This window comes from Aethalodelphis obliquidens, unplaced genomic scaffold, assembly GCF_003676395.1.
Source record: "Aethalodelphis obliquidens isolate GAN/ISIS:26980383/991018 unplaced genomic scaffold, ASM367639v1 scaffold65, whole genome shotgun sequence".
In the NCBI taxonomy this organism is placed as follows: Eukaryota; Metazoa; Chordata; class Mammalia; order Artiodactyla; family Delphinidae; genus Aethalodelphis; species Aethalodelphis obliquidens.
This window is the reverse complement of record NW_020838009.1, coordinates 4719747-4785029: the sequence shown is the minus strand read 5'-3', so window position 1 is coordinate 4785029 and position 65283 is coordinate 4719747. Positions and strand designations below refer to the sequence as shown.

General features: G+C 45.3%; 2 protein-coding genes across 5 annotated transcripts; one reads left to right on the top strand and one right to left on the bottom strand.

Moving 5' to 3' along the window:
* Window positions 1-6655: 6655 nt before the first annotated feature.
* Window positions 6656-26012, top strand: CTSH (cathepsin H). 2 transcript variants are annotated; one of them, XM_027089261.1, is made up of 12 exons: window positions 6656-6839; window positions 10169-10200; window positions 10872-10977; window positions 12536-12606; window positions 13187-13291; window positions 15829-15915; window positions 16680-16735; window positions 18556-18637; window positions 19911-19979; window positions 22720-22826; window positions 24639-24764; window positions 25578-26012. In XM_027089261.1, exons 1-12 carry the CDS (start codon window positions 6749-6751, stop codon window positions 25651-25653), a joined length of 1008 nt encoding a protein of 335 aa, XP_026945062.1. In that variant the 5' UTR covers window positions 6656-6748; the 3' UTR covers window positions 25654-26012. The 2 variants fall into 2 exon arrangements, with proteins under 2 accessions (XP_026945062.1, XP_026945063.1); XM_027089262.1 differs by having other exon boundaries at window positions 6779-6876.
* On the bottom strand, window positions 25970-61049 carry MORF4L1 (mortality factor 4 like 1). Of its 3 annotated transcripts, none has more exons than XM_027089258.1 (13): window positions 60769-60893; window positions 56285-56331; window positions 54527-54594; window positions 51147-51263; window positions 49540-49626; window positions 48655-48735; window positions 45672-45697; window positions 45097-45185; window positions 43981-44082; window positions 42714-42802; window positions 41052-41224; window positions 40685-40769; window positions 25970-26526 (listed from the first exon to the last, which is right to left on the bottom strand). In XM_027089258.1, exons 1-13 carry the CDS (start codon window positions 60806-60808, stop codon window positions 26508-26510), a joined length of 1023 nt encoding a protein of 340 aa, XP_026945059.1. In that variant the 5' UTR covers window positions 60809-60893; the 3' UTR covers window positions 25970-26507. The 3 variants fall into 3 exon arrangements, with proteins under 3 accessions (XP_026945059.1, XP_026945058.1, XP_026945061.1); XM_027089257.1 differs by lacking the exon at window positions 25970-26526 and adding an exon at window positions 38528-39274 and having other exon boundaries at window positions 60769-61049; XM_027089260.1 differs by lacking the exons at window positions 25970-26526; window positions 51147-51263 and adding an exon at window positions 38528-39274 and having other exon boundaries at window positions 60769-61049.
* Between the last annotated feature and the right edge of the window lie 4234 nt (window positions 61050-65283).

The window sequence follows — 65283 nt, the reverse complement described above, 5'->3', positions numbered from 1 at the left end:
GCCCGTGAGCCATGGCCGCTGAGCCTGCGCGTCCGGAGCCTGTGCTCCGCAACGGGAGAGGCCGCAACAGTGAGAGGCCCGCGTACCGCAAAAAAAAAAAAAAAAAAAAAGTTTTGAAACTAGAGAGAGGTAGCGCACAATGTTGCACAGTGTTGTGTAGGCATTAAATGTCTCTGAATCCTACACTTTAAAATGGTTAATTCATGGGACTTCCCTGGTGGTCCAGTGGTTAAGACTCCACGCTTCCACCGCAGGGGCCACGGGTTCCATCCCTGGTTGGGGAACTAAGATCCTGCATTCCACGTGGTGTGGCCAAAAATTAAAAAATAAAAATAAATAAAATAGTTAATTCATGTTATGTGAATTTCACCTCAAAAGAAAAAAAAAAGACAGAAAGAACTGAATGTAACTGTCTGCTCATTAAAAAGTGCTCCAGATGTGATCAGAAATTATATCAGTTAACGGGATAACTCTGAATTATATGTTTTAAAATGGTTAGTTGTATACTATATTGATTTCACTTCATTTGAAATAAAAAAAAAACCAGTAAAAAAAGAAAGGGGGGCAGGGGGTTGTTCAGAGAGAGCTTCTTAGAGGCACTGTCCCAAACTGGGCCTTGAAGGGCTAGAAACCCAAGGTTTCTAGCTGAGCAAAGAGTGAGGGGCCTGGGTGTCTCAGATGAGGGACAGTCCGAGCGATGGCTGAGCAAGTCTGGTGAGGCGTCCAGGGAGAGAGGACCAGGCAGGTGGCAGGTGGGAGGGGCCTGCCGGGGTCCCTGAGTGGCTGGCCGGGGAGTCACCCAGAGGTACCACAGCAGGGCTTGATGGTGAAATCAGGCAGACTCCCTCTGGCCCAACCTGACTCTAGTTTCATTCAGACAGCCCCTTATCAGCACTGATCACAGCATACGCCATAATGTATGTTTAGTGTGCAGTTACTACCCACACTCAGATCAAGTGACTCATGGCCCAAAGACAGTCAAGGCCCATTTCTTATTGCCGGCAAGGGAAGTCAGGTATGTCCTGCTCACACAGGACAGGGTCCTGGCAAACCGGCTGCTCGCCTTCCAGGTCTGGAGTCTCCCCACGGCCCCAACTGCTGTGCTTTCTCTTTGGTTCCCGCCAAGCCTCGTGTCCACCCACAAACCCGTACACCCATTCTTGCTTCTCTCCAGCCCTCTCACGGCACCCGGAAACCTCATCAGGAGGGGAGTACTGCACCTGCAAACCTCTCTCAGCCAGGATCCGCAGCCCCTCACATATCACCTTTAAAGCCACCAGCGTTTTATCGTCTGACTCAATAAATAACAACAGCGACCGCTACTGCTACCGTTTCTGTCCAACTTGCAGCGTGTCAGGCTCTGTGTCTGAGCTCGAGCTCCTGGGTATTTTTACCTCCATTTCACAGAGGAGGGCAAGATACAGGAAACCTGATTTTCAAAATATTTAACCACCAGTATGGCATGAGTACTGACCACTCAGACTAACGGCCAAAAGGGTGCAAACTTGCTGAAAATCAACGAGCTCTGCAGGACACTCTCCAAAATAGTAGAGGATGAAGCATAACAGTGTGTGATGCAGATGATTAATTCAGGAGATCAGGAAGAGGAAGTTTCTGTGGAGGCAAGAGGGCAAGGCAGGAGGAGGGGGGTGGAGGTAGGGCTGTGCCCAGAACAGGGAGCTCACCTGTGGACTGGTGAGGAGTGCAGTGGCAGTGGATGCTGCAAACAGAGTAGGGATATATCATAGAAGGTCTTAAGTGAAAACAAAGGAGTGTAGATGGGGAGAATGTGTGAACAACAAGTGACTGAAGGAGGCCCTGGAGGCAGACACGCTCTGGGCTCCAGCCCCTGAGTTCCTGCCTCCCGCAGATGCAAGAGTGAAGCAAACCGAACAGGGATAAGTTTCCCCTGCACAGGAGTACAGGGGCTTACAGAAAAGTCCAGAAACTGGTGCTCCGTCATAGGGCCAGGACGAGGGTGAAAGAAATGAGACATACCCTCTCAGGTGCAACATTTAAGGGAGGGCCAAAAAACTCAGTCATGATATTTTTATTGCATAATATTTTAATGCAGTATTTTAAAATAACAAAAATTAATGCAAAAACCTATGATGAACAAAATATCACACATGAAGAAACAAAACAATGACAGGATAAAACCCTATACTTGCTCAACATAACCTTACTGGCTTCACCCCAGTCCTGGCCATAATGAAACACAGCTTCTGGACTTTTCTGCAAGCCTTCACACTTTCTTGGATGTGAATACAGCATCTTCAGGGCTTAAAACAAAACCAGTGGTGGTTCCCATGTTCCCTGACTTCTTAGGGGACAAACAACGCCTTCTCATGCAGTTGGAGGACATTGTCAGGCTGACTTCTCTGACTCAGGGCAAGGGAAATAATCAAGATAGCTAAACAGGATGTCTCCTCATCAACAATGGAGCTAGCAAGAGGTCCAACTTCATATTACGATCCAACCGAAGTTGCTCTTTGATGCAGACTCATACACCTCATGCATTCGTTACCTTTCCCACTCTACAAACTCTCTGATCACTCATCTCTATATCCACTGATACATCCTTCCACCCATCCCCATCTATCCATCCAATCCATCCATCTACCCATCCATCCGTCAGTGAGGCTTCTTCTGACCCTGCCTCCATTTATTTTTTTTAAATTATTATGTTTTTTTTTTCTGCGGTACGCGGGCCTCTCCCTGTTGTGGCCTCTCCCATTGCGGAGCACAGGCTCCGGACACGCAGGTCCAGCAGCCACGGCTCACGGGCCCAGCCGCTCCGCGGCATGTGGGATCCTCCCGGACCGGGGCGCGAACCCGCGTCCCCTGCACCGGCAGGCGGACTCTCAACCACTGCGCCACCAGGGAAGCCCCCACCCATCCATCCCATTCATCCATCCATCCATCCATCCTTCCTTCTTTCCAACCAAGCATCCATTTTGTCTTTCAACCATAAAGCCATTTTCCCATATATCCATCCATCCCTACTTCCATCCATTCATCCACTTATGCATCTTACAGACCGTCATCCACCCAAACCACTTAACCAGACCTCTGCTTACCTACTATGTAAAGTCAGCATGTGGGTGTGAAAAGAGCTCCATCACCTACCAGCAGACCTACTTAACTTCTCCAAATCTAATTTCTTTATCAAGAACGTGGCTGTGTGCATTCTCAAAGAACCTTCACAGGGCTGTTATGAGCATTAAAGAACAAAATCCCTGTAAATGGTAGTTATTGTAAATATTACATTATTACGGCAATTATTATTATTATTACAAGATGCTAGAGGTAGAGGGCAGAAATATAATAAGTCTGGTGAGGGGCCCAGTTTTCCTGCCGGGATGCTGACTCTGACAAGTGATCTGGGAAACCAGTTAAAGCCGTAGGTAATAGCTGGGAAACCAGTTAAAGCCGTAGGTAATAGCTGGGGAGGGGATAATGTTCTGAGGGGAAGAGGGGAATGACCAGCAGATTTGGCCTAAAGAAAAAGCATCAGTGGAGGTGGGGTGGGCAATAATTCCTAGAACAGTAAGAAGGAGGCGCTGACTGAGGATTTCAGGAGCTGCGGTTGGGGTTGGTTGGATGCCTGAGCTCTGCTGATGCGTCAGGGAACTCTAGGCCTGGACAATCAGGAAGGCAGGCAGGCCTCCAGGCTCAGCTTCATTCACCTGCTTCTGTGGAGCAGCTGCCCACTCCTGTGGAAAACTCTGGACTCAGTTAGCCAGGGGTTCAAACCCCAGCTCTCTTACTGATTAGTTGTGGGAACACAGATGAGTTACTTAAGTGTCTCAGTCACCTCATCTATGTCACGGGGGAAAACATCAATAGAATTAAGAAAGTTCATTCATGGAAAGCGCTCGGCACTGAGTCTAACACATCCCTAGAGGAGATAATGACTCTTGGGTGTGGAGGATAAGACCTGCTCTCCCCTCTTGCCCTCCCCAGACTCCAGAAGTGCAAAAATGGGGCACAGGAGCCCGAGATCAGGCCCGGCCCTCTATCACCAGAGACACCAGTCAGCTCGAGCATTTCACCTGATGTACTGGCTTCCTATTGCTGCGGACCAGATTACTACAAACTTAAGAGGCTTAAAACGATGCAAATTTATTACCTCACAGGTAGAGAGGTCGGAAGTCCACGTGGAGGGACTTCCCCGGCAGTCCAGCAGTTAAGACCCCCATGCTTCCACTGCAGGGGGCACAGGTTCGTCCCCTGGTCGGGGAGCTAAGATTCTGTTTGCCACGTGGTGTGCGCGGAAAAAAAAAAAAGTCCTCGTGGATTTGGCTGGTTCCTCTGCTCCAGGTCTCACACAGCTGAAAGCAAGGGGTGAGCAAGGCTGCCTTCCTTTCCGGCAGATGCCGCAGGACGAATCTGCTTCCAAGCTGATTGAGGTCGTTGGCAGAATTCAGCTCCATGTGGTTGTGGGGCTGAGGTCTCCGTTTCCTTACTGGCTGTGGGCTGGGGTCATTCTCAGCTTCTAGAGGCCACTCACAGTCCTTGGCTCAGGGCCCCCGTCAAAGCCAGCCATGGTGGGTAGAGTCCTTCTCGTGGTTCAAAGAGCTCTGACCTCCCTCTGCCTCATCTCTCTGAGCCTCCCGCTTTCCTCTTCTGCTCTGAATGGCCACTGTGATTACATCAGGACCTCTCAGCTAATACAGGATAATCCCCCCAAATCAGCTGATTTGAAGCCTAATTCCACCTGCAAAGTCCCTGCCCAGCAGCCTGTAGCTTGTGTTCGATCAAATAACTGAGCGATGGAAACTAGAATTCTGCCCACCATTCCTGGCTCGGCACTCTGTGTCCAGCACCAGTCCTCAACCTCCCCTCTGTGGGAATACAGAGGACCAAGACCGCAAAGAAACCCTCACAGAGGTGACGCCCGGCTGGAGCCATAGGAGTAGATGAACTCACCAAGAAAGTGGCTGCAGGGAGCAAACGATGGAGAGAGAGCCCAAGACTGAGCCCGTATTTGGGGTGAGTCACTATTATGGTGCCGTGCTTGGGTCCAGTGTTTTACCTATAACTAAACTGTAAAACTATATTTAACCACTCTGGGAGGCAGGGCACCTACTCCCATTTTACAGATGAGGAAACTGAGGTCCTGTGGGGGCGAACCACTGGCTTAGGTCACATGGTGAATCTGTAGTAGGACTAGAACCAAACATTAGTCTATAACTGACCAGGCCAGTGCCTTTCATATCTCAGGCCTTCTGGAATGAACCACAAAGGAGGGTCACTGGAGACCCAGCACAGGGAACGAGTTTGGGGTCTGAGGTCTAATACTAGGGCCTTTGGTCCTGCCACTCTCCAGGTGGCTCAGATGGGGAGAAAGATGAGGTGGTTCCTGCACACCTGAAGGATAGGCCATCCCAGAGGCTGGACACCTTTATCCCAAAGCCAGGGGCTTAACTTTCCAAATAGCAACCATGCAGGGTCTTTTCTCAGACATTTGCCTCAAAGCACACCCAAGGGGCATCCAGACAGGGGCTGATTTATAAACTGACAAAGATCTGCTTTATCTGAAAAGACAGTGTCTGCTGGCACTGCTAACTTTCATGCAGATTCAGGGCCCACCCTGAGCGGTCACCCTGAAGCCCTGTAAGTGCCGATTCCAGAGCCATACCCAGACCTGCTAGTCAAATCCCAAGACAGAACTCCAGGAATCTGCTTCCCCAGGAGCCTCACAGGCAGAGTCTGGGTGAGAACTAGGTTTCCTCCTGTCTGAGGGAGGGAGACATAAGACAGCTCAGATCTGACAGGCCAGCCCTAACAGGCTCTGACCACACCGAAATGCCTCGGGCTGCAAAGGAGCAGGGTGAGCAAGTGCAGTAGGTCAAACCTGGGTTCAGACTCCCTCTGCACGCTTACTGGGAACGTTACCATCAACTCTCGGAGCCTCAGTTTCCCCATTTGTAAAATGGCAGGTCCACAACCTGCCACTTGGCAGGGTGATGACCTAAGTGAAGAACCTGGTCCCACTGGGTGCTGCAGGCAGGTCTGATCATCCTCTCCTCTCCCTTGAAGCAACCCCTGTGCATGTTTCCTTCACTGGAGATGTTGTTTTATTCATCTCACACCCAGACTCTTATAAATCATATTCTTCCTTTTTCAGATTTGCAAAAAAGAAAAAATGGCTCTACAGCTACTAATAGGACTTTCTCAGCAGAAAGACTTTAGACTTTCTTGGGGGGCGGGCGGGGCTAGGGGTGGAACAAGCTCATAAAAACTGCTATCTACTTCCTCTAGTTTAAGTTCATCCCAAGGCTCAAGGGACAACCAGGGGAATGTGATTAATGAGGATGGGAGATGGGGGCTCTGGGGTGGGGACAGGCACCACCCTCGCCCATAGTGCCTGCCAGTCCTGACAGACCGGCAGATCTAGGACCCCGCCGCACGGAGCGGTCCAACTCTCCTCTGCCCTTCCTTGCAGAGAAGGAGAAAGGGGAGTGATGTGGCCAGGACGGGAGGTCGAAGGTGCTCCACTCCCACGAGCCTGGCGCTCCGGGCAGTCCTGCAGGGTCCAGCCGCCTCCCGCCTCCTCCCCCCGCCTCCCGCCTCCTCCCCCCGCCTCCCGCCTCCTCCCCCCGCCTCCCGCCTCCTCCCCCCGCCCCCCCACTCCCGCCCGGCCCCGCCCCTCGCGCCCTCCCTCCCCCCCGAGGCGGCTTTTGGCTGCCTGCCCCGCGGCCTCCGGAGCCAGTGCGCCGGCCGAGTCGCAGCCACCGCCACGATGTGGGCCATCCTGCCGCTGCTCTGCGCCGGAGCCTGGCTCCTGGGCCCCACCTCCTGCGGCGCCGCCGACCTGGCAGTGAGCTCCCTAGGTACGGGGACGAGCGCCCCCGGAAAGGGGCCCGGCAGGTCGGAGACTCTGGGGACCTTGGGCGGGTGGTGACTCTGGGCTCGGGAGCAGCCGGGCAGCGCATTTCCCAGGCCCGAGGCTCAAGAGCTCTGCGGGTTGGTAACAGGGGATCCAGCCAGGGTGACCTGTGTGACGGGGAGGGGGGCGGGAGGAGGGGGAGGTTTGGAGGGCGGGCGTCTCGCGTGAGCAGAGGAGCGGGTGGCTAGGTGCCCAGGGTCCCCCTTGCTCGGGGCGCTGCAGAGACTAGTACGCCACAGCAGTCTGCGGCCCCTTCTGCCCTCCACCCGCCATCTGGAGACTTAGAGGACGTTGATCTGCCCGTGCCGGAGGCAAGCAGGGACTTTCCAGCCTTTCCTAGTAGCTTCCAGGGACTTGCACATAGGGGATCCCCAGAGGTGCCTTGAGAGCCTGTCTGTACAATGGGCTGGACGGGCTGTTTGGAGGAGTGACTTGCACTTAGAGCAATAGCAGTTTTAGCCCCTGAAGACTGAGGGTGTTTGTTCCAAGGGCTCAGGGTGGTAAGGTCCAGCCCCAGGGCTCCCCTTTATGGCCAGGTGGGCTGTGAGTGGCCCAGCTTCATGCTGCTCTTACACCCCTTCTATTGCTGGGGGTCCAGCCACCTCCCCCGGCTGAAGGCTCGCCCCTGCAGCCTCCCTCCTGCCCTGCCACTCCCCACCCTCAGCCTCTGCCCACTGCCCACAGGCTCTGACCTCAGCAGACCACCAGCCCCTCACCCTGAGGACAAAGAATTGTAGCCAAAGAGCAGCCTGGGGATGGGACAGAGATCACTGGGGCTGAATCTTTTCGACCAGAATCTTGCCTTATTCCTCCCGACCCATTTGTCCAAGGAAGTCCCCCAGTCTTGCAGACCTGGGAGGACGCCCAGCTCCAGCTCAGTCCCAACCTAAGGAAAACCCAGCTGCCCTCAAGCCAGGGCTTTGCTTTACCCTGGCTGTGTCCTGCGTGGAGGAGGAGGGCTGGTGCTGGAAGCCGTCTTAACACCAAAGCAGGGCTTGGCAAACTTTTCCTTAGGTAAAGGGCCAGACAGTAAATATTTCAGGCTTTGTGAACCACACAGGCTCTGTAGCAGCTACCTGTGTTGAAAGCAGCCCTAGGCAGTGTGCAAATGAATAAGCGGGTTGCATTCCCGGAAACTTTTACTTATAGACACTGAAATTTGAATTCAAATGATTTTAAGGTGCTACAAAATGTCATTTTTTAAAAACCATTCAAAAGTGTGAACACTTTTAGCTCGTGGGCCATACAAAAACAGGCTAATCCCTGTTCTAGACACTCCCACGTGGTCCCCGAGACAGGGCGGTACATAAAGGATGTGTGCTTTCTTCCAAAAGTCACAATGGATTGAAATGGATCTATCTGAGGTTGGGGTGAAGGGTCACCAGAGATCTTTCTCGCCCAAGATCATCTCTGGCTTTTTCTTCTGCTGACCTCCAGCGAATGAGAACTAATACTGGGTTTTCACAGCTGCTTGTTGCTTTTGAAACCTCTGGAGGCAAACACTGGTCAGTTGTCCTAAACTCCATCTGCCTTAAATCTGTCTTACTCTGAAGCCATCCGCTGTAGCAGGGCCTTAACTAGGATTTGCAATCCTCTGAAACCCCACGCAGGGCATATATTGGAGAAATGTGCATTTCTTCCCCAGGGAAAATGGCTATCACTTGCTTTCCCGAACAGATCTGTGACCCACAAGGGGAGATCCTAAATTCCATACAACAGTGATCTTCAGACTGTGGGGTGTGGATCAGTGGGGAAACACAAAAAAGTTCCAAGTGATACCGGCACAGACAGGGAATCTATTTCCAAACCCTTTACTTCCAAGAGAAGAGAGGACCTCACCAAAGTATCAGCTGCTGGGGTCCTAGAAATAATGTTGCGTAATAGAGCACCATGTGATTTGGGGCGTAGGAAGGAGTGCAAGGAATTGAGTGACATTGCTCTAAAAATTGCCTTCTGTTCCCAGAAGCAATAAGCAATGAACAATCCTGTTTATTTGAGCAGAATTTCTCAAGCCTTTTAAAGGGCTGAGGCAAAGACCAGAATTAATGCTAACCCATTCAAGAAACTCGGTAATACTCACCCATGAATATATAAATCCATGGGGAGGGGGGTTGTTAGGAAAGTTTAATTTACCTCATTAAGAGATGCCTTTCCGATACAAGTTTACTTTTTATGTTTAACAAATACTTTTCATAAGGTATGTTTGACATGTTTTAATCAGTGTTAATAATGATGGTGATGATGATGACTTAATCCAGAATAAATTTTTATAATAGTCAGAGGCATATGGGTCACAGGGAGTAACAGTAATTTAAATTTATACTTTCCGTTCTTGTTGTTGCATAAAAGGATGCTAGAGCGACCAAGTATAAACAGATACTCCCTTAGGGTAAAATTCTGTGAGATGTGGGTGGAGATGGGAGTTCAAGGAGAAAAAGAAACTATCTGAAATATCCAGCTCTTGTAGAAGGGCTTGTTCATGTTACTGATGGTGGATATCAAATCATGATGGTATCATGGATCTTTCTGGCCAGCTTTAAAAGAATGATGTAACAGTCTTATTTTTATATGTCATTCTTTACAATAAGCTGGAATACATCCTTTGCAGCTATGAACATTTGAAGTGCAGTTTTTAGATAGCTTAAAAATGTACAAGGGTGGATATGGCAGGGGTCTACAAATGACTGGCCAGCCCGTTTTTTGTAAATAAAGTTTTATTGAAACAGTCACACCCCTTCGTTTTCACACACAAGGGCAGAGTTGAGTAGTTGTAACAGACTGTAGAGACAGCGAAGTCTAAGATATTTACCATCTGTCCCTTTAACAAAATTTTGCCCACACTTGGGATATATAGGTTTTGAAATTAACTTCTTCCTGAAGTATAGCGCAGAAAAAGGCACAAATCATTAAATATGCATTTTAATGAATTTCCATAATCTAAACATACTCGTGAAACCAGCACCCAGATGAAGACATAGAACATCACCAGCACCCCAGAAGCCCCCTCTTACCCCCACTAAGGACCACCACTTATCCTGACTTTTAATACCATAGGTTAATGGCATGTAGTTTTTCAAAATTAATTTGGAGTACAAAAGCGGTAAGAGTTTGACTTCCTCTTCACGTTCAGCATTAGATAACACCATTTTGGGTGCTTTAAATTTAGCCCAGTTCCCTAAAATGCAAATCAGTTCTGATGTGCCCTACTTGGCTATAGACGTTACTGCGAGACACCCAGGCCTAATTTTTTTTTTTTCTTTTTTCTTTTTGCAGAGAAGTTTCACTTTAAGTCATGGATGTTGCAGGTCAGTGTCCAACTTCTTTCTGAAGTTCTTCACTTCACTAAGTTTCCTGTTATCAAACGAAACTGTGCTGGATTTGAGATAATGAAGAGGGATTTTCCAACCCCATCTCCCTGGGTCTTTCCCAACCGGGAATCGGTCAAACACTGGGAACGATTCAGTTAAGTGAATTCCTTCCAAACAGTGGTCCCCAGTGATGAAGTTGGCTAGCAGCCTTTCAAGCCTTGAGATTCATTTCTGTATTTTGTATTCACGTCACATTGTGTGTTTGCTGCAAAATCAGTTGGAAAACACTAGTGTGCGTATTTTTGAAACATGGTGATGTCTGCCATTAACTTGACCTAGTACCAGTTGCGGCGTCCAGAGGTGACCTGCACTTGGCAGGTCCTTCACCAGGGCCTCTTGGTCTCTTGGCTGACTCTCTGGCAGCTGCATGGGCTTCATTCTGGCCACAGGTCCCCAGAGGCAGCGGGGCGGGGGCGGGGGGGGTTGCTTTGTAACTTCCTGACTTTCACCACAGAGACCCAGGGCAGTGTCCTGCCTGTGTTACAGACTTGGCCTGAGAATCGTGGCAGAAAGAAAACCTGCCATCCTCCTCTTAGAAAACAAAACTGTCTCCCTCTGGTGAGCTGCATCCTGTTTCTGTGACTTATTGCTCATGTGTTTTGTTTCAGCACCAAAAGAAATACAGCTCGGAGGAGTACCACCACAGGCTGCAGGCGTTTGTCAGCAACTGGAGGAAGATCAATGCCCACAACGCCGGGAACCACACATTCAAAAGTACCGTGGGGACACCTTTCCTGCGGGCTTCTCGCCCACAGCAGGAGGGAGCATCTCAGATGGGGAAGGAAATCAATGAGTGGCGCCACTGATTAAAGGGCCCACTAGGGGCTTGGGGTGGACGGAGCAGCAAGCCAGGCTCTGAAGCTGGGCTTGGCTGACCTCAGATTCTGGCTCCGCCATTATTTTCTGAGATTCAAGGGGTTGTAGCTTTAGGACGATGCTGGTACCCCTGGATGGTTGTGAAGTTTACGGAAGGTGTACAGAAGCCCTGCCCTGTTCCTGCCATCTGTGGGTCCAGCCCAGATGCTAAGCCCCTGGATTGCTGTCGGGGCAGCCTCTTTAGAGACGTGCCCTGGACTCGAGCAGCCTCTTAGGACATCTGCCTTCCCTCCGGGTTAGTTTCACTAGAAACACACACACACCGCGTGTATACTGAGGGCTCAGAAATGACGGCAGTGTCAGCCAAGTTGGTGTTGTGGGCAACAGCATGAGGTGGAAGGAAACCAGAGCTTGAATCTCACTTCTGCCCAGTATTGACTGTGTGACCCCGCTCTGAAGTTTTACTTGACTGTAAAGTAGAGAGGATAACGCTCCCCTCGCGGGTTAGGAAGACTGAAGGAGGTGGCAGGTGGGCAGGCAGTTGGCGCAGGTGTGCTGGTTCTGTACCCTGCCGTTCACCAGACTCACTGATGGGGTATCTAAAAATATGGGTGGCCAGGCCCCACCCCAGACCCATTACGTCTGCATCTCCAGGGTGCAGCCCAGACATTTGTACTGTGGAAAAACTCCCCCATGGGACTTCCCTGGTGGTCCAGTGGGTAAGACTCTGCGCTCCCAATGCAGGGGACCCGGGTTCAATCCCTAGTCAGGGAACTAGATCCCGCATGCATGCCACAGCTAAGAGTCCTCATGCTGCAACTAAAAGATCCCACATGCCGCAGCAAAGATCCCGTTTGCCACAGCTAAAACCTGGCGCAGCCAAAATAAATAAATAAATATTACAAAAAAACAAAGAAAGAAAGAGAAGGCAAGCTCCCCAGGGAATTCTGAAGCACAGTGAAGTTGACCTTGGTATATTGAATTACAGTTGAACAATGCAGGGTTAGAGGCACTGACCCTCTGCACCGCTGAGAATCTGAGTATAATTTACAGTCTGCCCTCCATATACACGGTTTCTCTGTATACCCAGTTCCTCTGTCTCCACGGTTCTGCATCCAAGGATCCAACCAACCTGGGATCATGTTGCACTGCAGTATTTACTACTGAAAAAAATCTGTGTGTAAGTGCATCTGCCCAGTTCAAACCATGCGGTTCAAGGGTCAACTGTAAAATCAACTATACTTCACTAAAAAATAAATTAAAAAAAAAATTTTTTTGAAAGGGTCAACTGTACACGACATTTAAAAATTTAAAGGAGCCAAGTTGCAGGGGGCTATAAATCGGACACACGTGAACGTGGGGTTTCATTATTTTTTCTCTTTATTAGTGACTTACTGAGCTCCTCTTTTTTGTTGAGTTTTTTTGTTCGTTTATGGTTTTTCCTTCTCTCTTTCAGTGGGACCGAACCAGTTTTCAGACATGAGCTTTGCTGAATTAAAACGCAAGTATCTTTGGTCAGAACCTCAGGTGGGTGTTATTCATTGTGACCAAATCTGAGTCTTTTCGCTCAAACCTTTGGAATCAGCTCATAGCCCGCTCTGCTTCCAGAGCGGTTTGGCCCCTCCCCAACTGCAGCTGGGGGGCCCCCAGGTTCTTGGGGGATCCAGACATGTCAGCTCCCAGCAGTTCGTCAGTCCATGCTCATGGCCTCATGCAGACCCCAAACTTAGAGTTGCTGGAGAAAATACAGTTGCCCCTTAAAACTGAATTTCGGATAAACAACAAATAATATTTTAGCATAAGTATATCCTAAATATTGCACAGGACAGACACTACAGACTTATTCATCATTTATCTGAAATTCAAATTTAACTGAGTGAACTGTATTTTTATTTGCTAAATCCGCCTACCCCGTCCTAACTACCCCCAATCTGGGCTCCCAGAAGGACCTGTCATTTAGCATTTGGAACCAATGGGTGGAGGTGGGATGGTTCTGACAGCTACAGTCTTTCTTATTCTCTCTTGGTGATTCCACTTTAATTACATACTTTTCCATCAAAACGGTTTCTCTTCTTCCCCCTGAAAAAAATGTAATTCGTTGTTTCAGAATTGCTCAGCCACCAAAGGTAACTACCTTCGGGGTACTGGTCCCTACCCACCCTCCATGGACTGGCGGAAAAAAGGAAATTTTGTCTCACCAGTAAAAAATCAGGTATGCATGACAATCCCACCTTTCCCCCCACACACACCAAATGGCCACATTCTCAGGCAGTATGCCAGGAAGAAAAACTCAAAAGAATCCCAAAACACAGAGAGTATATCCCCAACTCTATTTTTTTTCTCATCATCTCTCTAGCTGCCTTCCTCTGAAAGGCTGGGAGGTCATTGTTTTTATGGATGGCTCTGGGGGATAAAAGTGTATTTCTTCACTGGGCTGAAGTTTACGCATCCCCCTTGTTCCACCCCGCTGTGTAAAGTTCCCCGTTGGCCCTAGGTCTCTTCTACAGTCACCCAAAACATCACGTTCTCTGTGCCCTTCAGTAACTGCACACCGGGACCCCGTTCCTATTGCCCACACATCTTTTCTTCCCCATCCTCCATACGCTGCACGAGGCACCAGGGCCCAGCCCCTCCCTGGCTGGCTGCTTTCCCACAAGGGAGCTGCAGGTGGTTAGTGAACAGAATGGAACCCAGCGTTTCAGACCTGTTCTCAGGAGCACCCCCCGCAGGGCACAGCATGCCTGGCGAGGGGAGTGGCGGCGTCTTCCCCGCACTCACAGAGGTGAGGACCCGGCCGCTGGCTGGAGGGTCCCAGCACATTGCTCTGTCCTGGAGAGTCTGGACCCACCCCTTGCTGTCCCCTGGAAGTGACAGTACAGTGGCCTTCTTCAGGAAGATGCCGACCTCTCGATCCCAGGAAATACAGGTGAAGGTTTCCCTCCTGGAAGCACTTTGCTTTCCACTGAAACTCTCCATGAGAAACATTTTCTCCCTTTCCTTAAAGCCACATGGCACAGCTCCAAATCCTCCCAGGCTCACTGGGTTCCCAGAACCTGCCTAGTGATCTAGACGTTTAAACCAGCACCCGGAAGCCGAGACAAGTCTCCCCTCCCAGCAGTCGGAGGGGTAGAATGAAGTCAGCCCTCTGCCCCAAGCCCCAAAGGCAGCTTTTAGACCATCTGAGAATTCCACGACCGTTCAAAGCAACAGCGTTAAATGTGGAAGCCTGAAACCTGCTCACCCTGTGGGCAGGTGAGAAGGGGAAGTCTGCCAAGAACATTCCGGGTCCTTGTGTTAACTGACCCTCGGGCAGGATGGAACCCCGGGGCGGAGGGGCCAGAACAAGGCGATTACCCTCATGGGTGTGTGTGGTCTCTCGCTGTAGACACCATGCGGTTACAGATACGGCGACCGGATCTGACATTAGCTCAGCAGCCTTGAGGGTTTCTCACTTTACAGAGGAGGAAGCGCTGAAGGTACAAGGCAAGCAGATGACAGAGGGCCCTTCCATCCGGGTCTCTGCTCAAGGCCAGTGCTGGCCACTCGGCCCTGCCCTGCCTCCTGCAGTGGTGGCCAAGCCCAGCCTCTGACAGCCAGAGGCGCTCTGACCAGGCCCTCCCTCCCTGCCGAGGGAAGGCTTTGAGAGGAAGAACTGGGGCCCGGGGTAGGGTGAAGGCTCTTTCCAGGGAGACAGCAGTGAGGACTCAACGGGAATCTTAGGAGAAGTTTCAGAAGTAAAATATGGAAGACTGAACCAGCAAGGGGCAGAACAGAGACCAAGATGCGGCTGAGAGAAAAACACAAACAACAGCTAATATTACGGAGCCCGTGGGGTATCTGCACGACGGGCAGGATCTCATCTACCCCTCTGACAAACAGCCCTGTGAGGCAAGCACGGCTGTTCCCATGTTACAAATGATGAGACCGAGGGTCAGAGTGGGCAGCAGCTCGCCCAGGTCGCACGGTGGGTGTGGGGCAGAGCTATGATTTGAACCAGGCTGGCAGGTTCCAGCGCCCGACTCTGAGCCCTCGGGAGGCGCCGGGAGGCTGGGCAGCGGCAGTGACCGTGGCAGAGGACGGGGAGATGGACGGGTGGGTCAGGACACGCAGAGTCTGAGGGGTTTGGGGCGTATACGGGTGGGATCATCTGGGAGACAGGGTGTCTGGGCCTGGGTGGAGGTGAGGGCTGAGCGTTTGGGGAGTTGTCAGTTTAACAGTTGGGACTGTGGGTGAGATTGGAGGTGGAAAGGTGAGAGAGAAGCTTCTAGAAACAGGACTCTGGCGAGTCCTTCTGTTGGAAGACAGTGGGAAGAAGAGGAATCAGCATAAGATTCAGAAGTAGAGGGACTTCCCTGGCGGTCGAGTGGTTAAGACCCTGCGCTTCCACTGCCGGGGCGTGGGTTCCATCCCTGGTCGAGGAACTAAGATCCCGCATGCCAAAAAAAGATTCCGAGGAACAGAAGAGCACAGAGTGGGGTCGGGAGGGAGGGCTCTGGCGTGTAGGCCGCTGGGGGTTGGTAGCGGGGGGCCAGGACTGGGAGTGCACGGGCACTCGTCAGCGGTGGCGGCTGCTGCTTCCCCTGTGCGAGCCTCGGCCTCCTCGTCTGCAACACGGGGAGAAGGATGCCGGCCTCGCGGGCCTCGTGAGGGTCAGCGTGGACAGTGTGGGCCAGGGCTTTGTCAGCTGAAGTCACGGGAGCCCGCGGGGTCCTGGCCCCTGACCTCCCTCCCCCTCCCCTTGGCCTCTAGGGCAGCTGCGGCAGTTGCTGGACCTTCTCCACCACCGGGGCCCTGGAGTCTGCTGTCGCCATAGCAACTGGGAGGCTGCCCTCTTTGGTGAGCAATCAGCCATGGTGCTGGGGGAGGGATGCGGGAGAGGGGTCACAGCTTCGCTCCAAGGCCTGATTCGGAGGACCAGACCTGGGCCATCAGGCTTCTTTGTGGCTTTTGCTGACAGTGCCATTTCAGTTGGACTTCAGGTGTCCCAGCCTCACGGACATGCAGCGTGCAGACCTCAGCTGACACTTCAGAAGGAATGAGGCTTGTTGAGGGGATGGCCCAAGGGCTCATCCCTGGGTGGGTCGGGGTGTTCCTCGGTGTGGCCACCTGGGGCCTTCCGAGAGCAGAGCCTGCCTGAGAGGCAGCCCTGTAGGAGCTGTGGCCCCTCTCAAGCTGGTCACCTTCAGGCAGGGAAGAGCGAGCAGGGACCCCTGAGCCCCTGGAGTGAGGGGTGACTGCCCAGCCGCTGCCTCCTGTGTGGGGAAGAGGGGCCGGCAAGGCTGGTGAGGGCCGCCAGGAACCGGCTTGAGGGAAGGCCTGTCCCCTCCCCCTCCCATCTGCCACCACGGGACCCCAGGAGCCACACGTACGTGCACACCTCCAGGGCCCCCCGCGTCCTCTCACCTGCCCGCTTGGCTGCCAGGCCGTCGCTGAGCTTCTCCCCGACAGGGGCCGGCTGCTGGGGAGACAGCCCTTGCCCTCCGGGAGCTTAGCATCTGGTGCCCTTGGGCCCCGGGCGGGCAGGGCCGCAGGCGTGGGTCCACTCGGGAGGCAGGGCGCTGGAGGCGCCCAGCTCACCGGGCGTGCGTTCCTCCCTCCAGGCCGAGCAGCAGCTGGTGGACTGCGCCCAGAACTTCAACAATCACGGCTGCCAAGGGTACGGCCCTGACCGGGGTGGGGGGGTGGGGGGGGGGGGGGTGGGGGTGGGGGGTGGGGGGGCAAAGCCCCTGCTCATTTCCCGGGGTCACTTCTGTCGGGCCTCGTACAGGCCGGGCACTGCCACAGCCTCTGCCCTCGGTGGGAGCAAAATCGGCCCCGCTTGTGGAGGGGGAAGGTCACCTCACACACCCAAGGTCCCTCAGCTGGAACGGGCAGAGCTGTAATGCAAGCCCAGGCCTGGCTGGTTCCAAGGTCCATCCTCGTTCCCTGGTGTCACCCGGATTTCACCCCACAGCACACTTGGCCTCACCGGCCACCAAGGCCTCTGGCGAGTGGCCAAAAGAATTAATAGAATGAGAAGCACATCATCCTCCAAAACCACGATCCACACACAGGTGTCTGGTTGGCCTTTCCACAGGTTCTCTAAAGCTCGAGCCACCCCAGCTTGGCAGGCCGCGTCAAGGAGCTTTCCTGTAGATGTGGTGCAGGGTTCAGGCATAAAGGCTGCGTCTCTGCTGGGCCTGCTTTCCTGGCCCTTTTTTTAATTTATTTTTTTGGCCATACCACATGGCTTGCAGGATCTTAGTGCCCCGACCAGGAATCAAACCCGAGTCCAGTGAAAGCACTGAGTCTTAACCACTGGACCACCAGGGAATTCCCCCGACCCACGGGTTCTTAGGGATTTACCCACGTTTCTCTGTGTCTCCAGCCCTCATCTCCTCCTCACGTGCTCTGAGACCTTTCCTCGGGATGAGCGGCTTTCCCAGAACATACGTGTGTAAAGCCAGGCCCTCGTGCTCCCCTAGGGCACGCTCCCAGCCTCGCCTCCGCTCGCCTACCTGCGGCCCATCCCTCTCTCGGGCGAGTCCTGGGAAGGCCCGGTGCTCCACCTGCTCTGACAGAGCCAGCACGAGGGCCTCCACGCTCGGGCTGCGTCTGGGAGTCGGGGGTGAAGCCACGGCCTAGTTGCTGGTCCACCATCATATCATGGTTAGCCTCATGGCTTTTTGGTCTCTTTCCTCTTTGCAACTTATAAACACCACCCGTCACAGGTCTGAAAGGGCATCCTGGGGCCCCACCATTTTTCCGAGGGATGTTTGCTTTGGTTTACTTCATTTTTTCGTTCATTCAGCAAGTACGACAGCACCTGCCCTATATGTAGGCACGAGGGATACAGCAGCTGATGTTCTAGCTGTGCCGCAGGTGGGGTGGTGACAGATGCTCTGGACAAAACCCAGAAGGGACAGGAGATTGATGGGGAGTCGTGGCTGGATAGCTGTTGAGTCTTCTTTACTCCAGGAGGCAACACGAGGTGGAAGATCCACCTTTGGAAGCAGATCCCGGCTGTAGCTCTGGGGCCCTGGGCAAGTTGTTCAGCCTGTCTGAGCTTCAAGAAGTAACAGCAGCTACCTCCCGGGGTTCTGAGGGGTTGGAAAGTCACGTTTGCAGAGCGCCTGCCCAGGCGGGGCCCAGTGGGCAAGGTGGTGGCAACGACAGTCAGCTGGGCAGATCCTGTCGGGTCCTGTTCCTGACAGAGCGAGGGGCCTGGCTTCCAGAGGTCTCTGTCCCACGGAAGCACGTGTGGCTGGACCTTGGACCCTCCTTGATAGCCTCTTCTGAGTCTGTTGAGCTGTATCCTGAGGCCGGGCAAACAGGGTGGCATTGCTAGCCCCTCGGAGACTTCTCTGCCCCTGGGACATGCCCCAACCACGGCCTCCCAGCCCTGCCAGGGCAAACGTCTCCAAGCTCCAGCCCCTGCAGGCCCCGCCTCCATCGGGGTCAGTCTCAGGTAGGCACAGCTGTGTATGCTTCTTGCAGGGGTCTCCCCAGCCAGGCCTTCGAGTACATCCGGTACAACAAGGGCATCATGGGTGAAGACACCTACCCCTACAAGGGCCAGGTAACTCTGGGCAGCCTGGGCTCCATCTTCTTGATCTGCAATGCTCCCCATCTCTGTTCTTGTCCCAGCCTCGGAACACATCTCTTCCCCTGCACCCCCCTGGAGGACTCCCCACTTCCACCCGGATTCTCAGAATTGTCTCTTGCAGCTCACTTTTTCCCCTCCTCTACTTGCCCAAGCCCCAGCTGTCAGCCAGCCGGGGGGGGGGGGGGGGGCTCTTACCGCCCTGTGTGTGGCAGCACCGTCAGGCTGCCCCGCCCTGCCGTGAGTGCACCGGGATGCCGTCTGTTGGCTTCTTCCCTCCCCGTTCGTGCGGACAGCACTCCTGGGCCCACACCCACTTTGTCCAGGGCCTCCCCTGCCATCACCTCAACCCCGCCTTTGCACGGCTGGGCACCTCGACTGTCCCACAAACCCGGGATTCCTCCTGTATCTCCCCTCTCAGCGATGGGAGGACCACCCTTCCCTAAAATGTCTTGGCGGCCGGTGGTCCGTTCTTGGGGCGGCTCCCTGACCCAGACCTCACCTCAGTCAGCCTTCTGACCATCTTAGACCTTCTCGCATCTGCTCCTTTGGTCCATTCTGTGTCCCTGCCTGCACTCGGACCTTGGCTTCCCTTCACCCTAGATCACTGTGGGTGCCCTCTCCTTGGGCCACCCACCCACCCACCCAGGGGCCGCCAGAGTGGCCTCTGAGACTCAGCTCTGACCACACCCTGCCTTGTTCAGAACTCTTCAAAGGCTCCTCAGGGCCTGCAAGAGAAACTCCAGACTCTTCGGCCTGCCTTTCGAGGCCTGCCCTCCCCCCCCGTCGCACAGATCTGTCCTCCCAGTCTTGGCTTTTACTTCACTCTCCCCTTCATAAGCCTTATGCTCCCACCCACCCCCAACTTGCTGGTTCCTAAACGTCAGGTCCTGCCTTCTTGTCATCCTGACCGTCTCTCCCGCCTCAGAAGGGTTTGATCTTCCCTCCGTGTGTCCTCTGCGCCTGCCTCTTGCAGGTGAAGTTCCTTGGGCTGAGACTGGCCCCTTCCTTGTGCTCCCAGCAGGTGCCATGCGAGCCCACCTCTGCCAAAGCCAGCACAGGACCCTTTCCTCCCACTAGACTGTGAGGTCCTTGAGGGCAAGGAGGCCTCTAGTGCTCTCATAAGTGACCTCATCACCCAGGCTTTCGCTTTATAAATGTTATCAAATTGCATAGGGGAGGCCTGAAGTCTCAGCCCGGGGCCGAGCATCCCTAACCTGTATCCCATGACCTTTGCCACCCTGAACAGGATGGTGAGTGCAAGTTCCAGCCCAGTAAGGCCATTGCTTTTGTCAAGGATGTAGCCAACATCACAATGGTGAGTACCGATCCTTCTCTCGGATAGGGAATGTGTTCTGATCAGGAGGCCAGTCTCCACTGCCGTCAGATGGCCAATGGGCACTGCAGGGCAGCCTTTCTGAGCAGCACATCACTTTGATTCAAGAGTTTTGATTATCCTTGAATCTCAGTCACCATGACGGGGGCAGGATGGAAGACAGGAGAGAAAGAGCAAGAGACTAGCATTCGGGTGCTCTGGTTCTGACCTGGGTCTGTACAACTCTTCCATCTTGTGTTTCAGTTTTCTTGTCTGTAAAATGCAACACTTAATCCCCATCCTACCAAAGAGGATGTGAGGATGTGTGTGATATCGGGTATGTGTGAGAGATGGAATGTGAATGTACAGAGTATGAATGTGTGTCAGTCAGGATAAACCAGGTTATGCTGCAGGAACAGCTCCAGACTCTGGATGGCTTAAAACAATCAGATTTTATGTCTCATTCGTGTGGCATGTCCCTTGGTTTAAGCAGGGCTGTTCTCTGTGTCATTGGCTTCACTCCAGGACCCAGGCAGACGGAAAGAGTGGTAAATTATGCATTGGCTCTTAAAGCCAAAACAAGTTACACAGCCACACCTAACCTCAAGTAGATGGGGAAGTCCATAACTTCAGTACAGTACAAACCGTACTCTGTCCGAGAGGGAGCTGGAATAAGTGTGAACAGCCCTCGTGACTCCACTGTTTGCATGTTTGCAAGCACGGGCGAACATGCATAAAGAGTGAAAGAATATTTCCACGGGTGTGTGTAGGTGTGACGTGTGCTGATGAGAGCAGTAGGCTGAGGGTGTGTGCCCACAAATGTGTGCGTAAATCACAAACGTGATGACTATGTAATGACAGTAGCCACCATTTAATTAAAGCAGGCGCCATGCAGTCAGCAACAGTAATGAAATTTATGGAGTGCTGACAGGAGCTATACCAACCACTTAACATGTATTACCAAGACAGCCCTAGGAGATAAATGTCATTATCACCTTCATTTTATAGGTGAAGAAAGGTTCAGAGTGGTTAAGTAACGTGCCCAAGGCCACAAAGCTAGAAGTGGAAGCTGGATTTGAACGGAAACCATGTCATTCCAAAATCTACACCCTGTATTTGGGATATTTCTGACTATGGTAGATTTATCTTCAAACAAGAGCCAGTGGGCTTCACTGGTGGCGCAGTGGTTGAGAGTCCGCCTGCCGATGCAGGGGACGCGAGTTCGTGCACCGGTCTGGGAAGATCCCACATGCCGCGGAGCGGCTGGGCCCGTGAGCCATGGCCGCTGAGCCTGCGCGTCCGGAGCCTGTGCTCCGCAACAGGAGAGGCCACAACGGTGGGAGGGCGCGTACCACACACACACACACACAAAAAACAAGAGCCAGCTTCTCTTAGATACACTCACCAAGGGCTGACCGACTCTGGCCCATTCGTATCCCATTAGGCAGTGAACCGGGAGCTCAAAGGTATCCCTTTTGCCTGGTGCCCAGGAGAGCCTTGCCCATGGCACCTGCAGGGCCCTAAGAGCAGGCCAGCACTGGCGTCCCGCCCTCCTTGGCAGGGCCGAGGGATGGCCACAGGAACGGCTAGCTCCATGACATGCCCCCCCTCTAGGTGAGCAGGCCTCCGTGCCTTCCTGGTCTCATCTGCCCTGACCTGTCTGTGCTCACAAGGCCTTTTCTTGCTTATCAGGCAGCCGTTTGCTCTTTGCAGCCGTGTCACTGCCTGCCCCTCCAGGGAGGCAGGACGGAGGAAGGGCTGGTGCCCCAGCCCCTCCAGCCTGACCCTCCCTCAGCAGAGCCCTGGCCTCAGCTCACCCTCATTTCAACTCCCTAAGTCTCCAGCCAGGGGAATGGCCTCCTTAGCTCACGCTAACCCAGTGGGTCCCAGCAGGGATGCTTTAAGAAATCCTGCTGCATGGGACCCACCCTGGAGATGCTGATGTAATCGTCTGGGGCGCAGCCTGGGCACTGGGATTTTGTAAAGCTCCCCCGGTGATTGCAACTGCTGCTCTCGCCCAGTCTCCGCAGCTCTGTTCCAGAGCCGCAGCCTCCAGGAAGCCTCTGACTTCCTCATGCCACCTTCCCCATTGGACAGGGATGCATCCTCCTCGGGCACACACACACATTTCTACCACCGTCTGGGCCTTACCTGCTCATGGACTTCTAACCCCTGAGTTCTACCAAAAAAAGCTCCTTAGACTGGCGTTGTGGGTGCAGGGGTTCCTGCGGGTGGGAGTGGGGGAGTCACACCCATCTCTGCACCCCCTGGTCCATGGGAGGGCCTTGGCATGTGGCTGTGAGTGAGCGAGTGAATGAGTCCACGCTGTACCCTGGGCCTGACCCGGAAGGGTGCAGGATTCCCTGGGAGCAGAGCAGGGAGGGGGAGAGATAGGAGCGCGCGGTCCAGCCCAGCAAAGCCGAGGGAGGTCACAGGGGAGCCAGGATTTGGGAGGAGGCGCTCACAAGCCAAATAAAAAACCCCAAGGATCCCGGCCATTCAGGCGCAAGAGGGCAGGGGCCCCCATACCAGCCCCCAATACCCAGGGCTTGGCTCTGCTGTAAGGAAGGGCAGCTCCCCCTTGGCGGCAACTTTTTGGCCTAAAACAGACTTCTCTTCCCTCCTCAGAATCATCGCTTTGAGCCTCTGTCCCCTACTTTGGGGCAAAGGGCCATATTTCACAAGTAGGGTGGGGAGGTGGCAGAGGCCACGTGTGTCCACCTGTCGGCCCCTCTGTCCACAGAACGACGAGGAGGCGATGGTGGAGGCGGTGGCCCTGTACAACCCTGTGAGCTTTGCCTTCGAGGTGACTGATGACTTTCTGATGTACAAAAAGGGTGTCTACTCCAGGTGAGCCGGGGAGGGGCTGGGCGGGCATTTCGCACCTTCCGCCAGTGCATCAGCCTGCAGCCCTGAAGGTCAGGATCCACGGTCCCCAAGTGGGAGGAGGAGAGGCGGTCACATGGCTGGTCAGGGCTGGGGTCCCGGCCCTCATCTGAGCCCAGAGCTCACCCTTCCTCAGCAGAAGAGCTGCCTCTCGTGATGAAAACCTGTGTTCAGAAATTTGAAGATGTGAAATAGGAAATGGCTGCTCTCAGACACCAGAATCCCGTGCTGAAGCCTCCACCGCAGGGTTTTTCAGGAAGCCCGAGTTCTCTAACACTGGTGTCGTCTCACCCAGGCCTCTTGCCTGTTTTGCAATATGAGTTCGGCCACTTCCGGTAGCATCTCCTTCATGGCCCCTTGTCATCTGGCCATTCCCAAGTGCAGGTGTCCTCCAGGGCTTTCTCCTCAGCGCTCTGCCCTCTTCTCACACACTCCTTGAACTCCACGGCCAGCTGTTTGCTGAGAAATTCCAAGTCTCCATCCGCCAGCCTGGTCTCTGCCGGGTGTTAGACCCACAGATCTAAGGGCCTCGCTGCAGCATCAAGCTGGATGGCCCGTGGAAACCTGAGATCCTGCATGTTTCCGTCCCTCACCAGACGCTGCCCCGTTAACACTGCTCAGAAGCGTGCTCTCCGCTCCCTCCCCGTGTCTCTGCCCACCGTTGCCTCCTTCCTGCTCTGTCCTTGTGCTCTCACTGCTGGTCCGTCCTCCACTCGGAGCCAGAGTCAGCCTTCGGGAACACCCTTCTCACCACTCCAACTTCTCCATCCTCCAGCATCTCCCCATCTCGTGTCTTAGCTCGGCCGGGGAAACCCTCGTGATCTGGTCCTTCTTTCTCCAAGCTCATCTCCCGTCAAAGCCACCCGCGTCCTCCCTGTTCCACCCCGTGCCCGTGCCCCACTGAAGAGCTCATAGTTTTATGCGAGTCCCCTGCCTCCCCAGGGAAGCCTTGCCCCTGCCCCACCCCGTTCCCACCTTGTTGGATCCCCTCCCTCGGGCTCCTGTCAGCCCCCCAGCCGTCACAGCCCTCGGTCCACTGTATGGAAGTAGCCTCTCTGCCATCCTCCCTGCCGAAGGAGGCGTCCTAAATCCAGGAGCAGAGTTTTTCAGGCTGCTGGTGTCTCGCACCTCGTCCCTGGGCCTGGCACATACCAACAACTCAGTTACACATCGGCTCAGTGATCACACGACCACTGCAGTTTGTCCTCTTGAAATTTTCAGAATTTCCTCATGAGAACCAGTTCACTAGCTAAAATGAGAAACCTGTGTAATTGTCCCAAATACAAGGTAATCTTAAAATTACATACAGTGGCAACAAAGCAATGCCATGTGAAACTCCAGCCGGACACTGTTGCCCTCAGAAGGTGCAGCAGGAGGGCTGCTCTCTCCTTGTTATGAAAGAGGCATCGGAAAGCGTCAGGTGTCAGAGCTGGGCCAGCACCACGCTAAATCTCGCTCCTTTGGGTGAGAAGAACCCAAGGGGCTGAAGAGAATACTTCTCTTTCCCTGTGACTAAACGAGAGTTAATTCACCACCTTAAATGCCTCCCAGTCCCCGCTTTGGGAAACCTTGCTCTAATTCACTTGTTGGATGTGATCGAATCACCTTTTTTTTTTTTTTCCTTTGGCTGTGCTGCACGGCAGGCCGGATCTTAGTTCCCCCACCAGGGATCCAACCCACGTCCCCTGCAGTGGAAGCAGAGTCCTAACCCCTGGACCGCCACAGAAGTCCCACATATTTTCCATATTTCAAGCCTCTTTCATTTTCACTTTCCAGTACTTCCTGTCATAAAACTCCAGATAAAGTAAACCACGCAGTCCTGGCTGTTGGGTATGGAGAAGAAAATGGGACACCCTATTGGATCGTGAAGAACTCTTGGGGTCCCCAGTGGGGAATGAAGGGGTAAGCAGCTTCCAGGTCCCGTGTGCTGGGAGGGGGCGTGACTGCTCAGGTCTGGGGGCCCTCGGAGTGTGCAGGGGGTCTCCTCCACCTCAAATGTGGCTTCCAAGAAGGGGCTGCTAAACAGAGCCTTTAGCCCAGGCCAGGAAGAGGGGAGCTTGAGGATGTAACCCTCACACCCCCAAGAAGCCTCCAGCAGCCCCTCTCCCATCCTGGACCCCAGATTTTGATGACTCTGTGTCCGGAACAGGAGTCCATTTGGCTCAGGAGGTTCTATGACCACCACTAGGAAACAGTTCACAACACAGGACGCTGCTGGGACTAAGCCAGCACCTGGGAGGGCCTGTGGGTGAGAAATCCAAGCACCACGTTTACCTGATGGCTGACAGCCCCTCCTTCTAGAATGGGGCTGGAATCAGGTGGCCTGGGTACATACCTGGATGGGACTTTGTCCCTGTCTCTTCTCTAAGACTCCGTGTCCTCACCTGAAAAGGGGGTTTTCATCTGTTACCCGAGGGGTCCCAGTGGTGATTAAATAACTACGTGAGAGCCTAGGCAGAGCTAAGAACGGGGCCCTCAGCAAACTCTGGGACAAGTGAGATATGGACAAAATAAGGAAGAGAGTTCAGGGGGCAGCCAGGTGGAGGGAAGGAGAAGTTACTCACAGGTCAGAGATTTCCTGGTGGTCAGATAAACCCAGTACTGCTGTTTTGTGAGCAAGTTCAGAGGGCCTAATCCCTGGAGTCAGACCTTGGTTCCAGAAGGGCCTGTGGAGAGGAAGCCGCCAGCCACGCCTCAGCCCCTCCCTCTGTGCAGGTACTTCCTCTTGGAGCGCGGGAAGAACATGTGCGGCCTGGCAGCCTGCGCCTCCTACCCCATCCCCCTGGTGTGAGCCGGGGCTGCAGCAGCAGCAGCAGCGACTGGTTGGTGGATGGAGGGAGGACCGGGCAGACTGGGGCCTAAAACCCTGCCCTGGAGGAAGTGAGCGGTGGGAGACCCCCCGCCAGGGCCCCGAGCCTGGAAACCCAAAGAAAACGATGAGGAAGAATTCCATGGAGCAACAAGCCCACGCACGTCTTCTGACACAGAGGTCACCACCAGCCATGTGCCCTTAAGCATGGTTTTTAACTGACTCAGCGCCACGTGGACCAAGAATGTTTTCTTCCCAGAAGGGCTGCTTTTCCCATTTGGAGGAAGCTCCACTGACAGTCTTTTCTGTGGTCTTTATTGAATAAACCTTCCGTGAGCACCTCCCCGAGTCAGGCTGTGTGCTGGGGCCTGGGCCTGCCTCCGGGCCCTGGCCTCCTAAGAGGGAGGCACCAAGGGGTGGCCGGCTCTCTGGCTGGGAGGACGGCGTGGGTGCTGGTGCCACTGTCTCCCAGAGGCGGGACCCGGGAGGAAGAACAGGTTTCATTTGAGATCTTGACCGTTCATCCCCACGTGGGGAAAGAGGAGCTAGTGTGCCAGGCCCTGGCAGAGCCAGGATTCAAACCCACGACACCGGCCAGGAAGCCTGTACTTCTCCATGGGGCCTCCCCCGTCCCAGCTTCCTGCTCCTACTGCCCTGCCCCTCCGCCCGGGACTGCTCCCATCTCTTCCTCCCCTGATGCTCCCGCCACCTCCACCATTCCTTCTCTTGAGAAAATGGGGTCTCCATCCAGAGGGTGGCCGTGGAGTCTCTGCTGCTTCCCGATGCCTCTGGGCTCCAGGGAGTAGGGTCTGTGGCACGAGTTGGTGCTGTTGGTCCTACAGTTCACAGATGTACCTAATAAGAAAATCTTTCACGTCATTTGGGCCTCCTGGAGAGCTAACAGCTTGAGACTTGTTATTTTCATGACAAGCCCTATTTAGACAATGCAAGTGTGGTTTAATCTGTTACAAAAGTCTAGTAACATAAGACACCACAACAGTAAGTCAAGACAAAAGCCAATCACCTTAATAAACAGTAATCGGATGAAATTCAATCTATTTTATTCTAGTTAATCTACTCTAGATTTTTAAAAAACACTAAATGAAATGAAAGCATAATTCCTTAATACAAGAAAGATCCCCAAACCCGGGGCAGTGGTATAAAAGGAGTTCCATTAAAGGCAGACAGGAACAAATAGGCCCAAGATCAGTACAGTTGCTTAACATTAATCTGGAAGGTCTGGCTGCTGTGGTGAGGAATAAACCACATTAATATGTGCGGACGGTATACTAATGTGGCTGAAAACATTCAAGAGAACATACATCAAAACTCAGAACTAATGGAAAGAGTTCAGAGAGTGGCTGCTTACCAGACACAAAAAAATCAAAATCCTTCAACAAAACTCAGAAGAAAAGTATTTTACACTGTAGCAACAAAACTAGTAGCCAGGAATAACCACACACACACACGCACACACACACACACGTCCTACATGAAGAAAATGATTAAATTACTAAAAACTGTAAAGGAAGACTTGAATAAATTGAGAAGCATACCATATTCTTGAATTTGAACGATTAACATAAATAAATTGATTCTAGCCCCAAATAAAAATACAGGTTTGGTACATTTCCATCTAAAATCCCAATATAATTTTTTGATACTATCTATTTACCTGGGGGAGAAAAAGCCCAAGATGGATTTTATAACTGAGTAATGAAAATGGATTTTTTCACATATCAAAATGTATAAAATGTCAACACTTAAAAGAGTGTATCAGTTAAGAGTAGACTAACACCCAGATTATGAGAATTCTATACATAAGTAGCAGACACAAATCAATTTCTACTATTCAATAAAAGGAGCTAGGAAATTGGACAGTATTTGGAAAAACAGCTTAACCTGAATCTTCACTCAGCATTATATCATTTAAGTAGTTTAAAAATTTTTTAAGTTTTAGATTTACAGAATTACTGTGAAGATAATACAAAGAGTTTCCATATATCCCACACCCAGTTTTCTCTATTATTACTATCTTGCAATAGTATGTAATATTTGTTGAAATTAATGAACCAATATAACCGTGTTATTAATAATCATATTTTTATTAAGTCATTCATTTTAGAGAAAGATTCTGGATGAGGTTTCAGAGAAATTCAAATTACCACAGAGAAGCAAATAACCATTTTCAAAATTAACCTCATCTGGGGGGTTTCCTAGCTCATTACAGATTATGGGCTTGGACCTGGATGCAGGCTTTCTCTCCACAAGCTCCCAGGATGTCTGCAGCCCTCAAACCCACAAGGTGATCATAGATCTCCTATAAAGGGGGCTTGCAAAGGCCAATTCCCACCCTCTCCTTCAGTTACCAAACAACTACTGAGTGTCAGCTGTTTGCAACTCCCCTCTCACACCAGGCTCCTGGGAGAATACAAAGATGCTCCCGGCATCCCCGTGGGCATGACTGTTGTGAAACAGGAAAAATGACCCATGCCTTGGTGCTGTTTGGATTTAAGGTTCTATCCAGGCAAGGTTCTATCCAACTGGGATGAAAACATTCCAAATGCACTTGAACTCCAAGGATCCAGAAGACAGTCTGGTACAGGGCAGAAGCTGCCTCATTTGTCTCAGTCACCATCTCTTGACCCCTCCACATAGGCCCTGTGCTGAGGTCTAGAGATCTGAGGTTTACGGTACTCATCTTTGGCCCTAAGGAGCTCCCATGCTGGGGGAAAAAACAACAGAGTAAGAAATAAAACAACAACAACAAAATATAAGGTCCAAAGATGAAAAAGAAATGTATCACAGGAAAACCACAGATCAATGTTCCTTATCAATATAGATGCAGAAATCCTCAATACAATGCAGCAGGCAAACCAAATCCAGCAACACAGAACGAAGACTACACACCGTGGGTTTATCCCAGGAATAAAAATTTGGTTCCACATAAGAAAATCAATGTAATATACCATATTAATAGAATAGGGTATATTAATAAAGAACAAAAACTGTATCTCAATAGACACAGAAAAAGCATTTGGAAAAAAAAACACCACCACCCCTTCATGACAAAATAGTCAACAAACTAGGAATAGAAGGGAACAACTTCAACCTGATAAAGGGCAGCTATGAAAAACCCACAGCATCACTCCTATGCACGGCTGTATCAGAAGTCCTACCTGGGGCATTTAGGCAAAAAAAGAAATCAAAGCATCCAGAATGGAAAGGAAGAAGTAAAACCATCTCTGTTTGCAGATGACATGATCTTGTATCTAGAAAATCCTGCTCTTGGAGGAAGATGCAGACACAGCCGCAGCCCCAGTGGAGCCCTGGACTGCCCACTTCTGCTCCTGATTCACAGCTGTACTGTTCCATCTCCCTGAGGAACAGTCTTTCAGGAAGCCGTGATGCAGCCACGGCTTTTAAAGATACCAGAAAGACACCCACGGAACCAGAGGTGGCAATTCACCGAATTAGAATTACCCTGACCAGCCACAGTGTAAAATCTTTGGAGAAGGTGTGTGCTGTCTTGATCAGTGGTGCAAAGGCAAAGAATCTCAAAGTGAAAGGACCAGTTCAGATGCCTACCAAGACTCTAAGCATCACTACAAGAAAAACTCCTTGTGGTGAAGTTTCTAAGATATGGGACTGTTTTCAGATGAGGATCCACAAGCAGCTCACTGACTTGGCACAGTCCTTCTGAGATGGTTAAGCTGATTACTTTCACCAGTACTGAGCCAGGAGTCAAGGGTTGAACTCACCACTGCATATGCTTAAATCAATTATTTTGAGAAATTATGTTGTTTAAAAAAAGAAGAAAAAAACATCCTATGGAATTCACATACACAACACAGAAACTACTGAAGTTAATAAACAACTTCAGCAATGTTGAAGGATATAAGATGAACACACAAAGCCAACTGCATTTCTATACACTAGCAATGAACAATCCAATTTACAACAGAATCAACAAGAATAAAAAACTTAGGAAAGAGTTTAACAAAAGATGTGTAAGATTTGTACAATGAAAACTATAAAACATTATTGAAAGAAATTAAAAATGATCTAAATAAATTGAAAAACATCCTACGTTCGTGGATTTAAAGACTTAATATTGTTCAGATGGCAATACTCCCAAAACTGATCTACAGATTCAACACAATCCCTATTAAAATCCCACCTGGCTTCTTTGCAGAAATTGACAAGCTAAAATTCCCATGGAAATGCTAGAGACCCAGAATAGCCAAAACAATCTTAAAAAGGAGAAGCAAATTTGGAGGACTCACTTATCCCAATTTTGAAACTTACTACAAAGCTACAATAAAATAAAGACATTGTTGTACTGACATAAGGATAGGCACAGATCAATGGGACAGAATTGAGAGTCCAGAAAGAGACCTATACATTTGTGGTTAATTTTCAACAAGGGTGCCAAGACAATTCAATGGGAAAAAAATAATCTTTTTAACAAATGGTGCTGGGACAACTGGATATCCTCAGGCAAAAGAATGAAGCCGGACCCTTACCTAACACCACATATAAACATGAACTGAAAATGGTTCATAGACCTAAATGTAGGAGCTAAACTATAAAACTCTTACAAGGGGCAAATCTCCATGATCTTGGATTTGGCATTGTTTCTTAAATATGATACTAAAAGCACAGGCAACAGAAGGAAAAACAGATAAATTGGACTTTATTAAAGACTTTTGTGCTTCAAAGGACACCATGAAGAAAATGAAAAGACAGCCCACGGAATAGGAGAGAATATTTGCAAATCAAGTATCTGGTAGGGATTGAGTATTAAGACTAAAAAACTACGTCTCAACAATAAGAACACAAATAACCCATTTTTAAAATGGTTAAAAGATTTGAATAGACATTTCTCCAAAGAAGATGTAAAAATCAGCAGTAAGTACATGAAAAGACATTCAACGTCATTACTCAATAGGGAAATGCAAATCAAAACCACACTGAGATACCACTTCACAGCCACTAATCAAAAAGATGGACAATATTAAGTGTTGGAGGATGTGGAGAAACTGGAGCCCTCATACACTAGTGATGAGAATGTAAAATGTTGCAGTCACTTTGGAATAGTTTGGCGGTTCCTCAAAAGTTAAAGACAGTATTACCATCATGTCCCAGCAATTCCACTCCCAAGAGAATTGAAAATATATGTCCACACAGAAACGTGTACATGAATGTTTATGGCAGCATTATTCATAATTACCCAAGTGTGGAAATAACCACATGTTCATCATCTGACAAAAAGATAATGTGGTATACTCATACAGTGGAATATTGTTCAGACATATCAATAAAAAGGTGATACCACGTGTATAAACTTCGGAAACACTATTACATTGTGCAAGTGAAAGAAGCTGGACATGAAAGATCACGTATTGTGTAATTCCATCTACACAAAACGTCCAAAACTGGTAAATCAACAGAAACAGAAGGTAGATTGGTGACTGCCACTGGCTGAGGAAGGGGAGGATGGAGAGTGACTGCTTCTGGGTCTCGGCTTTCTTTTGGGGGGTCTTAAAAATGTTCTGGAATTAGACTGTGGTAATACTTGCATAACCTGGTGAATATACTGAAATTCATTCAGTTGTATACTTTTAAAGGGTAAGTTTTATGGTATGTAAATTATATCCTTTTTAAAAAGTCTAGGAGTGTGTGTGTTGTGAGGGACTGGTATGGGATGCTACCCATACAGTTAGGCACTGGCTCTGCCCCCAGGAAACCAGGGGCTTCACAGATGAGACTTTTGAGCCGAGTTTCACGGGATGAATGGGCTTAATGAGGAACAAGGAAGGCATTCCACGTAGGGCAAAAGCATGTTCAAAAGCTCAGGAATGGCAAAGAGCACTGCAGGACAGCTCTGTATAGGGGCCTCTGTATGACAGGAAGTTGGGGCTGGGAGGTAAGAGGAGGCACATGCCACACCAGTGAGTCTGGGAAACCCAGAGAGTGACAGGCTCCTGTGTGTTTTGCTTAAATCAAACAGAAACATTTGTAGAAATTCCAAAGAGAAAATTTCAGTTTAGTAAGCTCTAACTCTCCATCATGTTTTATTTGGGTAAAGCATTGGGTTTTTCTTTGGGAAGCCATGCCTTGCCCCCGTTAATCCCTAAGGTTTTACTAGAGGGACTCTGTACCCTCACCCCCACCCCCAGGACCATGTGACCTAGGCCTTGTCAGTGACACCACCTCATCCTCCCAGCCACAGTGATTGGTCCAGGGAACAGCACATAGCTCAAGATGGGCCACTCAGAGGCAATGAACAAGGGATTTTGTGGAAAGCATCAAAAGACTCTTCTGGTGATCATTTTGTAATGTATAGAAATATCGAATCAATATGTTGTACACTGGGAACATGGTGTTAGACCATAGGTCAATTATACTTCAATTTTTTTAAAAAAGGGTGTGGACATAGATTCTCCCCTGGGGCTCCAGAATGAATGCAGCCTGCTGACAAGTGATTTTATCAATAGTTTCAGTGAGAGTGACTTCTGACCTCCAAAACTGTCAATAATAAATGTATGGTGTTTTAAGCTAAAAAAAAAAAGAAAAAAGAAAAATAAAGGGACTCTCTTTCCCTGGGTGGCTAAGTTAGTAAGACATAACCAGTAGCCTTCTGTTTGGCCACTCTGCTGAAATGTGGAAATGCCAAGAATGAAATGAAGCTAAAATGGAGGAAAGCAGATATTCCAGAGAACACTGCTTGAGCATCTGGACCAATGCCTAAAGCTTTGAAGCACCACAAAGCACCTTAATGTCTGAAGCTTTTCCACAAAGTTTTTAGTTACATGAGCCAATGAATTCCCTTTTTAATTTGAGCCAGTTTGAGTTGCAACTAAAACAATCCTGATGAACGCAGTAGGCTATGTTTAGACAAACAAGTCTGTACTCAAGACCTAAAAATATCAAGGCACATTAATTGTGGAGGATCAGGGCCTATCCTTGCCACCATCAATATTACTGTAGGTGAACTAGGCATCTCCTCCCAAGAACGTGTCTGCTCGTGACAGTGACATAACTTACATGGCATTTGTATGAGCCAGTGCCACATCTGGCCTTTAGGAAGTGCTCAGGAAAAGAGGGTTATCTTCTACTCATTTGTCCAAGAACCAATTGTGTATTAAGCCCACAACATGTGGGACTTCCCCGGCGGTCCAGTGGTTAAGACTACGCACTCCCAATGCAGGTGGCACAGGTTTGATCCCTGATCAGGGAAGTTCCCGCATGCTGCTCAGCACGCCTTAAAAAAAAAAAAAAAGCCCCCAACATCTGCCCCGTCCTGCCCCAGGAGGCAGGGAAGGCACATGGCAGGGGGGCAAGTCAGGTCTAGGAGCTGCATTCACAAACTCACAGGCTTCCAACTGAGTTTTCTTTCTGCCTTCTCTGAAGACAGCACAGGGAACTATATTCAATAGCTTGTAATAAACTATAATGGAAAAGAATCAGAAAAAAAGAATAAAGACATATATGTATATATATATGCATAGCCAAATCACTTTGCTATACACCTGAAACTAACAAAATGTTGTAAATCAACTATACTTCAATTAATTTTTTAATCTAAAAATTAAAAAAAAATGCCAAGCTGGTATTAAAAATTAAGCAGAATGGAAAGTATACCTGATTCCCACCAGCAGTTACTTCAGTGAAGTTTTCTGACTCAGAATGAAGTTTAAACTTTTAATAATTGTTTTTAGCATTCAAACAGCATTCAGAAAGGCAAATGAACTGGCAACAGAACAAGTAAACACATGAGTTTAGCTGAAGGCTGTGTCTGCAGGGACTGACTAGGAAACAGCCACCCTGGAGGGCAGAGAGGGAGGGATTCTGCTGGCTCGTTACCAATGAGTCAGGGCTGCAGGCCAAGTCCCCTAAGGGGATGCCCAGCAAGGGCGCCCCGGCCTGCCAAGTCCAAGGCACCTGCGCCTGGCACCAAGGGAGCAGAGGTGGTAAGAAAGGAATTCTTTCCCTACAGTCCTGTGGGGCTTGAGAGTCCAAGGACAATGCTGGTCTGCTGCCTGCAACAAAGGGCAAGGTAAAAGGCCCACCCGTCTTGGGAGTCAGCAGGTTACATCAGCTTGTTGCATATACAGTGACATTTTTTTATTGGTTTTATTTCACAAGCTCCATTTGCCAGGCAATGCACCTGGGTCATGTACAGCATTCACTCCTCACAGCACCCCTATGAAGTAGACACTACTATAACCCCCACATGCAGGTGAGGACACTGAGGCACAAGACGGGTTAAGCAACGTGCCGCACATCACAAAATCAGTAAGTGGCCGGGTCAGCATTCGCACACAAGTCTGTGCTCTCAGCCCCTCCACTCTGCCGCCTCTTCAAAGAGGATTTAGAATTCTTGGGATTCTTAAAACCTTTGAAAGTAATTTGAATATGCGCTTAGGAGACCTGGCCTTGCCCCTGCAGGCCCATGGGTGGTAGCTGGGCACTATCCATGTCTGCCTGGGGTTTCCCTCCTCCTTGGCAGACAAGCCCTTTCTTAAACTCTCCTCAAACTACCCCACTGAGGTGTCCTTTCTCTTGCACCCTGGCTGATACAAGGGGGTATCTGAAGGGTAATATTTACTTTCTTTTTATAGTTCTTGGTATATATATTTTTAAACATTTTAAACTAAGTATTCTAATGCAGAGTGATAGAGAATTTGAGTCTTAAGCTAGAAACAGAGAATGGATGTTTATTATGGGAAAAATCCTTTGACTAGGCTTCCATGGTTATGTGACTCTAGAAGCAGCAAGTTGTTCTGGGGAAAGATGATAAACATAAATAAGCCGCCTGGTTTGCTGTGTGTGGTTCAGCAGATTGCCTCTCCCTGGATTCCACAGTTCAGGGCGGACGTTTGCACAGGAACCCAGAGGATGAAGTTGGGGCAGCCATCGGGGTAGTCTGGGGTGGCCCTGAAGCAGGCACCTGGCAGGAAAGGCCCTTAAGGTGACTCCCCCTGGAGAAGGGCAGATGCCCTGGAGGCTGACCCAAATTCAGAATCAACAGGTTCATGCAACAGCTGAGGGAAGCCACTGAGGACTTAGGGACCCTAGCAGATGTCCTGCTCTGAGGAAGGCAGGCTGAACATGTGACAGCCAAGAGAAGTTGTTCTAGGGCACCAGAGTGGGCTGTCACAACCCTGTGCATGTGTCCCCAGAGAGTGGGCAGGCCCATGGACCATGGGGAAACCTTCACTTACACCAGCGACACCTGTGGTCACCACGGTCAATCAGTGTGCACATCTAATTTTCTGGTGTCCCAGTCCAGCTTGGGAAGGACTGACCCCTGGAATTCTTTGACATCCAGGGGAAGGGTGATCTAGAGGGAGGTATAAGAATTGTTGCTTATGGACATAAAGGCTTGAGCATCACCTGGAAAAGTAAAGTGAAGGAGTGTGCCCCAAGTTGGTGACACAGGGTCCCAGACCAACCCGCCCATGGGGGCAATCTTTGTGTCTCCAGCTCTGGGACCAGGAAAGGTAGGATGATGTCATCCTTGAATAAAAACACAGAGCTATCACCTATGCCATGAACATCGTGGAGAGCATGTTGCCTTTCCTGTGCATGCTCACCAAGGCGGGTAGGGTGGGGTAAGGGCGTCAATGCTGGTACCACTGCTAGACTCACAGGATGATGAACTCAGATCAGAGCCACAGCTCTGCCCATGGATAACTTCATGCCAGAGAACATCAGATAAAGGAGCACCACCCCCCAGTCCCTCCCAAGGGCAGGAGACATCCTCGCAGGCTCAGCTGCCCTCCAGTCTCTCCCAAGGCTGCATCACAAAACACATCCATCTGTTCTTCTGAAACCACCCACTTCATCTCTTATTTCTTCCTCATTTTCAATTCCTGCTTTTCTAATTATTCTCAGTATCTAAATGTCCCAATATAAAGAAGCAATACTTATAGAGACTATTTTACTTCGGTTTCGTTTTTGCAGCTTTCCCCAATCTGATTCTCCCCAAAGGCTGCTGGGACCAGCCCAGCCTGGCTACCCCACTGCACGGCAATCTGACAATTGGCTTATCAAGACAGCAGGACGGTTGAAGGTGCTGTCCTCCTTCCTCTGGGTCCCCACGGGGCTGAGTTTCTGTTTCCTCTGTCCTGGCCCCAGTGGAACTCAGACGTGTCCATCTGTCCATAGGCAAAGGTGTGGAAGGACCTGCACCACAAGGCTAACAGTACTTAACTTGGAATGTATGTGAGGAAGAACAACCAACAGCCTTCTGGGTTATTTGACTTTCTTTCAACAAAGCACATACATCTTTTGTAATGAGAGTTCTGGGGCTGTTAATCTGGGGCTGTTAATCACATCCCTCTGCTTTATTGCTGGATCTCACAGCCAAGGGAGGGTGCTTCTTGCCACCCCACCTCCACTGGCCTGCCCCACCGCACCCCTAGTCTGGACATTCCAGCCTGCACTACAAATGCAGAGGAGCAGGGGTCAGGAGCAGGGAACATGGTGAACTTCAGACCCACCTGAACTCTACAGGTGGGTCTGAGAGAGGGCCAAAGCCAGCTGGAATAACGACCTTCTTGCCATTTTAAGCAAATCAAGATAAATGTGAAAGAAGCTACCTTGTGTCATGTGGAAGTGAGTGAGGGGTGAGGGAGGAACAACTTTCCTTCCCCAAACTCCTTAAGAGGGTCAACCGGTTGGCAACACCTATTACTATCCTATGGATAAAGACAGCAAACCGGAGAAGGAAGCTTCTCCTTAAAGTCATATTCAAGGAGTTTTGTTTTTTTTTTTAAAGCTCTGTTTAAGAAATCTACATAATTATCTGTGTATATATCTGTCCCCTCTCACTTATTCTTAGGGTTTGCCACAGAGGGAGGGAAGCTCTCAATATTCTTAACTGCAAACAAGCCATTGAAAACCCTTTCTTGAGTTCAATCAGTTAGCTTAATATTTGACTCCTAAATCAGTTTGATCCTGACCTGGTTTATCTTTCTCAAAGGTGACAGTGCCCTAATTTCCAGACAGAAAATATTGTTAACCCCTCTCCTTCTCTTCCACTGCCCCCAATAAATTACTATACAGTGAATCTCTAGTCTAGTTTTTCTCAAATAGGATCTTGCACTGAGATTGTTAAAAATGCAATTACATTCTTACTTTCAAATGATTCAGAGAAATGAAAGTGTGTGGAGAGAGAGAGAACATGTGTACACAAATATGGCAAAAATATTAACAAAAGGTAAATCTTTTTTTTTTTTTTTGCGGTACGCAGGCCTCTCACTGTTGTGGCCTTTCCCATTGCGGAGCACAGGCTCCGGACGCGCAGGCCCAGCGGCCATGGCTCACGGGCCCAGCCGCTCCGTGGCATGTGGGATCCTCCCGGACCAGGGTATGAACCCATGTCCCCTGCATCAGCAGGCGGACTCTCAACCACTGCACCACCAGAGAAGCCCCAAAAGGTAAATCTTATAGGTGAAGAGTATACAACTAAGTATTCATCCTACTATTCTTGCAACTTTTCTGTGGGATTGAATTTGAAATAAAAAGTTGAGAAAATTTTAAAATAAATAAAATCAGCAGTTATGAACCCCATGTTGAGCCTGCTGACCCACATCTCTGGGGGGCAGGGCCGAGAATCTCACCATTGCCCTGGACAATGCAGTCTCAAATGGCTAATAGAAAATATGAGGTGAGAGAGCAAGCAACAGTTAGAAAGCTCACATCATACAGATGGGTTCTGGACTCCCACACACATCACTAACCCACTCGAGTTACTGGGAGAAAACCTAGAACTAGCAGAGGTGCCAACCCTGTAAGCTGTCCTGACCCACCAGGAATGGCACTGAGGGTGGCCACATCGGGGCCAGACACAGGACCTGCCCCCATAATGCTCTACGTATTTGGGGTGGGGCTAGGAACCTCGAGACATCTGTGTGACAGCAGTGCTTCCAGGTCAACAAGGTGGCCTTGTTAGCAAGTGGGGGAACCTCTGGAATTCAACCTCTGGTCTCAGCCTATTCTTTCTTTGAGCTAAGTCACACCTGCTGAGCCAGCTTCTTGCCAAACCACAAAAGGGGAGGAAAGAAGATTCCAGAGCTGACTGATTTCTGTCTCTCCTCTCGACAACTAGTGTAAACAGAGAGCTATTCTGTCTGATCACAATGTCAACTCATCTGTAAAAAAAAAGCACATAACAATTGTCTGAGACGTGTCAACCTATCACCAAACCTTCCTATCTCAGATGAAGAGACCGAGGCTCAGACAGTGAAGTGACAGTCACGGCCAGGGGAGGACAGAGCCAAATCTGAGCCCAGCTTTGGGCCAGTCGATTTCATGTTTATAACCATTCACAAGAATATATGGACTGTATGGGAGAACAAAGAAGAAATCACAGGGGGTACTCCTAGAAGCAGAGATGAGATGCCTTTTAACTTCAAGAACTTCCACAGTACAAAGGTGAGGGATAACACAGGTCAAAACCTCTCAAGGAGGCCTACATTTAAACTGGGGGAAGGAGCTCAAATTATAGGCATTGTGAATAATGTTGGTAAACACCTCAAAGTAAACAATTAGCAGAAAGCTAGCTGTCACACAGGTAAAAAACTCCCTCAATGCTCAAAATTAATAATAATAGTCTATGAAAAGCAGAGAAATAGTCACGTGAACCTCTAACTTTTTAGCCAGAACTCAAGAGGGCAAACTACCAAAGCTGCTGTGGATTAAAGATAGATAATGAAGCCAAGCTTCTCATTCCATAAAAGGCCAAACAAGAAAATCACTCACCTGAAAAATCACTGTCTAAATACAAGAAGGAATACACAACATACAAATGTTTTGTGATGCATCCACACAAGCACACTGCTCCTTGAAATTTAAAGAAAAAATTTATTGAAGATCTGAAAAACAATTTCTAAAAGATTGACTTTTCCAGAAAACTGTAGCTACACAATGCATTGCGTCTATCATGTTAAAACGTGCATTAGACACAAATACAAAAACCATGAAACAAGCCACCATTCTTTGACAATCTGAGCAAAGATAAAATGCCTAAGGAACAACATGGATGACTTGCAAAGGATGGGCTCTTTACTGTAAGCACCATAAAAAAAAGGGGGGAGCACAAATGGATGAGTGTGTTCAGTTATACACACTGAATTGAACCTTTGGCACTAGGAATCAGAGCATTTTGTCATATAGCATTAACACATATTATAAAAGTGCGTAGTGTCAAAGGAATAGAACCACCAGCATTCAAAAGCAGCTTTGTCAACTAAGCAATAAAACACTCTACAGTACGTCTCTTTTGTCCATCATTGAATACACTGGTAGCAACTTTGAAATGAAAAAAAAAAAAAGAAAAGAATAAAGGAGCTGTAACCCCTTTTATTTTCTGTTTAAAATCAAACAGAAAACAAACATCACTTCTGTTATACACTAACATTTCCAAAGTACATCATTTGTACAAGAGAAGGACTAAGAAACAAAAATGTGTTTACAGAGATCCAAACAAGAGTGAGTATAAGCGCCTCACACAGCTTTCCGATGGTACTCAGGAGGAGCCACTTCATAATCGCTGGCACTAAACAAAGTTGCAGAGTTCTTTGCCAGGTATCTAAAAATGAAATATTCACTACAAGCATGAAAAAGAATCATATTTTGATACTAATCTCTTCTTAATTATATACAGAAGCCACACAAAGCACTTTAAAATATACTAAAATAATCACAACCTCACAGTAAAACTATGTAATTATAACTCAGGTAAATAGGGTTATGTACCAGACAACAACACAAATAAGGATGGAAGTCCAGAGTTACTCCCCTTATTTCAAATAAGCAAAGAACAGGAGTCACCAGAATACCAACCTGAGCACCTGGACTACCTTTAAGAAACAGGTGTCGTTAGTCTAAAAGAATAACATCTAGGTGTTTTCTTTAGCTCTCTGAAATCATATTAAATATAAATTCAGAAATTGACCAGTATTTCTCAAGTTTAAACTTGGAATTAACACCATAAAAATCAAAGGGACCTGAAATGTCCAGTAGTAGAGCACTTTCATTTCATAAAGAAGTGGGGGTAGAGAAAGGATATTAATTCATCATTGGTAAAGCAAAGACTATAAAGCTGTTTAGATTCCCAGGTTCACGTTGGTTTTAAAATTATTATAAAATACACGGTGCCATTTTAAGAAAATTCAAACACAGAACTATATAAAGTAGCAACGGAAAACTCCTTCTCGCCCAAAACTATACCCAAGAAACAACTCACTGTTAAGTATGATCCTTATTTTTCCAAATCTATTCCAAAGATTGAAAGTGTTTCTCTACAAATCAGAGGAATCATACCATACTCTACTGCAATTTATTTTTTTTAAACTGACACAACATGGACATCTTTCTTGATTCATATATTTAGACCTACCTCATCTATTAATAACGGTTTAAAATTCTTCACCATTTTCTTTTTCAAATGCAATAAACATGCTTGGAAATCTTTGTGCATTCAAGTATTTCTACAGGATAAGTTCCCAGAAGCCTAACTGTCTGGTCAAAGGGTAAAAAGCACATTTGAAATTTTTATATGCATTGCCAAAATGCCCTCCAAAAAGCTGTAAAAAGCAGGATTGCCCTTTCCTCCATTTCTCCAAAATTATAAGCCAATCGACAAGAGATATTTTAATTATGTTAAACACATTTTAATGGCCTTTTTACTGAGACTTCTGTGAATTTCCAATGTCTATTTTTCACTGGTTTGGTCATCTTTTTCATATTAAGAACTCTTCTTTGTGTTAAAGATACCAGCCCTTTAACATGTATGTGTAACATACATTCCCTTCATCTTTAAGAGCTTACATTTGCACTTACATTGTTCCATTAACAATGTATCTACTCTTGTACCAATACCACACATTGTTGTTTAGTTTTATAATAGTATCTATATAATGTCAATCTATCACAGAGTAATTTTCAGTACAGTAGACTAATTCACGTTTTTATTTCAAGCATTGATTTTTAGACTTACTTTAGAAAATCATGAAGATAATTCAGTAATAAAGCAAGGCTCTTCTCATCCAGAGGTGTATAGGCCAACATTGCTCCAATACGTACTATTTAAACAAAAGAATTTAGTCAAAGTTATATCCAAGGTAGCACTATAAGCATGTATTTTAATTACATGAGCAAACGCAACAATCACTGATTCCTTTAAAGTATATGATTTTAGAAACCGACTTTGGATTTTACTGTATTAAATAAAAGTTCAAATTGGAATTACATCATTATTTTTGAAATGTTATTTTATGTTACCACTTGATATAAATTAGGAAAGACAAAAATATTAAAGGCTCAAAGGAAAAAAAGTAAAATTGTTTTCTAAATGGCAGTATTACCAAATAATCTCAGTAGATGTGGCGCTCCATACACCTGGGACATGGGCGCATCAGGGTGATCTGCGAGGATCTCAGCATACTGTGGTCTCTCAAATTTGTAGAGCAGCTGAGTGCCCAACATTACATTGAAGTATTCCTTGATCCCTGCCACAACTTCATTAACAGCATACTCCCTGATAAATGAATAAAAATATTTACCTTCAAAGCAGGTCACTGAAAGGAATTGAGAGATGAAGATTAAGTCAACCAACTTAAGGGTAACGAATTAAAAGGTTAAACTAATGACCCTGAGCCTCTACTGAACAGATTTTTAAAACAGAGATTTAATAAGAAGGCAAGAAATCAATTCCAAAAATAGACCAGTGGTGAGCAAACTATAGCCCTCAGGCTAGGGATGGTTTTCACATCTTCAAATAGTTGTATTTTAAATGGTTATATAGGTACTTAGATATAGCTTCGATTTTACCTGCAACATTTACTTATCTGGCCCTTTAAGAAAACATTTACCAAACTACAGTAAGGTTATCACCTCACACCAGTTAGAATGGGCATCATCAGAAAATCTACAAACAACAAATGCTGGAGAGGGTGTGGAGAAAAGGGAACCCTCTTCACTATTGGTGGGAATGTAAATTGATAGAGCCACTATGGAGAACAGCATGGAGGTTCCTTAAAAAACTAAAAATAGAACTACCATATGATCCAGCAATCCCACTACTGGGCATATACCCTGAGAAAACCATAATTCAAAAAGACACATGCACCCTAATGTTCATTGCAGCACTATTTACAATAGTCAAGTCATGGAAGCAACCTAAATGCCCATCAACAGACGAATGGATAAAGAGGACGTGGTACATATATACAATGGAATATTACTCGGCCATAAAAAGGAACGAAATTGGGTCACTTGTAGAGACGTGGATGGATCTAGAGACTGTCATACAGAGTGAAGTTAAGTCAAATACAAATATATTAACACATATATGTGGAACCTAGAAAAATGGTACAGATGAACCGGTTTGCAGGGCAGAAACAGAGACACAGATGTAGAGAACAAACCTATAGATACCAAGGCGGGGGAAGTGGCTGGGGTGGGATGAATTGGGAGATTGGAACTGACATATATACACCACTATGTATAAAATAGATAACTAATAAGAACCTGCTGTATAAAAAATAAGATTCAAAAAACGAAAACAAAAAAAGAAAACATCTGCCAGCCAAACTCCCTAAAGCAATGAAATTCTATTTTACTAGTTTCTGATGTTTTTTAATTTATTTATTCTATTTTTTATTCTTGGCTGCGTCGTGTCTTCGTTGCTGCGCGCGGGCTTTCTCTAGTTGAGGCGAGCGAGGCCTACCCTCCGTTGTGGTGCGCGGGCTTCTCATTGCTGTGGCTTCTCGTTGCGGAGCACAGGGCTCTAGGCACGCAGGCTTCAGTAGTTGTGGTGCACGGGCCTAGTTGCTCCGTGGCACGTGGGATCTTCGCAGACCAGGGATCAAACCCGTGTCCCCTGCATTGGCAGGCGTATTCTTAACCACTGCGCCACCAGGGAAGCCCCTGATGGTATTGTTTTAAAGTACACGTTTCAGATAATTTATTTAGAAATAATGTTTGAAATGTCTTTGGGTATACTTCAAAGATATGTATATTCTTACTTATTATCTGTGTTTCCTCGAGATTTCTTGTAATTTGCATAATCCTCTAGAATGGAATCCACATTCTTCTTGGCAGGAAGATAAAAGAGCTATGAAAACAAAAATACACTTGAATACTAATATCTTCTTTTTCAAAGGAAAAGTATACTGGAGAAGCTTTAACGCAATAAGAGATGGCCTAATAGTATTACAAAATAGAAAAGGGCACTGTTCAGCACTTAAAGCACGGCTCATGTGACTGACTAAAAATTTAGTTTTATTTAACTTCAATAGCCAAAAGTGGCTAGTGGTTCCCATACTGGACAGCACAGCTCTGAAGACTCAATCTGTTGGACACATTACACTATTACTATATGTGGAATACACTTGCACATAAATTTACCTCTGTGATATTATCAAGTCATCATGTATTATATAGTATTATGTGCCAGACCCTGTCTGAAGCACTTACCTGAATATTCTCTTCATCCTCACATCAATACTATGAGGTTGAGACCCATTATTCCACTAAATGTAAACACTAAAACACAAAAAGGCCGGGTAACTTGCCCCAACTCAGTAAGTGGTAGAACTCAGCTAAACTTAGCAGCTGCTTTTAGCTCCAGAAGCAAATCAAGAATCAAACGAAGTCCACATTACTGTACAGTATATGACTGATGTCTATGAAGTTTCGTAATCCTCACACAGTCCCTATTTCTCCCCTACCCCTGCTTGTGCTATTTTAGAAATTGGTTCTTTTGTCCTGTAGAGTGCCTCATTCTGGACTTTGATGACTACCCTTGTGATGTTACGTACATACCTCATAATGTCCCTATCTCCTGTACACAAGTAATTAGACCTAGGATCTTGTCAGATTCAGGTTCTTTTTAGAGGTCACAAATACCATGCAGCCAGTATTGTGTGCTTCCTATTACATTCCATTAGCAGCAACATAAGAGACAATATCCCATTTTCAATGATAGTTAAGACAGGAAATAACATGCTTGCTTTTATGGATCTTCAAAATAATGTGTTCCTGCCCTAGCAACTGCCAAATGAGTTATCTTGACCTTTAAAAAAAAAATCATTATAAACTCATGGACTTTGATATATGTACTTCGTTTTACGCCCAAGTCCTTTCTGATGATCAAATTATTCAGTCCCTGAATTAAAAAATACTCATCATACTTTCAATATTCAAGTCTATAAGCTTTTCCTTTAGAAAAAAATTTTTTACACTAGCAAGAACATATCACATAGATTACAATCTGTGTAGCTTTCAAGTTACCTGTTTTTGCCGGGTAATTAAGTCCCAGTCATCAACAAGCCATGGTTTTAGTTCTTCAGGAATCTTTACTTTAACTTCAACTCTGTTCATGAATGTTTCCTCCTAAACAGAAAAAAAGGAAGAGTATTAAACATCCGTCCTTTCTTGCTGTGTAACAGCTCCAAGTGTTTTCTAAAGGCTTTTCTGAACCTTTAGAGCCTCTGGGTATAATCATTTACTCAAATGGACTGCTGGAATTGTCATTTCAAAACTGATAAGTGGAAAGATCATATAGCTAACTCCTGGGAGGAAAGAATCTTATCTTGATAGTCCATTCAATGTCTTTTCATGTGAAAGCAAATATTCTTTAGCAAATTTCCTTTTCCTCTATAAATGACCACTCCAACTTGATGCATTTTAACTTAGTATTTTCAAATGTACTGATTTTGAATAGTCATACCTCCAAAGACTAGCCCAAACATGACTATCTTCAAGTTACATCTTTAATACAGAATATTAAATGTACTGTCTTCTAATCTGTCTTCAATAACTGCCTAAAAATACCTAATTTTTAGAACATACCACTGTTTTAACCTCAGCTTCAGAAATGTAAACAACATTGGTTAAAGTTTTAAAACCCCTATTTTCAAAATCATAACTTTGGAAATTATAAACATACTAAATTAGAAACGAGACACTGTATTCACTTATGTAAGAATCCTACACTATTGTACCCACACACACATGCAGAACTGACAGGCTTTCCTGGCACTTTTTGTGGCTTTACTAAATCATCTTGGGACACACTAAACCATTTAATGTGACCTAGCTAAGTCTATTCAGTCTAATACCAAAGAAATATTTAGTGGTGTACATGAACACAGAGCTTCACAATGAACACCTGATGATGAATTGGGGGTAAAATCTAGCAGGAACATATCTAGTGCTACAAGTGAAATAAAGATGTATACAAATATATCCTTCATCCAAAAAAGGGAAGTATTTTCACTTCAGTAGTTAACCACGTTAGCAATGCTTCTGAGACACTCAAAGTTCTATGACTTTTACTGTGTTGTAAAATGACAAGATTAAAAATTCTAACATGCTATATATTCATAAACTTAAGGAAAAACTCACATTTTCAACAGTAGGATCTACGCGGGCCCTTTTCTTGCGAGGAGGCTGAGGTGTCTCACTGGTACTGCCACCATCTCCATTTCCAGGTGCTGTAAAAATTTGGGGGTCAGGAAGGGGTATTTTTAGCTTAATAAATGAGAAACTCTGTTAAGGAAACTAGTTTCATGACATACCCTCTTTTGACTTTTCCATTACATTGATTTTACTTAAATCTACATTAAAGAATCATATTCCTACCAAAAATATAACTTTTATAAACAGCTCTACCAAACATCTAGTACAAAGCGACATTTAATAATATTACCATCTTACATTTATTTTTAAAATGTTATTGTCTCAGGATCAGTCATTAAAAGTAACATGAAAATAATAAACGCTTACAGGCTTCTCCATGGTAGAAAGAGTGTGAGTTCTCTACTACTATGTACCTAACTCTGTAACATTGCTGTAACTCATATTTGAGACCATCAACATAAGCTTACTCTAAAACTTCATAACTTTAAAAATTTAACAGTGAATTCAAAATGCAAATGTTATAAAAGGCAAAATAATTTAAACAAAGTTAATATTCTTACTTTTCTGTTTGTTCTTTTTTGTTTTCCTGAAAGGAGGGAAGAAAAAGAGGAAAGATAAATAATTATTGCTAGTAAAATTGCCTCTGTTTAAATTCCTTTTACCAGGTTAAGTTCATAGAGAAATACTGCCTTGTTTGCTAAGATCAGGCAGCGATCTTATTTTCTGCATATTCTCATTCACTACTCAGACACAAGGACTTTTACTGATAGTTGGCTAAATCTATATCTCCCTCCACATACTAGAAAACCAAACCAAAACCCCATCAGGAAACTTCCTTCCAGGGTTATGTTATTCATTTGTAAGTTTATAGCATGTTAAGTGATAAAAATATACTTCGTGATATTATTATTAGTTCCACAAACAAAAAAAAGCTCCAAAGGTTAAAATATTTTCTCCCAATTACTTTAGTACAGCATAATTTGATTTTAGATTTGTATGTTTCAGACCAATCCATTACTCCGCCCTCACTGGTCCAAATTCTTTCACTTTATTTCGTCTCAACTATATTCCTTCCACTACCACACCAAACACTCTGTTCTCCCATTCGTAGAACAAAGCTAATGTCTTGGTTATCATCTCTAACAGCAACTTAACTCATGTTTATTTATATACACACTAACAAAGAGTAAATTACTAACTTTGATTTTATATATAATTATTTCTGTAATACAAGGAAAACAGTTTACAAACCCACGATTATAGATTCTGCCTGGAGGGACCATAAAAGAACACCTGAATATTTTTACTTTTCTACAGCTTTAATACTTACGAATGTTAACGACCTACAGCTTTAATACTTACGAATGTTAATTAATGTTATTTAATTTAGAGCTTGGGGTTCATTTGATGACTCAAAATTAACTTATCTTGGTTATAAACACAAAAATCTGGCCATCTGATATTACAGGTTTTTCCCTCCTTCTCTAAGGTTAACTTCTGTAACACTAATATTTGTTGGACAGTATTTCTGAGTCAGATTAAACCATGAACTTTTACATGTCAAGAACATGTGCGGACCAAGAGAAGCCAAGAGCCCTTACACTCCTTTCTTACCCAGTCTATACCAAAGAATTAAAGAAAAAATACTGACAACTGAGCTCAACTCTAAAGACCTATAAACTATACTTCAATGAATACCAGTGGTGTAAAAACTCTTGCTTCAACCTTCTTGCTTGTATTAATTAAACGTGCAAGCTACTTTCTCAAAGTACGCCAACGGATTTCATACAATAAATAAACTGCTGGTGTTGTCTGACTTCCTATTTCTAAGCCTCAGGGCTAAATGTTATAATCAAATTATGAACTGTTAGACTCAATGTACCTGAAAGAATAACAAGCCCAAAGTCATTCTTGAGAAAAGTCATTCCACTAAATAATGAACAACCAAAGTATGCTTGGAAGCCAAAGCACTAACAAAATTCACGTATATTCACTATTAGTTTATAAAGAATAAGCGCCCAACCTTAAGGACCTAGATGTCAACAAAGTAAAGGTAAATCTGGTTCTCATATTTTCCAACCAGATGCATACATGTTTATGTATATTCAGAGAAAGCTACAGAACAATTACCAAACACTAAAGATGGTGTAAGGTATAAAACTAAACATTAAATATTAAAAATTGTATCAAAATCTCAAATCAAAATGAAAGAATTAAAAAAAAATAAATCTCCAGGTTTAATTACTCAGTATTTTTATTTTAAAATAGATCTTCTATTCTACCAGGGCAAAGCAATACTTAAAATTACATGATGCCTTCCTAAGTACTCAGATTACAATCTTATCAAAGTGTCAACGTTCCCATTAAAAGGAAGACTCCTTGAGAAAAACTCACCCAAAAAGGTTAAAACCCCAAATATTTCAAAATGCATCATTACCTTCATTACTATCACCTAATTTTTAGGTAGTAAAGTCAGACTAGTTAGGTCTAAAAGCAACAGAATATAATCTCAAGGAAAACATACTTCTCTTAAATCATATTTTAAAGCACGTTACTTTTGATCCTTTGAAAAGAAGCACATGACGGACCACTCATTAAACCTATCTGTTCTTAAAATATTCAAGTGGCAAGAAAAAATGATCTTTTAATAAAAGTTATGATTCTTTATTTTCTTTTATTAAGCTACCATTCCCACACTGGCTTTCAGGTACATAAACTTATCACACCAATGTGTGTATGCATATGACTTGCACACATAGGCTTATTACCAAGATGTTCTAAATCTTAAGCGTTAACAAGGAATGGTTTTCTTTTTCTTGGGGGTTGAGAGGAGGGGGGATGATTTGAAACCTTAGCATCTCACACAGTTACCATGGGTTTCAAAAGGGGAATTAAAACTAATACACATATTTAGCACTACTGAAAAAGCCAATCTATCCTCCAATCTCAAAATTTGTGTCCTGATAATTCAACACTATACTTGTAAAAGAAAACACATTATATATATACATATTTAATATAACTTAAAAGAAGCATTGTAAGGGACTTCCCTGGTGGTCCAGCTGTTAAAACTTCACACTTCCACTGCAGGGGGCGCGGGTTTCATCCCTGGTTAGGGTACTAAGATCCTACATGCCGCCTGGTGCAGTAAGTAAATACGTAACTAACTAAATAAATAAATAAATTTTAAAAGAAGGAGGGTTGTGAATGTACTTAATGCCACCCAATTGTACACTTAAAAGAGTTAAGTGGTAAATTTTCACGTTATGTATATTTTACTACATAAAGGAAATATTCCTTTACTAAATAAAGGAAAGGTGGGGGGAGAAAAACTGCTAAGGACTCAGTATGTAATTAAGGAATCAGTATGTAATTAACAGGTATATTCAGCAACCCAACACCAAGGGGGTTCTCATTGGCATTTTTCCAATCACAACAATGTTCCAGTTTTCATTTTCAATAAATCCTAACAGAAGACAATGTGTGTCAAGTTTGAGTTTCACAAACAGTATGTAAAATTAAAACAAAGATAGAGCTTCTTACACTTCAACATTTTTCTGTTGCAGACCAGAAGTCTTCTTTCCAGGGGCAGCCCCTCTCATCTTCCCCTCTGCATACTGCTCCCTTCAAAAATAATTTCAATAAAATCATCTTAAAATGAATATTTATGTGGAAAAATAAATTGATCACTTGATTCCATTCTGAAATTTATATTCAAATTGAAGTCCCGAGCCTATACATATTGTGGTACAAAGTTTTTATTTAACGAGTTCAACAGAGAGATAATGTATTTACAAAAATCAATTCAAGAAAGGAAGAACAGTAAAAAGGCCTAAGATTCGGCTCTTCTATACTTCGAAAATTAAAATAAATGTAAAAAGTGACAATAGATTCTCATATAACTGAAAATTCCATTTGTTTTAAAATTCACCAATCCCAATGTTTTTTTTAATCTGATCCCATTTTATCATTTCCATTTTCTTAATATTTCCGTTTTGAAATTAAAACAATTACTCTATAGACCACACAGTCTTTCAGGGTTCCTTTTCTCCATGTGCTTTCAGAGGTGAATAACAATGGGGAACCCCCACTTCCTTTCTTATTCCTCCCCCACCAAGTGTACCTTCCAAACAGCCCAGGAGATAAGATCGTAACAATGAGTATGCAACTTCAGAAATTTCCAACAACATCCTGCTCTGTTTTCTACCTACCTCTAAGGACAGACTCCAGAAATGATATGTATGCTACTTCCTTTCCCCAGGAGAAGCTTTTCTGATCACTTGAAGTCAAAGTCATAACACAGCAGCTGACAGGTCCCAAGGATCATTTTAAAGGCAGGCAGCCAACATGACTTCCATTGTGGATTTCATTTCCAAAAATTAACTTACAGGCATTTCTCCTCATATTCATGTTGCAAAACAAACTTACTGATTGGCTTTTTGAAGTTCTCGTTGTTTCTGCAAATTGGTGTCCACGTATTTGAGTACTCTGCTTTCTGGAACCCATTCATCCCAACTGAAAAAGAGAAAAGTTAAAATATCATTCAAAGCTATTTCATTACTCAGACTGTCCTCCCACTATGTTTTTTTAGAAATACAAGAGGCAAGACTTTAGACTTCTCTGAACTAATTTGACGAACTGGCATTACAAGTTCATTCTCAACTAAAGTGAAAATCTGTTCTGTAAAAAGGCAGTAAAGGGACTTCCCTCGTGGTCCAGTAGTTAAGAAACCACCTTCCAATGGAGGGGATGCAGGTTCTATCCCTGGTCAGGGAACTAAGATCCCACATGCCACGCGGCAACTAAGTCTGCACACCAGAACCACTGAGACATGCGCCACAACGAGAGAGCCCGCATGCTGCAACTACAGAGCCCACGCACCACAACTAGAGAAGCCCACATGCCACAATGAAAGATCCCATGTGCCACAACTAAGACCCAGTGCAGCCAAAGAATAGAAGTTTTTTAAAGGCAATAAACATATTCTCAGAAGCAACATTCCAAATCTAAACTGCGAGTCCAAAAAGAGATTATTCAAATTGTTTTTTTAAATGGCATAAAAGCATGGCATTTAACATAAGAGCCCCTAAGCAACTATCCTTACAGAATAAAGGTACCTAAAAGAACTTTAATTCCAAAAAAACCATGAGGCACAGGAATCCATAATAAGCTGACTTCTTAAAGAACTAAAACTAACTGGCTGGTTGCCTGTGATACAGAACTACAGAACTCTCTGTGCCTTAGTTTCACCCGTAAAATGAGGATAATAGTACCTATCTCGTAGGATTGTTACAAGATTTAAATAATACATATAAAACACTTGAGAGTTGGACATAAAAAATAAACACTCAAGGTCTGTCAGAAACATATTAGGAGGTCTACAATACGGAATACCATCTAGATCAGCTCAGCTAAGACTGTAAATTGAAGTGTTACAATGGTTATCACTCACTCACAAACGAATACACCAACTTACGAGGCAAAACCATTCTTGGTGTTCTAAACATCAAAAGATAGAACCAACCACTCTCTTAAAATATCTAGTTGCTAAGGCCTTCTGGCACTTAGAAAAGCTCCTTCAAAACAAGATCTTTTTTTTAAATTTTATTTTATTGATGTATAGTTGATTTACAATGTTGTGTTCACTTTTACTATACAGCAAAGTGATCCAGTAATACGTATATTTACATTCCTTTCTTATTCTTTTCCATTATAGTTTATCAGAGGACACTGAATATAGTTCCCTGTGCCATAGTAGGACCTTGTTGTTCAGAACAGGATTTCTGATGTGGCTTTTTTTCCAAAGGGGAAAACAAAGATAAGGTATTTCTTAGGGAATGCTGAACTTTTTGTGCAAATTTTTTCCTCCTGCTGATGGAGCTCCTTTAGTGACACAAAAAGATGTATCCTCAAAGTCTTTTATTTAATAATTTCCCACCTTTGACCTCTTATGTAAGACAGCCAAAAGAAGAATAAAAAATAAAAAGCAATCCTCAACATGATCTCCTAGAGAAAACTTTAAAACATGCATTTACCTAGAGGTCAGGAGGGGGTGGTGTACTGAGGGAGCTCCTTCAGGAACAGGAAAAAGTGCTACAATATCCTCACGTGTCTTCAAAGTTTTTTCAGAGCGCCTGGGCCTCACAGCACTTCTGATACAGACAGCATAGTACAAAGTAATCTCAGTAACTAGGTGTAGAATTTAGCTTAAGCTTTAAGATTTATTTACAAATATAATACTTAAATGTCTGTGTCAACAAATTCCAATAAGGTTTTTGAGAATTTAGGAATAGCTTACTATCTGTTGTGCTTTTGAAAAGTATACATTTACTGAAGTTTAAGAAAATTCCAGTTTGGAGATTGAGCTTTTGTGGTATGCTTTTCTGAAAGCACAGTATCCTATGAACTGTACTCAAAATGAGGATCTTATTCTTATACCTGTTGCAATTCTCTCTAAATTAAAGGGAGCTAGCAAATTTTTATTTACCACAAAGTTCTATTTTAGAACCTTGCAAATTCCTTCCCCTGATATAAAATGCATCTAAATAAGGACCTTGATCTAAAAGCCAATTCTTGAGTTTCCTTCACATGTCAGGAGCTGAAAACCCTTGCTGAACCACATGAAAATGAAATGACAACATCTTTTGCTCTGAAGAACACCACTACTAGGGTAGTAACTGAAGGCCAAATATCCAGAAATTTTTACATATAGCTCAAGCATAAAAGAATCTCAGAATTTTCTAAAGGTAGCTTGTCATTAATTCCCAAAGTTACAATGATCCATGGCACTACTTACACAGCACTAAATAAAAACATAACATACTTGCTGAGTATTTGAGCAACTCCTCCTCCTTTCTGTATGGATTTAAAGGCTTCTCTAAATACTTATTAAAGATCAAAAATTTCAAAATTCCTTATATTCATCTATACACCAAAACAACTACAAAAAACACATCCTTGTTAATATTCCTCAATGTCTACAAAGATATAAAGATCTCCAATATTTAGTGCTATTTTTTCCTTAATTCTTTTTACAAGGAGTAATATATAAAATGAGACAAACAAAAAACCAAAAAAACTGTGTACCCTATCATTTATTTGTTACTAGATAACATAACAAAGGAAACAAAGGTTTATTTTCAAGCAACACTATCAGAAAATGCAAGCATTTTATGTATTTCCACAATTTCTTATAAGCTACAAATGCCACTTAAAACCCAGTCTTCACACTGTACATACCTACATGTAATTTTATAGAAAATATTATACATGGAAGAATTAAGCACAAAAGCTGTCTTCACTGCTATTAAGATGAAATCCTAAAACAGTTACAGTGTACACGGGGATGGGGTCAGATCTATTCCATGAATTTGCTATTTGCTTTTCTTTAATTTCCTGGATAGACTTCCCATACATGATATGCATAAATAAGATACTCTATTTCCTATAGAGAACTGAGATTCTCTTTATATCTTGATATACTCTCAACTTTACCTGACGTTAACAGAATATTGATATATAACATATTAAGTCTAGTAAAAGACTGCAATACAGTTTTAAACACTTCATTTTTTTAACAGGGAAGAAAAAGCCATAAACTACACTGGGATCAAGAAGATAAACTTTCCTGGATATTACCCTCAATTTAGCATTAATCCTGAAATCCCATTTAAAATCATAGACATTTACTTCTATTAAGACCAAAGGAGGGACTTCCCTAGTGGCTCAGTGGTTAACAATCCGCCTGCCAATGCAGGGAACACGGGTTCGAGCCCTGGTCCGGGAAGGTCCCGAATGCCGCTGAGCAATTGGACACGTGCGCCGCAACTACTGAAGCCTGCGCGCCTGGAGCGCGTGCTCTGCGGCAGGAGGGGCCACTGCAGTGGGAGGCCCGTGCACCACAATGAAGAGTGGCCCCCGCTCACCACAACTAGGGAAGGCCCGTGCACAGCAACAAAGACGCAGCACAGCCAAAGATAAATAAATAAAATAAATTAAAAAAAAAAAGAAAAAGACCAAAGGATTAAAAGCCCACAGGGTCACTCTGAGTTACTGTATTACCAACATATCATTATTATAAATATTTTAATTAGCATTAACTGGAAAAAATCATTTGTTGAATGCACTTTTACACATTTTACATCTCTACCTTTCTACAACTATACTAATGGAAGAAAAAGTAAGGGTCTGGTATTTCTTCTTAGCTAAAACCATTTTGTGATAAAATTTTCTAACTAATAAACAAAACTAACTGGGTTGGTCACCTGGCTATGGGACTGTATGAAAGACGAACAAAGTCACAGAGTCAGTAAATGTCAAGGAGAAAAGCTCCTTCCAAAGCAAGAGTATTCATCAAATCAGATGGCAGTGCTCACTTGGAGAGCTACCAGAGTATGGCTACCAGAGTATGGCTAAGGTGACACAAAGCTTTAAAATCTGCTAGAAAACAACTCCTCAAGCACTACACTTTCTGGCAGTACTATTTTTGAAGGACAAAACACCATTAGTAAAATTAAAATCCTCTCATAGTAAAAATTATAGGCTACTCAATTACAAGCACCAAAAATGAATTAAATTATCAAATGTGATATTTATGGGCCCCAAGAAGAAGGACCCATCACTGACAAAGAGCTCCAATGGCTAAACATTCTAGAATGTGTTCAATCTATAACCACTGTCCACTCCCAGCAACATCAATATCACTTCTAAAAAAGAAAAAAAAGTTTTAACTCTTTGGGGTGCAAAATTAGGTTCTGTAACTAAATTTCTGTACCTCTGTTAGGTCATATGCCAAAAAGTGAACCACACGAATTCACTTTGTTAGCATTTAATTATGCTTCTGAAGTTCAAAACATGAGCTGGTTAATACTTCCAAATCAGGCAATCTTTTTCCTCCCCCCCCCCCCCCCGCTTCTAGGTAGAAAAAGCCAACTAGCTTCGAGTATAACTGCTTGAAATACCATATGTAATCATTAAGTTTGTGTTAAGGCAAAAAACTCAAGCTGTCTTAAAATGTACCAAACCAGAAAATAGTTGGGCTAATTATTATTAGACATTATACCAGAACACAAGAAATACTCCAAAGAATGTAAAATAAAATGGCTGTAGGGGACTTCCCTGGAGGTCCAGTAGTTAAGACTCCAAGCTTCCAGTGCAGGTGGCGTGGGTTTGATCCCTGGTCAGGGAACTAAGCTAAGATCCCACGTGCTGCGCAGTGCAGCAAAAAAAAAAAAAAGGCCGTATACCCTAATTTCTATTCTATTTTCATCACACTACAAATGGTTCACCTTTGCCTCAACATGTATTTACATTAAAACTGCAAGAATTAAGAAGCATATGCTTGTTATCAGTCTACGACACAAAGCTACCTTGTTAATTATAAATAAAACATTGCTTTTAAAGATCTAATACTCACTTTTTATTCCAACCACTGTAATGTATAAAGTATTTCACTTGTTTATCCTTTATGGCAACCTTTACACACTGAAATAAAAAAGAAAAAGTTCACTTAGAAATACTGAAGGAAATAAAAAAGACTACCTGGATAATTTTCAAGTAACCAATCTTTCAAAGACAAACTCTACACTTAAAACTCTCTGGTGGCCAAAATGAACATAATAAGATGCAACTCTTTAAAAGAACATTATTTAAGCTTTCAGACTACTTAGGTATTCAGAGTTATAAAACTGCCGAACAGTCTTAAAATTTGTTGGAGTCAGTCCAACAAATCTGAAGAACCATAAGCACAAAAGGTCCCCCTAAAACCTTAAATTACTGGGCTAGATAAGCTATCCAAGAACAGCTAATGAAAACAGTATTTGTGCTTTCTCAAAGTCCAACTAGCCAAAAGCTACATTTATTTCAAAAATAATTCAGCTGAAGAATTATTAAATTCTTTTAAAGAATTAAAAATAATTTTGAATAATTTGAATCATTAAAAAATTTCATTAGTTTACACAAGGCAATAGCTGTTCTGCTGCAGATTATCAGCAACTAGCAAAGTGACAGATGAAAAACATCTTGTGTTCTTCTTAAAAGCAGCCAAACAAATTGGATCGAATCATTAGAAGTCATTATGAAAAAGTGAGGGCTGTCTGGATTTAAGTTTTTATCAGATGCAAATCAAGAGAACCACAATAGTTTAAGCTATTTCAATCACCATTTAAAATTGTTCACTGGAGTGTTTCTGCTGCCAGAGCAGAAAAATCTGCCAGTCCAGTAGTTTGTCAGAAGTTGATACAACAAAAAAAAACTTGGACTCAGAATATATTATAAGCTGCAGCGGTATTATACCATTAAGATATACGTGCACACACAAAAAGTTCTTGACCATCTCCATGAATCCAGTTTCAGCCATTTAAGAACTTTAAAAACATACATCCACTACGTATTCAAAATAAGTAAAAAGTAGTGAAAATGGTTAGTCACACTGACACTTTAGTCGTATTTTCAGAGACATATTCACCTAGAACATATATTGAAACTGCCTTTAAATATTATACTGTTCAGCATACTGTTCATTTTTTAAAAACTACCACTGTAAAAGAAGTTGACACACCTTAAATATTTGTGCTAAAAAAGTTACCAGAAACAAAATACTAAGAACACCTTTGACTTCGTAATGCATCATCCCACTTACCTTTGGCTAAATGGAAAATCAGTTTTTATTACCTGAGCACAACACTGATACAGAGAAAAGGGAAAGGGAACCCCCCCGGAACCCCCCCACAATTCAGACTTTGCCAAACAATCCAACAAGTAAGTTAAATGTACTCATCTTAAATGTTAGTTTTTACCTTTAATGTAACTACTCAGTGCTTACTCAGCACATTATATTTGCAAATAAAGTTAACTTTGGCAGTATTTTCTCACAAGTCATTAACTACAAAATGCTATTTTGCTCCCATTAATAGTCAATATTCTATCTTTCCCCTCAAATGCTCTTTCCAACTACTGGACCTTTAGCAGCTCAGTAAGATGAATGGCAAGACAGCAATGCTTTATAAGACCCACTAAGAAAACAGTAAGACATCCATAAAGAGAAGATGAGGAACTATGAATCTATGAAAATCTATGAAAAAGGTAGCTCTCACTAAAGCTACCAACCATTGAAAACTGATATTATCCAACCAGTAATTTCAGCCAACTTTTCAAGAGAAAACAAGTTTAATACCTTTGCTTCATAAAGAAGAGGCCCATGGAAGCACAGCACTCTCTCACCTGTAAAAGTAAAAAAGACAAAAAAAAAAGTACTGGGTTAGTTGTGATTTATCTTCATATGTAAGAATATGCACATCTGGTTGTGATGGAGAGCCGTCACACTTGTACCATGGTATTCCTCAAAAGAGTAGGCAAGTGGGTAAGGCAATGCATCCATCAACGCTTCAGATCAAACTTCAATACAACAAAAACACCTTAGCAACTGATGTAAACAACAAAAAGTAATCAGGATATCAATCTATTAAAATCATCAAATCATCTATCACCTGCTAAACAAATTAAATCTACTGTAGCTATCTACTGGCAGAATTGGTTTATTTTTCAATGTACTGATACATGTGGTATTTAAAGACATCTTAAGTTTAGGACCTTATGCTCTACCTATTCCTTCTCTGCTTCCAACCGTCTTAAACTGATTAAACTAAGAAAAACAATCTGTGCATAAAAATTTCAATGTGCATCAGATACAGCTGTTTTTTTAAAAAAAGAGGTCCCACTATGTTCATGCCTTCAGTGTGTTCAATGATGTTCTGGGTGTTGGGCTGCTTCAATGGGAAAAAGTAAAAAAAAAAAAAAAGAAAAAGAAAAAAACCCAGACAATTCTAACCTTTGGAACTTACACTCTGTGTTGCATCTACCATTAAGACTTGCAAGACTAAATAAAATGTTAGGGACTGGAATAAGATCTGGAAGACACCCCTGCTCATCAGACAAATCAGGCAGGCAATTCCTGGCAGTACCTTAAAATACCATTTGATTGTAGAAGAAACAGACTTCTCACATTATTTTTGGTCCACTTGATTTCAACAGGCCCAGAGGTAACAAAAATGCCAACAGAGTCAGCTCTTTCAGCTCTAAAATTAAATTAAAATAGCCTACTAGCTCATTTCTGAAAAGACTACAGGGCAGTATAGGTGACACTGACGTGTAACCAAACAGTTCTGCACAATTTACTGGATTTCCTATTTTAACTATCTTCATAAGCAGTAAGAAGAGTGACTGATGAGCTACTTGGGAAGGTCACAGGGAAGGGCCCATGCTGAGGAAAGCAACTGGTACCAAAGCATAGAAGAAACATGACAAATTCTTGTGCAGTGGTCCACTCTGAGGAACCACTGCCTGAGGCTACTAGGCCTATGCAGAAAAAGTGGAGACTAGAAACAAGGAGACCAAAGACTTCTCCCAACTGTCAGGGATAAGAACAGAAAATAGGTATGTATCAAAAGCAGTGAGGAGGACAGCTAAGCCAAAGTAGAAACACTTTAAACTGACTTCCAGCATGGTGGGAGCATTAATGAGAAAAGGAAATGGAGGGAGAGGTTTCTGATCAATTTTGGAGTAAGTTACAGTGCCTACAGGACATCCAAACTGGAGCCATCTGCTAAGCAGTTGAGTACACGTGTCTGGAGGGCAAGAGAAAGCTAGGCTGGAGCCACTGCTGAATACTGTGGATAAGAATGAGACCATGGGGATATAGATAAGGTATAGGGCCTGAAGAGCAGCGCCAAAGATCAGACCTGTGTACCCAAATTTAACACTCCAGGTACTCTCTAAAGGCACCCTGAAAATGGCCTCACTCCCCTCTCCCTCCTTTTGGCGGCTGCCTCCAAAGACAATTGCACTGAGGCTAAGACCCTTTGACCTCCATTCTAGCTACCTGGCCCTAATATCCTGTTGAAAAAATATACAGTAAGTTGAAGAGCATGACCCAGGATAACAAATGCCTATTTTTTTCATGGAAGTGTTAATTGGGGACTGTTAATTGGGTAAGGAGCAAACCACAGTCTCAGGTATTTTCTTTAAATCTTTCTTCACTCTTAATCCTTTCTAGTATCAAACTACAAAAGTAATCTTGCCCAATGCTCTAAAATTCCAAGGGTGACGCGATTCCAATTCCCCATCCTCCCACTCGTTTGCTTACTGGGAACATTACTCAAATTCCAGCATCAGTCAGTCTCCTAACAAGCTAAGAGTCCTCCCCCAGACAATGGGCTAGTTGCCCAATAGCTTTCTTTACCTTATGCTTTAACATTTCAAGTGGAAGACCAAGTCGAGTGCAAAACAGTCACTGTGCTTAAAAACTGCTTATAACATGCTGCACCATTATTAAATAAAAACTTCCAAGTTTAAAAGAACCATTTAGAAAAAAAACTGTTTCTGATCATTCGTATTTCCACCATTACAGAAGCTCAATTCTTCTGCAGTGTTATAATTCTGTGAGTTCCAACAGAATATTCGTTTTTCCTTACAAGATATTCTCTGAAAATGTCTTATAAATAATTATAATTTCTTAAAGATGGTTACAACTTTGACACAAGAGTAGAAAACATGTCTGGAAAGTGGTGGTAATGGTAAGTACAGAGACTCTTGGGTAGCTTTCAAAACCTTACAGATACACTAGTTCATACTCTTCTCTAATTCACCACTATAGCAGCACATGGATTCTCCTTCGCTGTCATCACTCTTACCATCCCTCTAGTTTAGAACTAAAGCACTTCCTCCAGTAAGCCAACCTTAACTGTCGCACACCTGGGTGATCTTCCTTTCATATCCTACAGTGGGGATTAATTTTTTGTGCCATGGATCCTTCACAGTCTGGTTAAGCCTTTGGGCCTATTCCCAGAATTTTTCTACAAACACGTAAAACAGTATTACAAAAGAAACCAACTGTATTGAAATAGTTACCAAAACATTTAAAATATCACGTTCTATGGTTTTATATGAGCTTCTTAATGGATATAAGCATTTAGCCACTGATCCAATTACTACCACAGCTCTGAAATAATGACGAGCATACATTTCGTCTCAATGTATCTCCCACCACTGTAATGCTGGGACATGAAAACATCCAGTTGATACTACTGTGGTTTTTTTGTTTCTTTGTTTGCTTTGCTTGTTTTGTGGGGGAGGGGTTCTAACAGTCACAACTGAAAAATACTAAATTTTAGTTAGACAATAGAAACCAACACTTTTTCCCGTTCAAGTTCACGGATCTGCTGAATTATAAACACTGACCCTAGATTAAGAATCCCTGCTCCAAAATATCTGGTTAAAAAAAAAAAAAAGGCAATCCATAGAAGGTAGTCACACAGCTTCTCAGCGTCAGAGAAAGCAGGTATTAAGAGTCAGTCATAGCAGACACACGCTTAGAAACATCTTAAATATTCCACAGAGTTACAATATACTTGGGTTTTGTGTAAACGACTAATGCACATTAAAGTTTGAAAATCGCTACAACAATTTTTTGCAGACGTCTCGACATCTACGGTAACTAACACATCCATAATAATGAAAGGGAATTTTAAAGTGTTCTTGCTTGCCTCACAGAATTTTACTTCCATTTTAGTTTACTCCTAAACCTCCACTTTAATATAAATGATTGGATACGTTAATTGTGGAAATTAAAGAGCTGTCTTCTTCGACGGTTGAAATCAGATTCTACCGTCGGCCAAAACATGTCGATCAAAGACAATAAAAACTCAACTTTCAAATCAGTTAACCAAATATTGCTGCAATTAGTCAAACAACTGCTGTACTTAAAAGATAACAGCAAGGCAATGGGACTTCTAGGTGGAAACATAATATCGCGTTTAGGTAGCTTTTATTTATTGCTTTACAAGCAACCGCACAGCAAGAGCGCAGTCACATCCCCATAGGATCTTGGCACTCGGCTTTTCGGTAAGCAAAGAGACGCCTGCCGGCAACACAAAGCCGACCCAGACGCTCGCGCTTTTTCTCTCCAGTTCCCACCCACCTCCCTGGGGCAAGCATCGGGGAACCGGTTCCCGCGCGGGAGCGGGCGAAGAAGGGGGCGCTGTATCTGCCCTAAAGCGGCGTCGGCGGCCGAGAGCCGGGGACCCAGGCGCCGGCGGCCATGATGGCGCGGCCATCTTGCAGCAGCCATTTTACAACGCAGTTCTCCCGCCCCGAGACGCGAAGCCCACCCCCCCAGCCGCAGCCCGGCGGCTCCACCGAGCGCGACCACCTCCGGGCTCGAGGCCCCCCGAGATCGCCAGGCGTTGGCCGCCCACGCGGCCGGGGTGCTCCGCGCCGGCGCCCGAAACCGCCGCCGCTGACTCCCCTCCCCCACGCCACATCACTTCCCCCGCCGCCATGGCGCTCCAGTCGCCTCCCTACAATAGGCTACTTTCTCCGCGCCCTCTTCCTCAGAACAAACACTGCACTAAGGCTTTGCCACGCGGCAATGGCTCCCTCTGCCACTCTAACGCCTGCCTAACGCTTTCCCTTCACAAGGTATTTTCTCCTCATGACGCACCGAAATAACCCGCCGCAATGCGCTTTCCCCGCACAAAGCCCTGTCCGCCGCCTCCTCTGGGCGCAGCCCTTGCCACCCCCGGACCCCAAACCTCAACCACCCCAAGCCCGCCTCCCTCTCCTGCGCCGATAGATGCCTTTTCCCCAGGAGCTTAGACTCACCCTCCTGGAATTTAGGCTTCGGGTCCTGCTTCGGCGCCATTTATAAGTGATTCGCCGCCGCCGCCGCCTCCTCCTTCTCCCACCACCCCCGACTACCGCCCCCTACTCTCTACCCCACCCAACTGCGCGTCAGACGCGCCGTCAGCCACCGCCAACTCTACATCCTGGGCCCGATTTGCCAGCGGCCGCAGACCTCACAGCATCGCGACCCGCGCAGCCGCCGCTCCAGCCAACGGCTGCCCTCCGCGCACGCGCCCCTGCGCCCGCGCCGCCCCGGGGCACGCCGGGATTGGTAGTTCCCGGGCGCTTGAGGCGCCGCGGTGTGGGGGAGGGGTGGCGGCCTCTTCCCACCCCCCTACCCCAGGACCGCCTGGGGTTTTTAAAGCCGGGATTTGATTTTGCTTGTTTGTTGGAGCGAGGGCAAGGGAAGGTAGTGCCTCACTTTAAGAATGGGAGAGGCCCAGTTGCGGAGGCCCACGGGCAGTACAGGGCCACAATGATGTGGGCTTTGAAATGGCCTGAGAGAAAAGGCTGCTTCCTGAAGCCTACTTTCAGTAGCATCTCGAGTAGTTTCCGCCTAGAAAAGTTTCACGGCCAGCAATCTGGCCAGAAGGGGGCTAGGCAGTGGAGTCCGCGTCTAGAAGTTTCGTTGTTTAGCAAGCTCACTGACAGTTTATTTGGTGGGACTGACGGCCATCTGTCGGGTCCTGCACCTCCCCTTCTCCAGCCTGGGTCCTGCGGAAATGAGGACGGAGAGGGAGACACTAGGCAGGCTGTGGGGGCGAGCTCTGGCTTTTTGGGGTGATGTACTTATGCCCGCCGCCCAAAGAGGCTACCGTGAATAATACCAAGTAATACCCACGCTGGGGTTCTGCACCTGTCATATGTGTGCACTTTATGGTCACCTGATGTCTTTGTTACTGAGTACACACACGAATTTCCTCGTGTCGTTCCCCTGTTCAAAAAGTCTGTAGTTTGCTCACCTGCAAAATGGGGAGAATAAGACCACCTTTCCATCGGTGTACTGTGAGACTTGCATGGAAAGGCTCAGTGCAGCGCTGAACAGTGAATCGACGCTCAGCAAACGTTAAGGATGATCAATCCCAAGGTCCTTAGCTTGGCATTTGAAGTCCTTCCACAAACAGTCCCCCACCGTCCTCCAGGCTTTGTGCTTGTCTCCATGCCTTTTCTAAACCCTCCCCTAAGCATGCTATGCACCCCATGAATTCCAGACCCTTCCCCATTTATCTGACTCCAGTTTCTCCTTCAGTCTTGCCTGAACACAAGCCCTTCTTTGACCACAGAAACCCACAAAGAACCCTCACTCCATTTGTCTGCACAGCATCTGGTCTGTTCCACTCCTTAGAATATCAAAGAAAGGCGCAAGGGCCTCTTTGTGACCCCATCACCACACCAAAACTCTGAAGTATACTTCTTTTAACGTTTTGAATACAGAATATTTTAAAATAATTCAAAATTCAATAATTCAAAATAATTTTAATATAAAACTGAAGATAGTGAGACTTCTCTGTCTGTCCAGTGGTTAAGACTCCAGTTGGATCTGTGGTCGGGGGAACTGAGATCCTGCATGCTGTGCAGAGCAGACAAAAAAAAAAAAGAAAACAAAAACAAACAAAAAAAATTGGACTGCTTGGCTAATCTCTCTATGCTCTTTCCTTATCTGCAAAATGTACCTCATTGGCTTATTCTGAGGATAAGAATCAGATAGTGTGCATGAAGCTTTAACAACAACAACAAAAAAAAGTGAAGATAGTGAGAAGTCCCTTTCCCACTTCAGTCCGTCATCTGCTCCTTCCCCCACAAAGGTACTACTGTTGTAAGTTGTTTGAGTATCCTTGCAGTTTCTTTATCCTAGCACCCTCGTTGTGTTCTTTCTCCATTTATATTAAAGTTAATTTTTTTGCCTTTATGTTTTAATTATGCAAGTAATATCTGAATATTTGAGTTGTACATGATGCAACAATTCAGAGGTATAAAATACAGGGCAAAACTTGAGGAATCCTTCTGTTTTCCCTCATTTACTTCCGCATCATTTTGCATGGACATTTTTGTATGCTCCCTAATTGTTTTTCCTTTTACCATAAATGGACTGTATATATTGTTCTGTGTCTTCTTTTTTTACTTCATAATATGGCTTAGAGGTCACTCCAATTACTTATGTGTCTATCTCACTTTTTTTTTTTTCTGTTTTTGGGTTTTTTTTTGCGGTACACGGGCCTCTCACTGTTGTGGCCTCTCCCGTTGGGGAGCACAGGCTCCGGACGCGCAGGCTCAGCGGCCATGGCTCACGGGCCCAGCCGCTCCGCGGCATGTGGGATCTTCCCGGACCGGGGCACGAATCCATGTGCCCCGCATCGGCAGGCGGACTCCCAACCACTGCGCCACCAGGGAAGCCCTCACATTTTTAATTGTTCGTGACATACTTCAGTATAAATAGACCACATTTACCTAACCTTGATTCTTGCTGGACATTTCGGTTGCTTTCAGTTTTTCATACTGTTAGAAACGTATGTCTGTCAAACTAAACCTTTGTGCCCATTGTTTTTATTTTTTTAGGCCCCTAGATGTAGAATTACTGTCAAAGACTGTGGGCATTTTAAACTTATTAAAGGCTTCGTCAACTTAGATTTCAACCAAGAATTAAAGAGACGGCCTGTTTTCCCGTATCCACGCCAAACATGGTATTATCAGTCTCTAAAAACTTGTTTTAATATAAGAGGAAGTCATGTTGTGCAAAGGAAGCCAGACACCAAAGACAATATACTTTAACGATGGTGTCAGAAGTCAAGATAGTGGTTTGCTGGGGTAGAAGGGGGAATTGGCTGGAAAGGGGCATTAGGGAACTTCAGGGTGCTGGAAATGTTCTATAACCTTAATCTGGTATGGTTACATGGGTGTTTACAAGTGTAAAAATTCATCAAGTTGTACACTTATGAGTAATACACTTCACCATACCTATATTATACCATAAAAAAATCTTTAAAAATCACCTTATTTTACATTTTATGAAAACTTCAAACATAGAAAAATATATTACATATCATCTCGATTCAACAATTGTAAATATTTTCCCATATTTGCCTTATAATACATATATATGTGTGTGTATTGTGTGTGTGTGTATGTGAAGACATCAGGACCTATTATGCCTGATTTCTTCGGTATGTACTTCCGAAATAGAAAGTCATTCTCCTACATACCACAATACCATTATCACACCCAACACAATTAACAATAATTCCCTAAAATCATATAATTCCCATTTCACATTTCCTCACTTGTTCCTAAAATATTTTTATGTTTGTTTGCTTGTTGATTGTTTTTTTCAAAATAGGATCCATTAAATGACAATGTCTTGCATTTGGTTGTTACATTTCGTAAGTCTTTTAAAATCTAGACAGGCAGTTCTTAAGGTAGGAGTCCGTGGATACAATCAAAGGGTCCATGAACTTGGATGAGAAAAAAAATTACATCTTTAGTTTCATCAAATTCAAAGTGAAATTTAGCATTTCCTTTCATTATAAATGAAGGTAGCAAACCTTGAAAATATCAGCAGCACCTGTGGTTTTGTCGCAATAAAAATAAGATGTTTTCATATCACTTTAGTTCTTGCATATATCTTAGAGATATTATTTACAGTCATTACTTTGAAATTACTGTAGTTATTAGACCTGTTGCTAGATCTTATTTAATGTATTAAAAATGAAGCATGGGGACTTCCCTGGTGGCACAGTGGTTAAGAATCTGCCTGCCAATGCAGGGGACACACATTCGGGCCCTGGTCCAGGAAGATCCCACATGCCGCAGAGCAACTAAGCCTGTGTGCCACAACTACTGAGCCTGCGCTGTAGAGCCTGCGAGCCACAACTACTGAACCCACATGCCACAACTACTGAAGCCTGCACGCCTAGAGCCTGTGCGCCACAATAAGAGAAGCGACCGCAATGAGAAGCCCGCGCACTGCAACGAAGAGTAGCCCCCACTCGCCACAACTAGAGAAAGCCTGCGTGCAGCAATGAAGACCCAATGCAGCCATAAATAAATAAATAAATTTATTTTTAAACAAATGAAGCATGTACATGACCATAGTATATCTGAAAGTTTTTTTGTTTTGTTTTTGTTTTTTGCAGTACACGGGCATCTCACTGTTGTGGCCTCTCCCGTTGCGGAGCACAGGCTCCAGACGCGCAGGCTCAGCAGCCATGGCTCACGGGCCCAGCCGCTCCGAGGCACGTGGGATCTTCCCGGACCGGGGCACGAACCCGTGTCCCCTGCATCAGCAGGCAGACTCTCAACCACTGCGCCACCAGGGAAGCCCTATTTTAAGGTATTTTGATAACTGTATTTCAATATAATTGTTTTCCTTTATAATCCTATGTTGTTGTTTTTTATTTTATACATTTAAAAACATTCTGGAAAAACAGTTCATTGGCTTCACTGGACTGCCACGGGAGTGGGAGGGGAGCCCTTGGCACAGAACAGGCCACCCACACA

What these genes read in the sequence shown, in the direction of transcription:
- MORF4L1 (XM_027089257.1), bottom strand. Translation starts at nt 60,808, where the DNA reads ATGGCGCCGAAGCAGGACCCGAAGCCTAAATTCCAGGAGG. An exon ending in TACAGTGGTTGGAATAAAAA is followed by an intron (nt 51,264 to 54,526) that starts GTGAGTATTAGA and finishes TGTCTGTATCAG; the next exon opens with AAGTGCTGTGAGGCCCAGGC. An exon ending in CAACAGAAAAATGTTGAAGT is followed by an intron (nt 45,698 to 48,654) that starts GTAAGAAGCTCT and finishes CCCTCCTTTCAG; the next exon opens with GAAAACAAAAAAGAACAAAC.
- CTSH (XM_027089261.1), top strand. Translation starts at nt 6,749, where the DNA reads ATGTGGGCCATCCTGCCGCTGCTCTGCGCCGGAGCCTGGCTCCTGGGC. An exon ending in CCTGGCAGTGAGCTCCCTAG is followed by an intron (nt 6,840 to 10,168) that starts GTACGGGGACGA and finishes TTCTTTTTGCAG; the next exon opens with AGAAGTTTCACTTTAAGTCA. An exon ending in AAAAAGGGTGTCTACTCCAG is followed by an intron (nt 22,827 to 24,638) that starts GTGAGCCGGGGA and finishes TTCACTTTCCAG; the next exon opens with TACTTCCTGTCATAAAACTC.